Below are 72089 nucleotides of genomic sequence, written 5' to 3' on the forward strand. Positions count from 1 at the left end.
CGTCATTACAGCGAATAAGGTAAGTTCGTATGCTAATAACGTATTTAATTTGTGTTATAAATGCTTAATTATTATTGAATTGAATTGAATGATGAATGGTCATGAATACGAGCCGAAATCGACAGAGTTACGACGTCCAAAAGCCCCGTATGAACCTTAGGAATAGAATAGGATACAAATGTCATGACATTAGGATTACTGAGAGATGATAACATGTAAGACCATGTCTGGGACATTGGCTACGTGTAAGACCATGTCTGAGATATTGGCATCGTTATATGATTTCGTATAAGACCCTGTCTGGGACAGTGGCATCGATATGTGATAACATGTAAGACCATATCTGGGATATGGCATTGTATGAGCTATTATGATTTTTGAGTATCCTTAACGATTCTGAAGGGTTCAACGGGAAAATTCAAGACGAGAATGAAAGTACAATTGAATTAAGTGATACAGATACGTACAAAACCTAAATGAGAGTCAAATGAAATTAATCTGATAAGTTCTTAATGTATCATGTATATGAAATATGATATGTGTTATGAGGATTTATGGAAATGGAAATGAAATTTTATGAAATGTATAAATGAAATGCTATGTGAGTTGAATGCCAAATTGAAGCATTCATGGATGAAATGTTGGTTATATGCATATTTGAGATTTTAACCTATTGAGGTGTATGTGTGATAGGCATTTGAATATTCGAGTTGGACATATTGATTTAATTACTTAAATTATGCAATATGGTAAGTTCCTATAATTAGAATCGAGCTTTCATTTAATTGCAATTGTATGAAATGAATATGTATATATATGTGAATTGAATGGTTGAAATAAACGATATTGAATTGCTTAATTTGAAATTTATTGAGTAATACCGAGCCTCGTTTGAGCTATAGAAAATCGTAGGATACAAGTGACATGTCACTAGGGTTACCGTTTTGGTCGAGCTCCTACATTTTTTACGGACTCACCACAGTTCGTATAAGATTACCGATATATCAGCTCTTATGAGCTTACTGTTTCAGCTTGATAGAGCTTCTCGTTCTTCAGCTCGGAATTAGCTTACCGATCATTGCTCGAAAGAGCAGAAATGATAATGAATTAATGGATTACCGATTAATGCACATAATGTGTATCACCCGAGTATCCTTCAATGTTTCATTAGGTTCAACGGGCATTATACTATTGTTGATTATATGATTGAGAATGAATTGGAATATGATCTATGTGAATTGTATAGATGATATGTGAGATATGAGTTATAGTTGTTTTAATTAAATATACATATGGCACATAGTGTGTGAAATATCGTTATTTGATGATAATTCACTTGGCTAAAGAAAAGGTGATGAATATTGAATTGAATAAAGTATATATAGTTGCTTAAGCATATGAAAATGTGAATGAATTGATAAGAAGTATTCAAACTATACGTGTTTTGAATGAATAAACTCATGAAAATCTGGATTAACTATGTGCATGAATTTGAAATAGAATGGTGCAATCATATGAATTATATCATATTTTGAATAATTGTTTTAAATGCGGTTATTTAATAACATGAGTTTATTTCCATACGAGCTTACTAAGGTTTATAGCTTACTTTGTTTTCTTTCCTATGTTTATAGAGTTTCGGAGGCTTGCTTGGGTTGGAAGTCGTTGGAGATCTCATCACACTATCCAGCTATGGTTTGGTATTTATAAACTTTGTGATATTGGTTATATGACATGTATAGGCTTGAGTCTTTTTGATAAAAGTTTTGGTGATGGTTCAAGATGACCATTTAGTTATTTGGTATATGATGATTATTTAATTATGAAAGGCATGTTTTAAATAGGTTTGAATGTGAAAATGTTTTGGTTTCCATATTAATTGTAAATTGTCCGATAGGTCCGGTAATGCTCCATAACCCTGTTCCAGTGACGGATACGGGTTAGGGGTGTTATAGCATGACATTAATGCTAGCCCCTAAATCAATCAAAGCATTGTTAACATTTAAACTACCAATTAAACAAGAAATAGTAAAACTCCCTAGATCTTCCAATTTGTTGGGTAGTTTATTTTACAAAATGGCTGAGCATACTGCATTTAGCTCCACATGCGACGAATAATCTAACTTCCTTTTGTTTGTCTAAAGCTCCTTTAAAAATTTAACATAATTAGGCATCTGTGAAAGGGCTTTAATAAATGGTAAGTTAAAAGTTTAAGAAATTTACCAAATTGTTAGTTTGTGTGGTCTTTCTTTGTCGCATTAGGATATGACACACAAGGTTTATATTCTTTACTGCCGGTTTTTGTTCATTCTGGCTTACCTCAACCTTACTGTTACTTACCACAATTTCTTGTCTCTGTTCTGATTCATATTCAACTAACCCTTCTTCATCTCTAACAGTAATTGCATGAAGCTGCTCTCTTGGGTTAGTTTCGGTGTTGCTAGACAAGCTACCTTGTGGTCATTTTGAAATTAGTTTAGCAAGTTGACTGATTTGATTCTCGAGTCCTTGAATTGATGCTTGTTGATTTTTAAGTGTTGCTTCAGTGCTTTGGAAGCAGGTTTCTAACACCGAGATAAACTTCATCAGCATCTCCTCAAGGTTCAACGTTTTCTCTTGTTGGTAAGGTTGTTGAAAGCTTGGAGGAGGTTGTGCTCTCTGATTTCCTTGACCACCTCAAGAGAAATTGGGATGGTTCTTGCAACATGCATTATAAGTGTTACTGTAAGGATTATTCTGAGGTCTAGAATTAGTACCCATATAGTTGATTTGTTTGTTCTCTGTGCTAGGACCGTAGGGTAAACATTCTGGATTATTCATCCCTCCTCCATTCGTATTGCACTACATCACTGGATGTACCTGTGTAGAACCACATAAACCATCAATTTTCTTATTTAAAAGTTTTACTTGATTCGATAACATGGTGATCGCATCTAAGTTGAAAAGACCGACTGCTTTCATCGGCTTTGTTCTCATGACTTGCCACTGATAATTATTCAGTGACATTTCCTCCATAAACTAATAAGCCACTTCAGGTGTTTTATTGTTGAAAGTACCACCGGCTGCTGCATCGATCAATTGCCTAGTTCAGAGATTCAAACCGTTGTAGAAGGTTTGAACATGTAGCCATAGAGGTAACCCATGTGAGGGCACCTTCTCGATAAATCCTTATACCTCTCCCATGCATCATATAGGGTTTCTAAATCAATTTGAATGAAAGAGGAGATATCATTCCTCAACTTTACTATCTTAGCTGGTGGAAAGTACTTCAGTAGGAATTTCTCGGTTATTTGATCCCATGTAGTGATAAAACCTCGTGGTAAAGAATTCAACCATTGTTTAGCTTTGTTCTTCAACAAAGAGGGAAACAACCGTAAGTGAATGGCATCGTCAGAAATGCCATTAATCTTGAAAGTATCTCAAACTTCTTGAAAGTTAGCCAAATGAGTATTTGGATCTTCGTCTTGTAAACCATCGAACTAAACAAACTATTGTACCATCTGATTAGTGTTCGGCTTCAGTTTGAAATTATTCGCAGCAATGGTGGGTTTCACAATACTCGATTCAGCCCCAGTTAGAGTGGGCTTGGCATAATCGTACATAGTACAAAGGGCAGGATCCGGATTCGCAGCAACTATAGGAGGTAGCTAATTATTCCGATTATCACCCATCTCCTCAATAACAATAACAACATCCTCTTGCTCGTCTACTATATTCTGTCGACTTTGCCTTACTGCTCTACAATTTCTACGAGCTGTACGTTCAATCTCACTATCAAATAGTAATGGTCCCGACGGGTTTCTTCTAGTCATAAACTAAAGAAACCTACCAGAAGCAAATAAAAGAAAAATTAGAAAACAAAAATTAAACTAAAAACAAAAATAAAATGAAATAAAAATAAATGGCTAAATTAATAAAAATAAAGTGTTCCTAATATTTTAGTCCCCGACAACGGTGCCAAAAGCTTGATGGTCACTAAACTAACTATAATTACAACAAAGACAAGTGCACCTGTTGAACAATAGTATAGCTATGGTGAGTAGAGAATATCATATCCATAAGGACTAAAAGTACTAGTAATTACCATTTTTCTATTATTTAACCAAAAAATTGAAGTGATTGTTTTTAATCTAATTTAACTAATCTAATTTACCTACGAACGCAACAGAGAATGAATTGGGAAAAATAACTGAAGACAACCAATGAGAAAGGCAATACCCAGGAAAGAATCCACCTACACTTCACCTATTATTCTGAATCTGAATTAAACAATTTATTCACTTGTGTCTTGATCCGTAGAAATCCCTAAATTATGTTAATATCTCTTTCGAGAGTAAGAACAACTAACTCTAGGTTGACTAATTGAAATCTCTTTCTAATTAAAACCCCTATTGTTGCATTAACTCGATCTATGGATTCCCTTATTAGATTTGACTCTAATATGGTATATTTATGTCGTTCTATTTCTAGGATTGCATGCAACTCCACTCAATTATTATAGATCTAGTCTTAAACAGGAACTTTTGCTCCACTGAAATAAGCACATTAAACATGAATTAATATCCTGAAAATATTAAAATACGAAATAAACATACATAATTGAGAACAAGAATCAAGTATTTATCGTGTAAATCAAAAATCAAATAATAAGATTCATCATAGGTTTCATCTTCCCTAGGTATCTAGGGAATTTAGTTCATAATCTGAAAAAAAACATCTTGAAGTTAGAAAAACTACAAGACATAAAGAAATTCAAATAAAATTCAAAAGAAGTTAAAAGAAGATCTTCAATCTTGAAGGAGATCCGCTTCTGAGTTGGCTCCGATGGTATTCTTCGAGTAAGTTCTTCAATCTTCTCTGTGTGCCCCTTAGATATTCTTCTAGTTGATATTTATAGACTTTAGAATGATCAGAAAGCCTAAAATTTGGGATTTTTCGCATGTTTGGGAAATGAGGTACGATATCGACACGAGCTGGCACATGGGCGTGTGGCCAGCTTGTGTGGAAGTACCTAGGCCATGTGGATCCTGGAAGCAGCTCTATTCGTCTAATTTTTGCTCGTTTTTCGCTCCTTTCACTCCCAAATGCTCTCCTAAGTATAGAAACATTAATTTAAGGGATTATGAGCATCGAATTCACTAATTTACATAATTAATCATCCACAAAATGCATTAAGAATGGGATTAAATACGTTACTTTTATAGCTTATCACATATACACTTTCATATCAAATATGTGTGCATAAAACCAACTATTCACAAGGCGTATTCAGTCATATAATCAGCACATATATTCACATCACACACATAAACATATCACAACACATCTAAGCTTACTTATAAAAATAACAAAGTTCAAGTAAGAACACTTACTCTTAGGACTTAGATTAAATGATTTGACCAACTAAGCCCTTTTAACTCACTAATTTGCACATCAAATATAGCACATAAGACCACTCACCTTAGCAACTTGCTTACACAACAAAGCTCAAGTAAGTTTTTGCTTGCCTTTATCCTTGCTTGTGGAGGCTCCTAATTGAGTTGACACTTCACATATACATTAAACATAATACAAAGGCATTATAAACAACATCAAACACATTTAAATCCCACCAAAATCATAGATCAAAACCTACTAACTTTTATGTCGAAAACTTAGCGAGTTTTGCCGAAATAGATGTTTAACTACTCAAATCTCGTTTCTAAGCTTAAATTTCAACTTTATACCTCCTAAATATCACCTAATTACAAATCTAAACCATCAATTTTATCTAATTACATGAATCTAATTTTTTCGAAAAAATCAAGCTTATTTGAACATTAAGAAAGTGAAAACGTTCAATTTGTTTAACTTACAAAGGATTTCTTAAATCAAGGTTAAAAACCTTTTAAAAATGATTTAGAAATCACTTTAAAATCAAAGCTCAACTAAGTAAAACGGAATCCACCATTTTCAAGCTAAAAATCAACTTAAAATCACTTGATCTATTGAAATCTTGATTAAATCATTTAAATTTCGAATTGAAATAACATATTACTTAGTTTTATCATAAAAAGTCAGAATCTCACTTTGAGGAAAATGACGAGTTTAAGATCAAATTTGAACTAGGATGTGTGAAGAACAATAGAGAATTTGAAAATGAAAACTTGATTATTCTACGAAATTGGAAGAGGAATTTGTGTTTAGTAAGCTTAAGATTCAAAAAGGATGAATCAATTTCGGGAGAAAAGCTCTACTTTGGTGTTTAGGAAAATTTTGAATGAATGGAGAAAATGAGAAGGAAGGGATAGTGGGGGTTGTTAAGTAGGCAACCAATTTTTAAAAATTGGATCATTGCTCATTTAACCCCCTCTAGTTTCTTCCTTTTTTTTAAATAGGTCATTATTTTCAATTAAAAATTATTTTCTAAATTATTTTTAAATCCAATCTCATTTTTAAAATTCGTTTTAACCAAATTAATTCCCAGACACTTAATTTCAATTTCTTAACCTAAAATTTTAATTCTAATTATTTTAATATTTAATTTTAATTATCCCTAATTATTTAATTTTCTAACTTAATTATAGTTCCTAGTTCACTAATCCCCGATTTTCTGACCTAATTCTACTAACCCAGTTTTTGGGGTGTAAAACTCTCCCCTTTAAAAGGAATTTCGTCCTCGAAATTACCTGCAATCACATTGGTCATATCTCGGTCCTGTGATTCTTTAACTGCATAGACCTAAGTTGGTCCTCCAAATTTGTTTGGAACAACTACATTGTGCGCAATTGTCCTCTGCCCAGCCCATCTGACGTTACCATTTTTGCCTCAACCTCTAGCAAGTGTGGGACTCTGTGTCTAGGACATATTATTCATCTTCAAACAATCCTTCAACAAGTGATCCTTCGAACCACACCGAAAACAAACTCCAGTTATCTTCCAACACTCTCCCGAATGTTTACATCCACAATACTTGCACATCGGCCAAATAGATGGAAACCCCAAAGTAACCACTGTCGTACTCCATGGATAAGACTGACTTGACTGAACTCACATCGTGTACTCCTATCAGACTTCTGCGATTCTCGACTCCTCTTATCCAATCGCTCCGAATCAAATATATTATTTTTTGGTTTATAATAATCAAATATAAGTATTAATAATTACAATATAAATAAAATAAGCACACCAACAATAATAATTTTATCAATATATAATAATTATATAATAAATGAGTTTTAAATGATTTATTAAAAAAATTTTAATCCAACATAAATAAATATATTCACAAGCATAAATGAATTGAACATGTTTTTACTCGTGTTTGGTTCATTTAATAAACAAATATTAAATTTTGTTGATGTCTATTTATTTAATAAAAATCGAGTTGCTGATCTCTATTGATTTAGAGCTCAACATGAATCTCATTTAAGCGCGCTCTCCTCGAAACCTAGTGTTTTTTTTCTCATCATCCTCTCATTCTTTGCATTCCTATTATGAAATTTCATGGTAAGCTCCTTTTTTCTTTTTCTTTTTTTTTGAATATTTTCTTTTATTTTATAGATCTGAAAGGGGTTTGAGCTGTCAAATTTGAATTCAACCGCTTTTTCTGCTAATTCTTTATTTATTTGTTTGTTTTATTTTTTTTATGATTTATAATTGTATAGTTGGAAATTAAAATCTGAAAATTAAAATAATACTCAATGTGTGTTTTTCTTTCATATTTAAATTTATGTTTTCAAATTTTTTTTCTTGTCCTCTAATATGTATAATAAGACATAATTAGTGCATAGAAACACAATTTTATTAAGGTATTGTTTGGTTATGGCTTTTACCACTAGATATTTTTGTGATTTGAATTTAAAGTTTTTCTTTTAAAAAATTGAAATAGTATGAATTGAACAATATTCTGCGTTTGCATTTAAAATTGAATACGATTTCATGGTATACAATTTGCTTTTTGTTTCATAGGAGCCCTTTAGGAAGCAAAAGTATGTAGTAATAGAAATAACAATAGAAGGGGAGCTTTAACACATCTTGAACTTCTATTAGGCTATTAATTCTGTTAAGAACTCACCTAAATAACTTGATTCCCGCAAACCCTTTGCCCGCTTTGCTTTACCAAATATCATATATCCAAGTACCTTTTCTTTTGTTGTGGCTTACTATGTCCCCTTTTTTTCAGAAATAGAAATTCTTTTATATAGTTTTTAATCATTTAGATAAAATTACAAAATCATAAACGAGCATTAATCAACAAAACCCAAAATTCTGTTCATTAAGACAAACTTGCAAGCCTATCATAGGTTGAATGTTAAGAAGAGAACTCCACCACTATGCAAAAGCTTCAATCTTCATGTTGATGTTCATATCTGTTTTGTATAGCTTATAAATAAAATCAATTTTTATATAAATTTTTGAACCTGACCCAAACAAATCAAAACCCACCATGTTCACCCTATATTTTAGATAAAATCAATTTTATATTAATTTCATACTTATTATCAAACACGTGTTTAACACATTTATGACATGTATTACTTAGATATCAATTAATTAAAAGTTAGGCATATAAAAACATGTTAGTTCTTTTTTTTCTTTTTGATAAAATAGGGCCCTATAAATTAATTTCAAATTTTGGGTATAAAATCTTAAATCTTTTAGCTGATTCATCTGCTTTAAATTAATTTAAGTCAACTTAATTCTCGAAAATGGAAATTCAGAAAGAAAATTCTCCAAGACACCAAAATAAAACGCAAGCAAACTCAAAACGAAGAAGCAAGGAAAGAATTAAAAAAACAATACACACAAGGTGTTTGAGTAAATGCTTAAAAAATATTCAATGAATGGAATGATTATAAATGAGGGGAAACCTCTATTTATAATTGAGCTCCCCCATATCCAACGGTACAATTTAAATTACATGGACAGTCAAGATTAAAGCATATCTATAATTGAGAGTCCTAAAGGATTTTAACTCTATACATCTTTATCCTTTAGGATTTACATTAATTACCCTCGTAACTTTAGTTTTACTGGAGTGTTCTACAGGCGATTAAGACTTCAAGTAGATGGGTTTCTCTATATGTTCCATGAGCCGGACCAATTCAAGCGGGTTAAATGAGCCCATTTAAGCAGTTGACCTCCATGAGATGTTTTTGTGCACAATGGTCCTAGGCATTGATTCGAGGTTTCGTGACACTACAACATAGTGCCACAAAATAGAAAATGAAAGCCTATACAAAAATATGGTTCAAAGGTTCTCTTAGAAGAAAAAATGTAGCTACTGATATTCTCCTTTAATCTGGGAAGTCGATGAGAAAAAATGGCTCAAGGAGTAGTTATCCTACCATGGCTTGACAATGTCTCGAAAGCATCCTTAAACTTCATAAATTGCGCTAACTATGAAGCTACCAAACAAGCATAACAAATAGGGGCTATTGCACCAAAAAAAAGCAAAGATTAAAACAATAAACCTTTAAGAAATGAACTCCAAAATTATACAAATAGGCGACAATATATAAACAATATTAAAAACAATAACTGTTTAAGAAATGAACTACAAAATTATACAAACATAGCAATAGGCAACATCTAAACAAGACTTATACTTACCAACAAAGATGGCGGTGGTGCGCCTTTGATACCTGCAATAAACATAATATAAAGAATGTGACATTGAGAACATCTTAAACTATGAAAAAGTCACTTTTGATTATACACTTACACATATGATAGAGAATGAATAAGTTCTAGCAAATCACCAGTTGAAAACCTAATATGATCCAAGAGGAACATGATAATGGGTTGGCCTTGTGTTTCACTGAACAACAAAGATAGATTATATAAGAAGCATAAATTACAATCAAAGATTGAGGGCAATCAAAGTTTAATTGTGATCTTTATCACGAATAATAAAAAAAATGCATAATCATTCAGACAAAATTGTAAAATCATAAACAGTCATTAATAAACAAAAACAAAATTATGTTCATTGAGACAAACTTGCAAGCCTATTATAATTTGTTTGAATGTTAAGAAGAGAACTCCACCTGTAGGCATAAGCTTCAATCTTCATGTTCATGTATGTTTTGTACAATTTACAGATAAAATCAATTTTATATCGATTTTTAAAATTATTTTTGAATCCGGTCCAAATAAATCAAAACCCACCATCTTCCCTCCATGTTTTAGAGATATAATCAATTTTATACCAATTTCATATTTATTTTCAAACTCCTGTTTAACACAGTTTTGATATGTATTACTTAGATGACAATTAATTAAAAGTTATGCATATAGAGACTTATAAGTTTTTTTTTTGATAAAATAGGGCCCTAAGTTTATTTCATTTAAGTAAATTTATAATGTAATCTATCAATTTGATATAAGCAAGCTCCTATCAATTATCAAACAGATTTATCATCTATGTTAGAGTTGGGATATGGTTAAAAGTAAATTTTAATTTAAGTTATTATTAATGAAATTAATATTTAAATTTAAATTTTATTATAAAATTGATATAAAATATAAAAAATTAATTGCTATTGAAATTTTATTTTTGTGGCGAATGTTTAATTTCAACGTGGGCTGTTTTTGTCCCTACCCCAAATTTCCATATTTTCACTTGGGAATGTTTTTGAACCTTGGGCTTCGTCTAATGTTTTTGAATGTGTATATTTAAGTTGCGTTTATAATTTAGGCCACAGTTGGCTGTAATAGAATAAAGTTGTAATGAAATAAAGTTATAATTAGTAATTGAATTATTTGGTTAAATAGAATGGAATAGAACTGTAATAATATTATTATATTTGGTTGAATGGAATGATATTGTAATATTATAAGAAAAAAAGTTAAAATGACCAGAGTAACCTTTGCAGAATTTTTTTAGATAGATAATTATTATTGTTATTAAATTTTAATAGGATTACTAAATGTAATTTAATAAAAATAAAAATAAAAATAAATATTTTAATCATATTTTAATATAATTATTATTAAATATAATTTAATAAAAAATAATGATATATAATTTAATAATATGAATTATTAAAATATGAATTAATAAAAATTATAACATAATCTCATGGGATCATAGTTGCCAAAATTACAAATATTGATCCAAAAATAATAATTATTCTAATTTTTATATATATGAAAAATATCAAACATCTATACATCAAACAAACCCCAACAAGCAAACCCTTGTTTTAACTTCTCTATATTTTTCCCCAACCCATTAACACAAATCTAAAAATATTCCCCAAAAAATATCAAAAAAGAAAAAGGGCCCTACTGTTGCCATTGATGTATCTTTAATCTGAATCACTTTCTATACTCTCCATGGCCTTCAATCCTCTTGGTCTTTGCATCATGTGAAAACCCCACATCAAAAATATGAATAATAGGAAAAAAAATCATTGCATTGTAAGAAATGTAAAAGAAGAGAAACCAAATCATATGTTACCTTCTTAGAACTCTTCTTTTCCCTAACTTCATATCTTTCTTGGAACATATCAGTCAACCATGCCCCAGGGCTCACCAACTGCCACCACAACCCACCAATACATTTCAAATTTACATAAAAATATATATGAAGCCTATATATGTACTTCATATACAACAATGTTTACTTACAAAACTAAACTAAATTATGCTTCAACAAAACGAACCAAGTTGTTATTTTCGAGTCTTAGTTTGACAATAGTTGAAAGAAAACAGATAAAAGTTGTATGATCAGTTGTGATACTCATTAACTTATATGTACACCAAGTTAAAAAAGGCAAACTAAAAACTAAAACAATCTAACTAACATTGAGCTATGTGTAACCCTATATACATGTTTGTAATGATTTCATTAGTTGATAAATAATTCCACTTACTCATGTTCTTTGTTGATTCAGTCCTCCACTCGCAGGAGATTATTCAGGATGTGTTAGAATTGAGTGACCCGAATCCTTATTTAAATAAAATACAGTGGTAAAATAAAATAAAAGTAAAATCCATATAGAACTACACTTATTTTATTTTATTTTAGAATAAGATTTTTTAAACCTTATTAAACACCATCTATTTAATATTAATTAGAATAAGGTGTTTCAATCTTACTACACTCCTATTAGAATATGATTTTACAAGCCTATAAATAGACATAGTCTACTCCTCTTGTAATTATTCGAATTCGACTTAGTGAATTACCTTCTCCTTTGCTCGTGGTTTTTTCTCGAAAGGGTTTCCACGTAAAATCCGTGTGTTCTTTTCTTTCCTTTCTCTTTTCTTTGCAATACATTGTCATTATCGACGTTCTATTTTTCAAAAATTGGTACTCGAGCTTTCGAGTTCTTCATCTCAATCACGGTAATGACATCTTTGAAGTATGAAATTCTGCTATTGGATTGCAACACCAGATTCGCGTTGTGACAGATAAAGATGCAGACAGTTCTTACACAGATGAACTGCTCTGTTAGGGATATATAAGATGCATTCGACATTGACGGAGGAAGAGAAGAGGCGTAAAGATCGAAAGGCATTAACATAGTTACATCTATATTTGTCTAATGAAAACTTGCAAGATGTGATGAAGAAAAAGATCATTGTTGTATTATGGAAGAGGCTGGAACAAATATGTATGTCAAAAACTCTAACAGCAAGCTGTATATGAAGAAACGTCTTTATGCTCATCGTTTGGAGGAAGGTGCACCTGTGCATGAACACTTAACAGTGTTTAAAGAAATCCTCTCAAACTTGAAGGCCATGGAGGTTCAGTATGATAAGGAAGATATAGGGTTGATTCTATTTTGTTTGTTACCCCCATCTTATTAAACCTTTAGAGACACGATTTTATATTGTCGCGAGTCTTTCACAGTTGATGAGGTTTATGAATCTTTGACCTCATATGATAAGATGAAGCATTTTGTGGTTAAACCCAAATCTTAGGGAGAGGGTCTCATTGTTCATGAGAGACAAGATCGGAATGCTGATGATGATCGTGGAAGGAAACAGGAATGGAATCCTCGTGATAAATCTAAGGGTAGGTCGAAGTCTTTAAACAGAGGTAAATCTTGTAGCTTTTGCAATAAGAAAGGGCACAATAAATCTGAGTGCTATAAGCTACAGAATAAGATCAAAAGGGAGGCTGCGAATCAAAAGGGAAAATAACTAGAAAAATTCGATGAAGCTAATGTTGTAGAAGACTACAACGATGGTGAACTTTTAGTCACTTCTGTCAACAATTCTAAAGTGAGCGAGTAGTGGATCTTTGATTCTGGCTGCACCTTCCACGTGAGTCCCAATCAGGATTGATTTACAACTTACGAAATAGTTTCTGAATGTGTTTTTTTAATGGGAAATAATGCTTCATGTAAAATCTCAGATGTTGGAACGATTAAAGTTAAAATGTTTAATGGAGTTGTCAGAACACTTAGTGACGTGCGACATGTTCTAGAATTGAAGAGAAATTTAATTTCATTGAGTACTCTTGATTCAAAAGGGTACAAATACACAGTTGAAAGTGAGGTTTTGAAGATTTCTAAAGGTTCCCTCGTTGTGATGAAAGGGCAGAGAAAGAATGTCAAGTTATATATTTTGTAGGGTTCTACTTTTACTGGTGATGCAGTTGTTGCTTTCTCTTTCCTTGTCTGATGCTGAAGTTACTAGACTTTGGCATATGAGTGAGAATGGCATGGCAGAATTGAGCAAAAGAAGACTTATTGATGGGTAAGGAATTTGCAAACTGAAGTTTTGTGAGCACTGCGTTTTTGGGAAGCAAAAGAGAGTTCGATTCACAAGAGGAATACATAACACGAAGGGAACATTGGAGTATATTCATTCTGATCTGTGGGGGCCATCCAGAGTACCTTCAAGAGGTGGAGCTTTATATGCTTACTTTTATTGATAATTTTTTCAGAAAAGTTTGGGCGTTTTTCCTGAAGCAGAAAAATGATGTGTTTTCTGCTTTTAAGTCTTGGAAAACTATAATTAAAAAATAGACGGGAAAACAAATGAAACACCTCCGCACAGACAATGACTTAAAGTTATGTGGTGATGAGTTTAATAAACTATGCAAGTCAGAAGGGAGTGTGAGACACTTGACAATTCGTCATACTCTACAATAAAATGGCATTGCAGAACAAATGAACATAATGATCATGGAAAAATTTTGATGTATGTTGTCGAATGCTAACTTATTGAAGTTGTTTTAAGCCGAAACAACCTTTACTTCATTTTTTGATCAACCGATCTCCATCTATTGCCATTGAGAAAAAGACTCCACAAGAGGTATGGTCTAGTAATCCTACTAATTATTCTAATTTAAAGATCTTTGGGTGTCCTGCATATGCTCATGTTGATAATGGAAAATTGAAACTGAGATCTATTAAATGTGTTTTTCTTGGTTATAAAGTTGGTGTAAAAGGGTATAAGTTATGGTGTCTTGAAAATAGAAAAGTTGTGATTAGCAGAGATGTTGTTTTTGATGAAACTGCTATGCTACCTAACTTTTCTCTTAAAGACTCTTCCAATAAAGAATATAAAAAGCTGGCGGAGCATCAGATTGTTCTAGAATCTACAACAGAGTCGACTCCTCAAACTAGTATAGAAATTTAGAATAGAGTTGCTTCTTCACCACAATACTCTATCTCCAAAAATAGAACTAAAAGAGAGATTAAACCTCCAAAGAAGTATGCTGAGGCTAATCTAGTTACTTATGCTTTAAATGTGGCTGAAGATATGGATGCAAACCAAGAGCCATCTAATTATTCTGAGGCGGTTAGCTGTGAAGACTAAAAAAAAGTGAATGTTTGCTATGCAAGAGGAGATGGAATCACTCCATAAAACAGAACATGGGATCTTGTGAAACTTCCTAAAGGTAAAAAGGTTATTCATTGTAAATGAGTGTTTAAAAAGAAAGAAGGGACTCTATGAGTTAAAGAACCCAAATATAAAGCAACACTTGTTACAAAGGGTCACAGTCAAATTCCAGAAGTGGACTTCATAGATGTGTTCTCTCTAGTTGTGAAGCATAGTTCGATTAGAGCTTTGCTTGGTATTGTGGCCATGCATGATTTGGAGCTTGAATAGTTAGATGTAAAAACTGTATTTTTGCATAGAGAACTTAAAGAGGATATTTACATGCAACAACCAGAGGGTTTTACGGTCTCAGAAAAAAAGACTATGTTTGTCAAAAAAGTCCCTTTACGGTTTTAAATAGTCACCAAGATAGTGGTACAAGAGGTTTGATTTCTTTATGACTTCTCACGATTTCAAAAGTAGCTTTGACAATTGTGTTTACTTTAAGAAAACAATGATGGTTCTTTTGTATATCTACTCATTTATGTTGATAACATGTTGATAGCAACGAAAGATAAATGAGAGATAAGAAAGGTCAAAACCGAACTAAGTGAAGAATTTGAGATGAAAGATTTGTGACCAGCAAAGAAGATACTTAGTATGGAGATTCTCAAAGATAGAAAAGCAAATAAATTGTACCTAAGTCAAAAAGGGTACATTGAGAAAGTTCTTTACGGGTTCAATATGTAGGGTGCTAAACTTGTTAGTACTCCTTTAGCAGCCCATTTTAGACTTTCATCAGCTTTGTCTCTACAATCAAATGATGAGATTGAGTACATGTCACATGTTCCATATTCTAGTGTAGTGGGATCTCTCATGTAGGTTATGGTTTGTTCGTGTCTAGATTTATCATATGCAGTCAGTGTAGTTAGTAGATACATGGCGAATCCCGATAAATAACACTGGAAATTAATTCAATGGATTTTAAGATACTTACGATGTATTACTGATGTTTGCTTACAGTTTGGAAGAATTAGAGATGGAGTTATTGGGTATGTTAATGCTGATTTTGTTGGAGACCTTGATAGAAGAAGATCTCTCACAGGTTATATCCTTACAATCGGAGGTTGTGCAATCAATTGGAAAGTCACTTTGCAAACTATAGTCGCGTTGTCTACCACTGAAGCTTAGTACATGACGATAATTGAGGCTTGTAAAGAATCCATTTGGTTGAAGGAACTCTTTAGTGAACTCAATGAAGACCTTCAAATTAGTATAATATTTTTTGACAGTTAGAGTGCTATTTTCTTTACAAAAGATCAAATGTTTCATAAGAGAACAAAACACATTGATGTTCGGTATCATTTTGTTCATGATATTATTGCTCGTGGTGATATTGTTGTAAGCAAAATTAGTACTCATGAAAATCCTGCAGATATGTTGACTAAGTCACTTTTTATAACCAAGTTTGAGCATTGCTTAGACTTTATTGGTGTTCATTGTTGAAGTTAAACCCTTAAATGGTTTTATGAAAGAGGTGGAGAACTTGTTCGTTGAGAGTTCACGATGAAGAACTTGTTTATTGAGAATTCGTATCAAGGTAGAGATTGTTAGAATTGAGTGACCTGAATTCTTATTTAAATAAAATACAGTGGTAAAATAAAATAAAAGTAAAATCCATATAGAACTACACTTTTTTATTTTATTTTAGAATAAGGTTTTTTAAACCTTATTAAACTCCATCTATTTGATATTGATTAAAATAAGGTGTTTCAATCTTACTACACTTCTATTAGAATATGATTTTACAAGCCTATAAATAGACATAGTCTACTTCTCTTGTAATTATTCGAATTTGACTTAGTGAATTATCTTCTCCTCTACCCGTGATATTTTTCCGAAAGGGTTTTCACGTAAAATTTGTGTGTTCTTTTTTTTCTCTTTTCTTTGTGATACATTTTCATTATCGACGTTCTATTTTTCACAAGATTTCTTTTGGATCTTCACCAATTTTACCACTCTCATGAGCACCAACTGGATTGAAGTAACGCAGTAAAATGATACACTAATATGGTTTAGCCTTCTGAATATCTCTTGCAATTTCTTCAAGGAAAAGTTGGTAAATATAAGGAAAAGTTTATCTATTAAATACAATAAATGTACAATTATTGTGAATTAAGAAAATAAACATTTTGGAACAGACTAGTGTCACATGTCAAAGTTCAAAGCACGTGACCATCGCACCAAATGCATCCAATGGAAGTCTATTGTTTAGATGGGGATCATTTGGCCCGCAAGAACTGGCCCAATTCAGTAAGCTGTTGGAGAAGCCTGTCAGATTGAAGCCTGGTTGGCCCGATAATGAAGATATGATAACTTAGGCTATCTTGATAAGTATGAGAACTAATATTTAAATATTAATAGGGAATGATATCTTGTAAAGATTAGTTTTGATATGATTTGATGTAATCTTGTAAATCTTTAAAATCAAAGGATAGGCTAATCTCGTCTATCGATGTAATTTAATCTTGACCGTCGATTTTGGGAGCTCAACTATAAATAGAGAGCCTCCCCTCATTTGTACTCACTCCATTCATTATTTCATTATTATTTTTTAATAAAAGAATATAGAGAGAATTTACTCAAACACCTCTCGTGCGTTCTTTCTATTGTTATTTTGTGGCTTCTTTTGGCATAAATTGCTTCGCTATACAAATTGGTGCCTTGGAGGAGTTCTAAAAGAATCATCACTTGAGTAAATGCTGACTTAGGCGAGTTTGGACGAACGGATCGCCTAAGGCCGCACGGATCGTGAGATGAAAGGTCTAGTCCCGTGACACTAACACTTACCTTGGTCTGTCCATAAGGATTCATGACCTTCAACTCAAAATCCTCAACACATGGTATTTACTCGGGTTAGCCAGACACAGTTGTGGAGGATAAGAATACCATCTACTTAGTAAACAAAATGTGTGAATATGTATAGCACCAAAGCAAAAGAAGAATAAGGATGCAATCGCATTTTCTAGTAGTGTCCATGTTTACTAACACCTGAAAATTTTGGTGGAATTGAAACAGTACAAGCAAAAATAATTGTAATAAATTCCTTGATTGAATTCTTGGCACTCAACAATCCTCACATTTAGACATATAATAGGGATAAAACGTTTTTGAGGTGATGGTCTCCTTAAGCACCGAATCAGTTATCAATGGAGAGGAGATAGAATAAAAATTACATCATTTCTCTACATAAGTCTAAAATGAAATAATGAAATAAACCTGTAATAGGATAATCTATTGAACCGAACAATTATGATGAGCCACGGAATAAGATTGTAATGGTTATGCCTTTACATTATGGCATTAGTTTTCTTTCATAGAGCTGCTGAGATTCCTTTTTAAGACAATCATATATTAACTAGACAAGAATTAGTGATTAATAATGAAAAATCATTTAGAAAAGAATTACAGATCATAACAAACAAAGGGGAGGTTTTACCATCTTGAACTTTAATTAGGTTGTTGATTCTGTTTGTTCCACTCAGATCCACCTTTTCTTTTGCTGTCCCTGACTATGTAGATTGAAAGGCAGTTTAATGAATCGAACGGGGTGGATATATCTGGGTTTGAATTAGATTGGGTAAACGGGAGAATCACGGTCGAAGGAACTTAGGTTTTTGGATTTGTGATTGGGATAATTAGGGTTTTGATAGGGGGAGATTTTTGACAGATGATGGAAGGTAGGGGTTGAAGTTGGTGAACGAAGGGAGAGGGACTTAAAGAGGGGGAAAAATATATAGACATTAGGAGGGTGGATTGATGGTACTTGAAGGGGAAAATGCAAGGGTATGCATGGGCAGGGAGGAGGTGAGGTGAGGAAAAAGGCACAGCACATGCGCGCAGCCCCTACACGTTCAACGGTGGTTCTGAGTGGTGATGGTGGTGCTTTTGCCTCTGTTCTTCCTTTAATGTTAATTCCTTTCCAAAGGTATAACTTTCTAAAGCAATTTTTCTTAATTAGGTTAGATTAGATTAGATTTTTCTTTGTTTTCTAGGTTTTCCTTTTTGTTTGATTGTTGGTATATTTTATCAGTGATTTGGTGAGAGGGGCTTTATCTGATTGATTTTGGGAAATAAAAAGGTTTGATTTTGCTTGGTAAGTTGTGTCGGTTTTCATAGGTGGTATCTGTTTTCCCTTGGTTTAAAATTTTGATATCCAATGAAACATTCAGTATTGCAGTCGCAGCTGAAGAGCATAAAAATGAGACAGAGAAAGAATGGTTCTTCAATTAAGCATCCAAATCTGTCTGATGCTGAAGCAAAACCACAAAAGAAATCTCCATATTCTTCAAAGGATGTATTCTTGACTTGTTTGGGATTTCGAATGCTGAATGCGTTGTTGATTCAAACTTACTTCAATCCAGATGAACACTGGCAAGCACTTGAAGTGGCGCATCGTATTGCCTTCGGGTACTCCCATTTCTCTTCAGAACTATTACCCGAAGAATCATAGATATTCTTGATAACTGTTATTGAAGCATTGGAATGTGTTGAAAGTTGTAGTTTAGTGATATCTGATAGAAAGTGATGATGGGTTTTATGTCTGTTTTATTTGATGAAATGAGTAGGTATGGTCATTTGACATGGGAGTGGGAGGAGGGAATTCGAAGCTACTTGCATCCAATAATGTTTGCTCTCTTTTACAAACTTCTGGCATTATTGCGTCTTGATACACCATGTGTCATGGTAAATACAAATACAATTCTGGTTTAATCTCTGCCTGCATGTATAATATATATGTATGCGTGTCTGTCCATTTCCTTATGCATGATATCCATACGAGTCCATGTGTTATTGGGTGTTTGTGCATTCTTCTTGTTGCATAAATTTACATTAGCAATACTATGCCAAAAACTTTTCCGACTTGTCCAAAATAAACATGGATATATCTGACAACTTGTAGATTAGTATATGGTATGGAATTTATGGATGATACTAGGTGCAGCAATGGTTATGCTAAAAATGAGTTCCCCTCTTTAGTTTGGTATTCCTGTAATTTTGCAATTTCATTCCTCTTTAGCAATTGGCATGTGCGTCTAATTACTTTTTACTGAATCTGTTGTTTTTTTTTTTGAAATTTACTGAATCTGTTGTTAATTTAATTTGAACTGCTAAAATAATCCTTGTTAAAAGTGAGATAAAGATTTTGGCTCGAGTAATTTCATATAAAGATCATCAAGGTTGACTTTTATTGTAATGGGGAAGCATCTTAACAAAATCCAGCCATTGCTGTTCTTTGTAGGAAATACTGTGACTGATAAATAGTTTTTTTATATCTTCGGAGCTAATATAGATAGAGAAATTAAACTAACTACATATTTGATAGCAGGATCTATTTATAGTTTTAATGTCTTAACAGAGGACCTAAATTTGCTAGACCAACAATTGTTGAGTTCGGCCTTTTGACCTTGATTCTTCTGAGCCATAGGTGGACATGGCCCTTGAGAATGTTTAGTGCCATCTGAACTATATGAAAAATGTCAAGATTATAAAGAAAAGTAGATACTGAATTTTATGTGTATGTTTTTCTAATATTGGGTTTATAGAACTATGATTTTTGTCATTTGTTGCTCATAGATGTTACTTTTGATAATAAGTACCTAGAAAACAATGGTTATGTTTGCGTTCTTTTATTTCATTCATGAAGTTATATCTATTTGCTTTTCTCTCATCATTAAATGAAGCTTTGAGTGCACAAAATTGTGGCTTATTTATTTGTTTTTCAATGACTTATTGCTTATATCAATTTGTTATCTCATTTGTAGATTAAGGCCCCACGACTGCTGCAATCAATATTTTCTGCGGTTGGTGATTTGTACTTGTATAAACTTTCATTTGCCCTGTTTGGTGATGGTGTTGCAAAATGGGCAGTATCCTTTTGCTAAATCTTCTTAATAGACTTTTGCTACTTTTTACTATGAAGCTGTTGTTTTGGTTGTTGTCAATGGAGCTTTTTGACAATGGATTATGTACTTAACTTTTTTTCTTCAGCTATTTTCTCAATTGGCAAACTGGTTCATGTTTTTCTGTTTCAATCGCACGTTTTCAAATAGTTTGGAGACCACTCTCACTCTTGTAGGCCTTTACTACTGGCCCTCAGTGAGAAGTTCTTTGAACAAAGCTCCTTCAGGTTCGAGAAAACGGGGTTTGGCCCTAGCGGCATTAGCTTGTGCCATTAGACCAACAAGTGCTGTTACTTGGGTGTATGTTGGCCTACTTGAGTTGTACACGACTCATGACCGCCTGAGATTTATATTTGTGGAGTTGATTCCCATTGGGTAGATATTGCTTTCTCCCTCATTTTCCCTTGAAAATATTGTAGATATTTGTGCTGAAAATGCCTCATTTATTTTTCTCATATTCATCAATTTTTTTAATGATATAAATTATCATAGTTGTGTTTGAAATTCTTGGCTTGAGTATAGTATCAAATTATGACTGATGAGTGCAACGAGTGGCACAAACTTTAGAGTCACCACTCACCTTGACAATAATTGTTCACAGGAGCATATGCAACATCTTGATGAAATCTCAAATTATTTTCAATAGGTCAGGGCATTTGCACATTATATAGGAAAAAAGGAAGAAAGAAAGAAAGAAAAAGGAGATAAAATGAAACATTCAATACTGTATGTTTTGGCTCATTTTGGCAGAAAATATTGTTTCTTGGTTCTTAGATTGCCTAGAAATTTAGTAATAAACATTAGACAAATTTACTCTGCTACACAATTGTAGTCCTGAATTTCTTACTTATTCTTAGTTCGATATTTATATTCAGTCTCATTCATAGCTTACAATTATAAGGTGGATGATGTATCAATTAAAAGTTACATTTATTCATTTGCTATAAATGTCATATTTTTCGTGAAATAGAGTAATCTAAATTTAATATTTCCAAATAAAGATAAATTTGGATTTGTTTTCAGACTACACTATTCTATTCTGTGTGTGTGTGTGTGTGTGCAGTAAATGCTGGTGTTTCTTGCAGATGTGATCTTTGAGAAACAGTCAATACTTAGCCAACTTATGGCAACCATAGATAACTCATGAAAATGGATGGATGTAGAATATTCATTTAGCCTTCAAAGTGCTTGTATGAAAGCATTTTTTTTTAGACATCAGTTGGAATTCATTTTCTATTTTACTGTTTTCTTCGTGATTGTCTTACCCTTAAGTCTTAAACCTATTTTCCAAATTTAACAGGAGTGTGGTGCTTGGAATTACGTGTTTTTTGGATCGTCTAATGTATGACTCCTGGGTTTTAGTACCACTTAATTTTCTCAAGTTCAATTTTCTCTCCTCTGGCGGAGATTATTATGGAACTCACAAGTGGCACTGGTACTTCACTCAGGGATTTACAGTAATGGTATTCACTTTTCTACCCTTTTGTGTTGCTGGCATTATCAAGTCTAAATACTGGAAGCTTTCTGGGCTTATTCTATGGGTTTTAGGACTTTACAGCGTACTTGGTCACAAAGAATTCAGGCTAGTTTCTCTATGTTCTAATTCATTCAGTTGAGAATTCCTTATTTACCTTTGTTCTGCTATCATCTAATTCATCTGTTTTTTTTAAAGAAATTCTGCTTCATCTGTTAACTGCAGATTTGTCCTCCCTGTACTTCCTATAAGTTTGATATTCGCTGGATATTCACTAGCTGCACTTGAGGAACGTGGTTCTCGAAATGGTGAAAAGAAAAGATCTTCGTGCATTTGCAACAAATGGCGTTCCAGAAAGCAACTTGCCATATTCTTCTTGCTTGCATCCAATATTCCAATGGCCCTGTATATGAGTTTGATTCACCAGGTATATCGAATGCCTTGTCAATTCAAACAAAATTGTTTAATTTGTGCCTTATTTATTACGTTACTTAAGTTGTCTGATTGCTTACATCTAAACATGTTTGCGGGCCAGTTTGGGCTGGGTTTAGGTAGGGCATTAATGCTTTCTCTTTCTGCCCATCTGGCCCAAATTTTGGGCCCTATGTATTTTACCCAGTTTGAATTAAATAGCATAATATTGATTAGTATTTGGGTACTGGCCTAATGTGTTTGGGTTAGAATAAATATTTACTTGAATTCAAACTAAGCCAAGCTCAGGATTGAAAATTTTTGCTCAAGACCTGGCTTGCTTTTGTAAGGTATTTGTTTTTTACCTAAGCCTGTTGGTTTGGTCCTATTTTTGTCCAAACCCTTCTAAATTATCTGTTAGGTCTTAGGTTTGGATGGATGGTCTGGACCTTACAGATGTCTACTTACATCCTGGGTTGTTTTTGTTCTTATCACTTTTTGTTTTTATTTTTATTTTCAAACATTTACGTTATTAATTGATGTAGTTTCTCTCGTTGTTGCCCATTTCATTTATTTATTATTGTCCTAAAGTGAAACAAGAGAATAGGAAAAGATCCTTTACTATGTTGTTTTGTTGAATATTCTACGATACTTTTGGTTCTCTTGATGCTCAAATCTCAAACTTGCAAGGCAGAGAGGAACTGAGGATGCGATGAACTATCTATCTAAAGAAGCTGCAAAAGGGAAAGTGAAAAGTATCGTTTTCCTAATGCCTTGCCATGCCACACCCTACTATTCCACTCTGCATAACAACCTGCCTATGCGTTTCTTGGATTGTGCACCCAGGTTAGTCGTTTGCACTTTTTTTACTTTTTGTATTTATGCTTTTGTTGCTTTGTAGCTCTAATGCTATTCACATGTTATGCAGTAAGGGAATGCCTGCTGAATCGGACCGTTTCATGATGGATCCAGTTAGTTTTGCGGTAGATTTTGCAAAAAATTGGTCTCGCCCTAGTCACATTGTATTGTTTGATTCAGAGGAGAGGCACTTGAAAGATTTTCTAGTTTCACATTCTTTTAGAGAGGTATGCGGTAATACCAGTTTGTTTTATCTATGTATCAAGCCATTCTTGATGGTGTTACTTGTTTCTAGCAATAAAGCAATTGCTTCTTTATAACTACAGGTTAGAAGGTTCTTCCATGCTCACTTTAAGGTGGACCGTGATCTTCAAGCATCCGTTGTTGTATACGCTATGACCGACACGTAAACATTTCTAAAACCTGTTTTGCAATCTAGCCTTGATCTTTCTGAGCATTTTTTGTTTCCAGATGATGGAATGCATTGATTTTTTTTTAGAAATTTTGTTTTTAAAAAAATGAATTTGAACTTGAGAAAAAAAAAACCATAGCTGCTGGTGGTACTATGCTCTATATTTAAGATGATCCCTGGTGATAAAATGATAAATCACGTTTTTCATGTCATGTAAACATGCTTATGTTGTTAGAAGTATTGAGCATTTACATTTTGGACTGTTGAAAGAAAGGAAAAACAATTACTTTATGTTGATGTAACCTTTATTTATTTCAAAGATAATCTGATTAGGTTTGATTCATGGGACTTGATTCTGAGAGTAGAGCTAATAGAGTTGATGTGCTTGAATCCCAAGCACCATTTATGTGGGTAGCAATCCTGGTTTAACATTGCATTCAAAAAGAATTTCCTCTTGAACGAGAAAACACAACAGGGGAACTGTTCAAAACTAATAAATTTATGTAACAAAATTATGTAACTAATAAAATACTAAATTAAATGGTAAAGTACGGAGGTGGAAATGTAAAGGGGCATGGTTTAATTATTTTTTGATGAATGGTTTAAATTTGGTAAATTTTTGTAAATATGCTTGAAAAGAATTATGAGAAACTAGGTCAATTATTTTAAAATTTATCGATCTATGATGTTTTTGGAGAGAGAAGAAAATGCGTCCTCCAGGGTGTGTTTTCATTGATTTGCCAGAGAAAGCACGCTTTGTAGGGCGCATTTTCTGCCCATTCTTAAAAACGCGTTCTACGTGGCATGTTTTCTTTGCCAAATTTGTGAAAACGCGTCTTGGAAGATGTTTTTTCTTTTCTAAAATTTTTTTAAATTAAAAATTTGTATATTTATTAATAAGTGCTGAAAGTAACATATTTTAACTTTATTCTTAATGTATTTTTGGGTCATTTTTTGATGATAATTGTGAATTTTATGCTCCTAATATTTTAAACTCATATTTTGATGTTTAATAGAGCACTTGAGAGCAAAATGAGCGAAAATTGAAAAATTATAGTAAGTTATAGGAGCCACATGGGTTGATTCATTCCACACGGTCGTGTGACCCACTTGAGCTATCGCACGACCATGTGGTAGGCCATGTCGATTGCACGAATTTGCACTCTGAACAGCGAAAAAATTACGATTTTTAGGTTTTTCGGGTATTCTAAGACGTATATATGATAAAAATAAAAAGATAGGAGGGGGTGTCAGAGAATATTCAAGAAAGCACCTCGAAAAATACCATTGGAGCTGATTTTGAAGTAGATTTTTGTCAAGATTGAAAACTCCCAGTTGATTTCTTAGGAGATTATAATGAGTTTATTTATATCTTTCAGATATATTGTATCTAGAATGTTTTTATTTTCAAGCATGAACTAATTTTCTAAATACCTAGAGAGATGAACCCTATGATAGACTCTATCGTTTGATTTTTATTTTACACAATAAATACTTAGTTTCTTGTTTCAATTATATGTGCTTAATTCTTGGTTTAATATTTCTAAACTATTGATCCATATTTGATGTGCTTAAATCAGAGGAAGAATATACATGTTTAAGAGTATATATTGCATAATTGAGCGGAGTTGCATACAATTCTAGAATTAGGGCGATATAAATCTACATAGAGAAATCCATAAATCGAATTAATGAGATAATAAGGATTTTAATTAGAAAAAAAATTCAATTAATCAACCTAGAGTCATTGCTCTTACTCTCGAAAGAGATATTAGTATAATTTAGGGATTTCTATGGATCAAGTTGCTAAGTAAAGAAATTACGTAATTTAGATTGATAATGACAAATGGAATCTAGGTGAATTCTTTCCTGGGCATTGTTTTACTTCTTGGTTGTTAATATTTTATTTCTTGATTTATTCTCTGTCGTGTTCGTTAGTTAATTAATTTAGTTAATTTTAGTTATTAATTAATCACTCAATTTATTCGATTAAATAATAAAAAGAAAGTAATTACTAGTACTTTTAGTCTTCGTGGGAACGATATCTTTACTCACCGTAGCTATACTATTAATTGACAGAGGCAATTGCTTTGGTCCAATTTTTAGTTAGTTTTTGTGGACATCATTTATTCGACGTTTGAGATAGATATTGTTATAGTTTTAATGTATGTTTGAATTTACTATTTTTTTCCCTGTAAAAGAAAAACCATATACAACATTAATTTACTAAATTTTCATTTAAATCCTTTAAGAATTACAATGTTTGTAGCACGACCTAACATATTCAAAATCCTTAACTTAAAAACTTATGTAGATGCATCCCAATTGTAGTAAACAAGATATGTATATTTTAAATAAGTGTACATTGCAAATGTAAAACAAAATAAACAACTTTGAAAAATTACAAACAGACATAATCATCGATCTCCTGAATGTACGCCACAACCGGGTGCGCGTCGGGTATGTTGGGAAATGTGCCCATATTGTAGTAAATATGTAACTGTTTTTTATTTATTTAAAGGATGAGTAAATAAATAAAGTTAATTTCATATTTCACTATTATGTCTTTTGTATTTATGTCTTTTATAATTTGCATGCATAGCGAAATTGTGACAAGTAAATATTAGCTCATTGATTGTCTAAGTTCGAACTGAAGATAAGTGGCATTATAAGAACGTTTACATTGCGAGAAAGACAACTTACTTCAATAGATAATCTAAATGAGTCTGTGGTCCCGTAAAAGAATTAAAGTGTGCATTTGATTCAAAAACTAAGAAGGATTATTATGTCGTCTACAATTTCAATTGGGGAGATGACTAGTTTTGGCTATCGGAGTAGTTGACTCTACGAGTAGAGACATAAATGTATTCATTGGTGGAATGATACATTAGATTGGACCCAAGATGAATTAATTCTGAATCCGTTCTGAATTCGTTTGTGAATTAATTCAACTGTGATGTTCATGGTGTGATTTACCTAAATTCTGAGTTAGTCACTGACCATGCATATGCAATTCATGTGCTTTGATATAAATGGAGGCTATGCTTTAAAGATGATCGAGCCTATGACTGATATATTTGGTACATGACTTGTGTATGGTGTGGCTTTACTAGCAATAGTGGAATTCATAGTTCAATTAAAGAGTTAATGATATCTTCTCATTGGCATTGTGTGGATTGATAAATATGGAACGTGGCCATGGGTTGCTGGTTCCCGAACGAGCAATTTATCATAGTCATTTGTTGATGGTGGTCATATTAATCATTAAGAAGATGAAATGGTGACAATGAGATAAAATATGATTGTATTGAGTGAATGGATTTAACTTAAAAAAATCAAGGATATCATATGAGGGTAACACACACATGACGAGGTTATTGGACAAAGCAGTTGGATAAATTACTTTCATAAAGAGTATACAATAAGGAATTTTCAATCATCATTAAGTAATTGCAATCACTAGAGTCTAATTGTATATGTCCTGTTGGTCCCTCCGCTAGCTCAACAAAAGCTCAATTGAACTACATTTGAATTAGAAGAAAATTCTATAATTTTGGGAATAATTTAATTAAGTCAATTTATTTGATTTGGAATTAAATTAGGTAGTCGTGAGAATTGTTCAATTAGAGAATTTGATTAAAGAATTTTCTTAAAAAAATTATTTGATTTTTGGAAAATTTAATTTTGATCAAGTAAAATTAAATTAATCAAATTAATTAAAATTAATATGATATTTTTGAAAGTTAATTTTCAAGTCAAATAATTGACCCAATGGGTAATTGAACTTGAAAATTGGACCTGAGATCGTAAATTGGGCCTGGGAGCCCATAACCAAGACCAAGACCCAAAAACTAGTCAAACGGGGCCCGATATGAGAAACTGGGCTAAAGGTCCAACCGGTGGCTAGATTGGACCAGTTGGGTCGTCATTGACCCAGACCGAACTGACAGCAGCCAAATCGATTTGGGGTGCCGTAAGAGTGTCACACCTGCATCACCAGTCACGACGGTACCGGTGGCTGTGACAGCTTCGTTCCGATCGCCAATGGCGGTTAATCGTCAGTGGTTGAGTTGTGGAAGAGTTACACTCCTATTGGACTCTACTAGAGAATTTGATTTTAGATTAATTATTTCAAAAATAATATTATTTTAATAGTTTAATATTAAATTTAATTTAATACTTATCTTAATAGTATTTTATTAATTTAATATTAAAGTGATTATCTTAATATTAAATTAAATTTAATGTTTATCTTGTAGATAAATATTCTATTATTTTAATAAGATTTAATATTAAATTTAATCTAATAAATATTATATTAATTTAATATTAAAGTGATTAAGTTTAATCATAGAACTCTCTAAATTCTCCTTATATAAATAGAGACTTGGGTTATTATTTACAAACACTTGAATTCAAAAGAAAGTTGTAGAGAGAAAATTATCTAAAGAGATTATTTTAGAAAATTAAATTCTTTAAAGAGATTATTCTAGAAAATTTGTAGATATATTTTTCTGATTTACAACTTGACCTAAAAGTTTAGAGAAATTGTAAAATTACACTACTGATAATTTTTGTGAAAAATTTTCTGATTCGAAACGAGCCCACATTCGGCAGACGTGAGCTTGGGGATAATGGAGAAGACTACTTGGTCGAAGTGCTCATACTAGACGAATCGAAAAAGTACAATTTTGATTAAGTGCTTATTAATTTAGATATCACAACCAAGATATTTTTTTAAAAAATAAAACTTTGGTTTTTCCCTAAATTTATTTTCTGCTGCGTTTGCCAAACCTGCTTTTCCAACAGGGTACGTCTAAGGTTCCATCTCACTGCTTGGGGTAGCAGCTCCACTGGGACTTCGGCTTCGTCTTCATGAGCACATCAGGGTTGATTGCTGACCTCATCTCCTTCCTTTATGGATGACTGCAACTGTGTCCTAGCCGCCCATAGTGCATTCCCCTAGCTAAGTTGATGTTTGCGAGGACGACCCAGCTTTGAAGAACAAAGATGTTAGGGGTGTTTACAACACTGTCGGCGGGTTAATATTGTGTCGCATGGGGTGATGGCGTATGGGGCGTGTAATACGATGTGAAAGGTGGCGATCGTGCGAAATATATCCCTGAAGAAGGTGTCGGTGCAAGGAATGATTGCGCGTGCTGTGGTGCTTGTGTAAAATAAACCGATGATGATTGTATTGGTGCAAGGAATGATTGCGTGTGCTGTGATGCTGGTGTAAAATAAACTGGTAAGTATTATGATGATGGTGTAAAATAAAATGGGTTAGTGACAAGAATAAATGTACCATACTTGTAGCGCATATTCCTAACCCTTAATTTTTATAAGCCAAAAAGCTTCGCCATGAAAATTTTGAGAAGATATGGCATGGAAAATTTCAAGCCTGCCAATACTCTAATTGCTCAAGGTGAAAAGCTCGTCAGCAATGAAAATATTGAAAGAGTGGATGAGATAAGCTATAGAAGCTTGGTTGAATGCCTACTTTACTTGATTGCACCCAAGCCAGATATAATGTTTGCTATAAGTTTGTTGTCGAGGTACATGCATTGAAACAATATAATCCATTACAAAGCCACCAAAAGAGTTTTGAGATATGTAAAAGGAACATTGAGCTATGGAGTGAAGTTTATGAAGTCTGAAAAACTTAAGCTACTTGGCTACTCAAATAGTGATTGGGTGGGATCTATTAAGGACATGAAGAGTACCTAATGGTTACTACTTCACTCTAGGGTCAAGTTTTTTTTGCTGGAGCTGAAGGAAGCAACAATCAATAGCACAATCCATAGCTGAAGCAGAGTATGTTGCAGGCGCTGCAGCTGTGAACCAGGCCATTTGGCTAAGAAAGCTGTTGAATGACTTAAACATAAACCAAGAGGAAGCAACAAATATCAAGTGTGACAATCAGTCTGTTGTTGCAATTGCAAAGAATCCATTATTCCATGGGAAAATGAAACACTTCAAGATTAAGTATCACTTTGTGAGAGAAGTGGAGCAAACAAAGGAGGTAACACTAGTTCATTGTAGTTCACAAGATCAATTAGTAGATATTCTGACAAAGCTTCTTGGAAAGATGAAGTTTGAGAAGTTGAGATACGATATTGGATTTCATAGCATGGAGGCTAAGGAGGAGTGTTGTGAGATGACCAACCATGCATTGGCGAACAACATAAATGGTGAAAGTCCAATTTGCCAGTACATATGGCGGACGACATATGGTAGACAGTTGAAGCTGTAAGCCACGTGGTGAACAAACATGGCGAACAACATAAATGGTAGATTGTCAATATGCAAACTAACATATGGAGAGTTCTTATACAGCAAGCTTGGCAGATTGTCTAAGCACATTGGCTAACTGTCTAAGTGACTGCCTGGTGATAAAGCGAATTGAGAAATGAAGTGTTAGACGTCTTCTTAGAGCAAAAAACCAATGTTTTGGCTTAATATTTTGTTTAGTTCTTATGTTAAGATACTTAGTTAGAAACAAACTAAGTTGGTAATGATTTGTGTGTTTAGGTGTTGATTATATAATCAATTTGTCTACAAGTTAAGTTTTCCTATTTTCAAGATGTTAGTTGGATTAGTTGAGTTGTTTGGAAAACAAAAGATATATATTGTAACCTTTTGAAATGAAATTTGAAGAGTGTTGAAAATCAGTTCATCTTGTTGGTTCAATGTTTTCGTTTTGCTTTCTTTCTTAGTCTCAAAACACCAATAATCTAGAGTATTTTTGTTAAATAATTTGTTACATGTTAATCATATTATGAAAAGTCTAGTTTCAATTTCTAAATTTTCCAGGGATAATGGAGTTTTTTTAAAATTTCATGCCCATTATTACTTGATCGGGTGAACGTAAAAGTATAGTGTTGCTTTGAGGGATGGAGATAGATGACCTTTACAAATATGGTTCCGGTATAGATTATTAACTTCCAATAGATAGTCAAATTCTTGTAGTCATAGAACCTTCGTTATAGAACCTTCGTTATTTATTGAGTGGGACCCAACTCAATTAGGAGAATTACTTTAATGCCCCTTTGTATTTTAAATAAATTATATTATTTGAGGGTGCTTTAGTCTTTTTATTTTAAAAAACAATAAGATTATGCATATGATGGGATTTGAACCCATGCCAATAGGGTTAGCAAAACCTTAAATTTGTCATTCAACCAAAACTTCATTTTAATATTTTAATATTTTAATTTGATTATGCACACTTTATTAACTCCATCAATTGTCACTACACCAAAACAAACTTTTAGCGACGTTTTTAGCGGCGTTTGGATAAAAAACGCCGCTAAAGATCGATCATTAGCGGCGCCTTATGGAAAACGCCGCTGAAAATAAGAATTAGCGGCGTTTTCCAGAAAGCGCCACAAAAAACCTAAGCCCAACGACGCTGTTTACCGAGCTTTCGAAGATTTAGCGGCGTTTTTGAGAAAGCGCCGCAAAAAAACCTAAGCCCAACGACGCAGTTTTCTAAGCTTTCGGGGATTTAACAGCGTTTTTAAGAAAGCGCCGCTAATGCTCAGGGATTTAGCGGCGTTTTTGAGAAAACGCCGCAAAAAACCTAAGCCCAACGACGCCGTTTTCTGAGCTTTCGGAGATTTAGCGGCGATTTTTAGAATGCGGATGAAAATTTTCTTTGTCTGACAAGAGATGCTAAGTCGGATTTTGTTCCAGATCTTTAACAGCAGGTAGTATATAATTTTTCCTTTTGATGAATACAATATTTCATTACAGGCCAAACTAATGTTTGGCAAGTTTAATAGATAATAGGCTACATCTTACTCAAAATGTATAGTTGCTTGCCTGAAGTTCATGCATGAGAATTTTGTTGGCCTCTTTTGTGATGTTTTACTCTTTAATATATTATAAACATTCACATGCAGCTTGTAGGGTTAAAGGTCGAGTTGTGCAGGTTGCTGGAAGAGAAAAGATCAACTGTTCTCAGGTTAATAATTTATATTATGTCTATTACTTTTGGTTATTCAATTGTCAATTCTCTATACACCGTAGAGGAAATGTAATTTATTTTCTTGGTTACAAGTTGCTTTTTACCTCTGCTATGTCATAATGTTTTATAAATTGGATATAAGTGACTATTTAATCTTTGCATTTTAAGGAGGAACTTCCCTGTTATTTATTTTAGAATTGTTTTTTTAATGTTCATGTTAATGAGCATATAGACTAAGTTTGTAATCTATAATGGGTTTAAGTCATGGTTTTCATTTGGAGCTTTGTGATTAAAACACTATTATTACTTGAATGGAAATGTATTTGCATTTGTGTATCCTGCAATGCTTTTTAATTGAACTTTGGGGTTGGAATTGTTATTAGGAAGTAATTGATGTTTTTATGTTGATGTTAATGAATACAATAGACTAAGTTGAATTTTTTATGGGTTCAAGTCATGGTTTTCATTTGGACTTTGTGATTACAACACAACAATTTACTTGAATGGAAATGCACTTGTGTTTTCATATCCTGCAAAGCTTCTTTAGTCAATTTTGGAGTTGAAATTGTTATTAGGATGTAATTGATGATTTTTTATGATGTTAATGAACATAATAGACCAAGTTTGGGACATTTTATTTGGTTTAAGTCTTTGATATTCATTGAGAATTTGTGCATTGTGATTAGATAACTACTTGAATGAAATGCACTTGTTTGTACCCTGCAATGCGTTTTAATACAAGCCTGGGATTGGAATTGATATTAGGATTTAAGAATGGAGATGTTTCCCCAATTAATCTTGCTTTAGGATGATGCTATAAGATAGAAAAAAGTAAATGCAATCATCAAGTTGTTACACTTAGCACTTGTTGTGGTTCTATGATACTCGGACTTGTTTATATGTATTGGATACGGGTATGTTCATGTATTTCTGGCGATATAGTTCTTGCAACAGCTTACGGACATGAGCTTCCTCGCTATGGACTTGAAGTTGGCCTTACAAATTATGCAGCAGGTGGGATTTACTTTTCTAGATGTTAAGATGATCTTTTTCTTCTATTTGAGGATATTATCTTATTTAATGACATTTTGAACACAGCTTATTGTGTTGGACTCCTTTTGGCTTGCCGAACACTAAAGCAGCTGGAGATGGATGTTGAAAACGAGGGTAATGTTGGGGTATGCATTTGCCCTGGTTTCTGAGGTGTAGAGATGGACTCCTATTTTTTCATTCTTTTTGTAATATATAAACACCCCTGTTTCACATAAACAATTGGAGTTTATAGAAGCAATAAACCCATGTAGTAAACAGTGAATGTAGTAAACCTATTTTAGTCTAATTTCAAAGGGTTTTTTAATTTCCATTTTAGTCTATAAATTTTCAAGTTTATTATTGCACATGTTGAACTTGTGCATTTTTTTTTTGCAATCAATTAGTTGCACTATTTGAACTTGTAATTTTGCTATTTAAATATTAACATGATTTTTTAATATTTGGACTAAAAATTATTAATTTATTATTCAATACTAATTAATTTTTTCTATTAATAATGTTTGATTTTTAATATTTAATATTTTTAAATGTTTTTAAATGCTAGTGGCATTTGTGATAAAAGCGCCGCTAAAGGTAATGGTTTTTAGCGACGTTTGTGATAAAAGTGCCGCTAAAGGTAATGGTCTTTAGCGGTGTTTGTGAGTAAAAGCGCCGCTAAAGGTCATGTTCTTTCGTGGCGTTTGTGATAAAAGCGTCGCTAAAATTCATGATCTTTAGCGGCGTTTGTGGGTAAAGCGTCGCTAAAGGTCATGATCTATAGCGGCGTTTGTGATAAAGCGCCGCTAAAGGTCATGATCTTTAGCGGCGTTTGTGGGTGAGGCGCCACTAAAGGTCATGTTCTATAGCGGCGTTTTTTCTCATAAACGCCGCAAAAGTGAGCGACGTTGTCAATAGCGGCATTTTTTGCGGCGCTAGTATTTAGCGGCGCTAAAAAACACCGCTAAAGGCCTAAAAAACGCCGCTAAAAGCCTATTTTGGTGTAGTGTGTATACCTATATTAATAATGTTGTTGATTGAGATGGTCTCACAAATTAACTCGACACCAGCTTAGGATTAATAAAAACACCACGATAAATAATTGTATTCATTTAGTAATCTTAATCTAATGTATTCATGTGTTTGAATTTCGTTTTACTTAGAATTTAATCTAATATTTTTATTTTAATATCGTACATATTTAATGTGTTATTATTAATTAGTTTCAAATCATACATTTTGTTATTTATTTATGCTACTTTAAAATACAAATTTGTATTCTAAATACATTATTTTCACACATATACGCATGTGGTAAAATTTTTAGTACTAATAATAGTCCTTTAATGTTTTACACTACTATTAATGATAATTTGTATGAGCTATGGCATAGATGACTGGGTCATGCAATCGTTGATTCTTTGTTTTAAATGTTGCGAACTTGTAATGTGAAGCTTCCCAATACCATGAGTAATATAGCATTTGTTGATAATCAAATGGGTAAGAGTCATCAACTTTCCTTTTCACCCTCACATACAACTTACTATCAACCTTATGAATTAGTATACACTGATTTATAGGGACTTACACATGTTGCTTATACTCGACATCATTGGATATATTTACTAAAGTCAAAATTAGAAGCTGTTGTTGCTTTTAACAATTTTTACAAGCTAGTACAAACACAATTTAGTGGTTGCATAAAGGAGGTGCAAAATACGGGAATGGGGAGAGAATTGAAGTTTTTATTCAGTGTTACCATCATTTGACTTACCCTCACACTTGTTAGTCCAAATCTTCGGTGAGGAAAATCTCGAACACACGAACGAAACTTGAACAAGAAAAGAAGAAATAGGACAAGGCTCCAAGGCATGTATCAAGCCACTATCTTTAAGGTTATATTCGCCCCCATCTATCTTCGGTGTGCAAATGAGTTCTAAGTAAATTAACCTCGAGGATACAATGAAGCCAATGACTATTTGCGTTTTTCTCTGACGAGAATAGTCCACTACGCATTGAGCAATGTATAACAAGAAACTCAATTTCTACAAAGAATTTCTGCAGTGATACTTTATAGAATAATCTAATAATATTAGAGAATAAATGAAGGAAAAAAGAAATAATATTAGAATTTGTTGGTGTGCTTTCCAAATGAAATCTCATTCCTATTCATAGGAATTTTCATGTCTTTTCATATAGACATCTTTTAATAGGTGTCTTTCTGAATAACAACGTCTTTAAAAATAAACACATAATTATTAATTTAATATTATAACTATTTAAATAATAATATTTAAATAGTTATAATACCTTTTCAAAAAATTAAATAACATAACTTTTGATTAATTGCACCCATTCATTTATAGTTATTGGAACACTATAAATATTTGAAAATGTTCCGACAACACTTCTCTTAGTAAATTGGTGTAGTCAAGAGCAAACATAGACACATTGTTGGACTTGGGCTAACACTTCTTGTTAAAGCATTTAGGTAATTTAAATGTTGGTCCAATGCCTTCGTTAGTGCGTCAACATAATTAACAAGCTTCTTATGTAATACTCTAAATTCGACCTAAGAGTCCAATCAAATCCAAAAAGTTATATTGGTCACCGGAATGACTTGGTTGTTCAACTGTTCATTTATTACACAACAAAACATAATTTGCCGAACATGCAATCATATTTCAATCATACATAAATGCAAACATATGCAAATTTAAAACAACTTTAAATCGATGTTCAAGACCCCTAGTATGTAAACTACAACACAGTTACCGATACATGGGTTGTAGGTACCGATACTTGACTCAAATTTGGAAATAGTAAACTTCAATGTTTTGGAAGATTGAATACACCAAAGGCTTGTATTAATACTTGAGTACGAGTTAACTAATAAAATTAATTTAAAAAAGAACCCACACATAGTTACACACAATAAGACTTAAACTTTTTTTTTGAACAATCTCATTATAAGTTCTGATCACTTTTTTTGACACAATGCCTAGAACTATCCATAACCCGCTCCCTAACACATAAATAGGAGGATAATGCGCTTTAGCACACTCGAACTCACGTCCTTCTACATTGGTAATAATGCCCATGCCAATTAAACTAAGACTCAATCGACTAATAAGACTTAAACTTAAACCCTCTATATTACAAAGTCTCAACATTACTCATATATGTAACCAAGGTCTCATTGTCCTAAACTTCCGGCCGGATTTGTGGACTCCATTATAACTACTTTAGCTCCAATAATTCAATCTAATCCAAAGCAACGTACCATATTTTATAAGAAACATAAAAAAGAAAAAAGAAAGAGAGTAGTAGCTAGCTACTAGTAGTTTCTATTTTTATATATAGCTCAATAATTGAATTGAGAGGGAAACATTATGTCACTCCCATATTTTTCAACGTAAAAGTTCCACGTTAAACGTCGGATACAGTAAAATCGAGACGAGCTATCAAATTACCATTTGATATCAATACTACAACGTAATGAACCCAAAGATGATTCTTTTCATAATAAGACAAAAAATTGTCCTCCAACTTAATGAAATGGCCTTAATTTCCCAAATTTTCTCTGTCCCTCGACTTTAGTTAGATCCGACATAGAAGGTGAACAAAGCACATGCACTTTAATTTCCTAAAATCATCACTGTTATATTTTTACTGCTCTACTTTTTCATTTCCCCGAACTTCTAGATCTTGAGAAAATACAAAATCAAGCTAATTTTTACAAAGCTTGAACTCGAAATTTTATGCTAAATACCATTATCCAGGTCAAGGTGGTCCTCATCTTTTCTTATTTCAATTTCCACATGCATGGCGATTTTTGGACATCTGTTTTAACAGAAATCTTGATGAGCAGTACTTTGACAAAAATCTCATCAACTCGTTATTTTATTTATTTTGTTTTATTCTTTCTTTTTTGTCGGAAAGAGGGGATGAATAGAAGAAGAAGGCATAGTTTTTGCTTGGTGGGACTTTAGAATTGAGGACAATATCACATGCCATGTCGCTTATTTGGTTTGAAAGCTTTGGATTGTAGTGCCATACTTGAATTTGTTGGGTGCAAAAATACAATGTTTCTTCACTCACCACACCTACACTTGGAATATTATTTAATGCTAAAGTTTAGCACCTCCCAAACCCCAAACCTATTATTGCTTAACCCACACTCTTGAAAATGATAGCATTTATTTATTTTTTATTTTGCTTTTGTATGCAACAACAAAGATCCAAACAATCAAACAAGCATTTCCTTTCAACATATTTAGGCTGGGAATTTTACCTAATTTATGTATCTATATCTACATTTTATTCATAAAGGGAGTGAGTGAGTTCTGGTGTAACTCCCAACTCCCTATCAAAACTAAGTTTACTATAAATATAAAAAAGCTCATCCCTTCTTTTCCTCGTCAAAACATTATTTGGCAGTTTAAACAATTTGTACTTTTTTAAAAATAAAAGTTTTAAATTTTTTTACTTAAATTTTTATATTGGCCAAGACTATCGCTGGACAGCTTCTACCATATTTAGGACTAGTGGTTGACCTCATAATTTAATTGTGTGGACAGGAGTTCAATTCCCACTCATAGGATTGGATCACATTTCATGACTAGCCGTTTATCTCTTTGGAAAGCATTCACAGGTGAGAGGATTAGTCACGGCTGCTTACGGTGTATATCCTATTTGTTGAATATGACTCATATTTCAATCAAATTTGAGAAATAATCTTTCAGTTAAACTCTGTTTATTTGTTTCAATCAAACTCTGATTAGTTTAGATTATTTTATTATTATTTGACCTATGAATTTAGCCTATAAATAGACTCTTTTACAACCTTAGAAAATACACCCATTAGATATTAGAACTCATAACACATTTAGAGAATTTTGTGTTTAAATTTTGAGGGTTCTTTGTTTTCGAATTTTCGAGGTTTAATTTTTATCTCCATCTTTTGTACTCTTCATTCTTTTGCTATTATAGTAAAATTATCTTTGCCCGTGATTTTTTATCCTTTTTTGAGGGGGTTTTCCACGTTAAATTTGTGTGTTTAATTTCTCAATTTTTTCGGCTATTTTTACTTGTTCACTGCTTAATCGGGTTGATTCTCAAAAAGTGGTATTAGAGTTAGTTCAACTTTCATAGATTAGCCCGTTCAGAGATGGTAGCAACAAGGTTTGAAATTGAGAAGTTCGATGGTGAGACAAATTTCAACCTGTGGCAACGAATGATGGCAATTCTAGTTCAAACTGACTTGAAAAAGGTTGTTACTGGGAAAAAGCCTGAGAATCTAAATCAAATAGAATGACAAGAGCTTGATGAAAAGGCCTTGTCTGCAATCCAGTTGTGCCTCACGAATACGGTATTGCAGAAGGTATTGATGGAGAAGACCTCATCCGCCTTGTGGAAAGGGTTAGAAACTATTTATGCGACTAAGTTTCTAGCTAACCGTTTAGTGTTGAAACAACATCTATTTACGTTTCGCATGAACGAAGGTGAGCTTCTTAGAGATCACATCAGTCAATTCATTACTCTTTTAAATGATTTAAAGAACGTTAAGGTTCATATTGACGATGAAGATCAGACTATGCTATTATTGTGCTCCTTACCCCCTTCATACAAGTCATTCAAGGAGACCCTGATTTATGGCAAAGACAAACTCTCGTTCGAGGATGTGAAGGGTCATTTGTTGAGTAGAGACAAACTTGACAATGAGTTTGGTTTGGATAGCAAGGCAGATAAGCAAGCTTCTGTTTTGGTAGCACCAAAGAAACGAGACAAAAGGTGTCGCTATTGTAAAAAGTTAGGTCACGCCAAAGCAGATTGTTATGAACTACGAAATAAAAGAGCTACTGAGAGTAACGAGGAAGATGTAGCTGGTGTTAATTTGGCCGATGAAAGCGGTGATGATTTCTTGTTAGTGTCAACGAGCGATAACTCCAAGCTCACGTCCGAGTGGATCTTAGATTCGGGATGTTCTTTCCACATGTGTCCCAATAGAGAATGGTTCTCCACATACAGTTTGGTTGAATGTGGAGTTGTGCGCATGGGAAACGATTCATCTAATAAGGAAATTGGTATTGGTACTGTTAAAATTAGGATATACGATGGGACGATTAGGACACTCTCAGATGTCAGGTATGTACCTGATTTACGAAAGAATCTCATCTCCTTGAGTATTTTAGACTTGAAAGGATGCAGAATCAACATCAAGTCGAGTGACATTAAAGTATCTCATGGAGCTCTTATTTTGTTAAAAGGTAAAAGAACCGGAAGTCTTTATATTTTGGTAGGTTCTACAGTGACCGGTGAAATCGGACGTCCCTCGTCCGTTATGGAGTCGAATTCAACTCGTTTGGAGTGGAGGCAACTTGGTCATAGGAGGGAAAAAGATATGACCATTTCGTTGGAGAGAGGTTCTCTTTTAGATGCAGATTTTGAAAAGTTAGGGCACTGTATTCGTGAAAATCAAACTCGAGTTAGTTTTAATTTGGCAGTGTATAAGTCGAAGGCTAGAAGTCTTCTAGTTTCTAGGCACATATTCGACTCAATTAATTCCTTGCATAGTTCAAGATAGGCCCGTGGCGGGCTTTGGCAAAGATGTCATTGTGGAAATACGAGTCAAGGTTGAGATTTGTTGAATATGACTCTTATTTTAGTCAAATTTGAGAAATAATCTTTCAGTTAAACTTTGTTTATTTGTTTTAATCAAACTCTGATTAGTCTAGATTATTTTATTATTTGACTTATAAATTTATCCTATAAATAGACTCTTTACAACCTTAGAAAATACACCCATTAGAGATTAGAACTCATAACACATTTAGAGAATTTTGTGTTTACGTTTTGAGGGTTCTTTGTTTTCGGGTTTTCGGGGTTTAGTTTTTATCTCCATCTTTTGTACTCTTCGTTTTTTTGCCATTATAGTAAAATTATCTTTACCCGTGATTTTTTATCCTCTTTGGAGGGGTTCTTACACGTTAAATTTGTGTGTTTAATTTCTCAATTTCTTCAACTATTTTTACTTGTTCGCTGCTTAATCGAGTCGATTTCCAACATTAATTATGAAAAAAATAATAAATTTAAAAAATCTTCAAAGTGGTGTCAATAATTTCAAAAGCATATGATATAAAAATAATATATCAATGAGGTATTTAAGATTTTTACATTTTAATTATAGTTATTTATAGAAGTTACTCGATCAAAAATATTTTTCTATAATTCAATTTATTCTTAAATATAATTAATCTTTAAAAGAAATTCACCCAAAAAAGGCTGTGATAAAATTTAGTAGAAGTTAAGGACCTTACGAAGCCAACAGTCCATAACCCATAAATGGAATGAGGGACAATTAGTTTAAGAGTTGTTTACCTATAGTTTCATAAATTTGCTACTTTTTTTACTTACAATTTGTATATTTTATTATTAATATAATTCTAAGAATTAATTTAATATTTTTATAAAATTTAAACAACTTGAAACTAAAAATCTAAACGCTAATACATGCATGTCTAAAAAAAAAAAACTAAATATGAAGGTGAAGATTTATTGGTGACTTGATAAGGGATTCATGAACTATCACCTTACCTTTTTCCATAAGTTAACCAGAGGCGGGGACAAGAATCTTTTGTTTGGAGGCCAAAACAAGAAATTTTATGCTAAAAAGATCTAAACTGAATTAATCTTCAAGAGGGATTGGAAATGCAATTTATCCATAAAATCCAAGGGGACTAAAGCCTTTGGATATTGGCCCCTAAGTTAAGTGAAGCATAGCCATATATCACTTTTAACAACATGGCAACCATATGGATATGTGGAGGAGTTCATATGATCTTTAGCTACATCGGACGAATTTTTTACTGCAAAACAGGCATGAAGAGTTATCCATATAAATGGATTTGAAGCTTTTGTTTTGTTCAGTGATTTGTCCATTTCGGCTCAGTTTCTAGGCCCCTCTTCATGGTCTCCCAATTATATATTCACATGACATATATTGTTACAATATACTATGTTCTACTATCTTCCCTTTTATATATTCATGTCATGTCATGTGCAGCTTCAGCAATTGGAAGGTATTGTTTTTGTCTTGAATCATGTTCATACATAAGAAATATGGGTACTCCCATCTTTCCTTTTTATCTTTGAATATCTTGTGTTTATTTATTTGAACACCAACATATATACCAGATTCATGAACAAACTAGAGTTGCCAATTCCCATACCCTCTCTTGGGTGAGGTGCGACTTAATATATGACAAAACCCAATAAAACTAACTCTAGATATGGTTCAATGAACCAAAAAATATCATTCCCACTGCTCCTAGCTATATGCTTTTTGGATAATCTCCAACTTATTATTTACACCAATATTGTCTGTATTGGACTGTACCTAAGCTAAAAACTGCTACTGCTGCTTCAATCACTGGAATAATAACTGGAATAGTCAAAACCACTCTGATCTGGTAAAAGGGAAAACTTGAAATCCAAAAAAAAAGGGGGTTTAAAAATAGGAAAAAAATTATTATTTTAACAGAAAATTTTGGATTTTTTATGGTATTTTAGTTCATTTTTATCTTTAATATTATAAATGTTGCTGTGGTGCATGTGCGTGGGTGGTGTGGGGAGTGGGGGGCATATGAGAGACATGAAAATATAGGTCAGATCTTCAAAATTAAAAGCAAAAATGGGGACAAAAATTCCTCAGTCTAACATGCACCTACCATCACTCCATATCTGATTTCCTCGACCACCTCTCACGTGGGATCATCTCTTTCCTTTTAACCCAAATTATTGCATTATATAAAAAATATTTTCAAACATTAACTGGTTCAATTAAAGGTTATTAAAATTATAAATTGTTTAATTTTTTTGGTTTCGCATTGGGTTTAGATATATATTAACAGTAGGTTTATTAAGAATAACTTGGAAAGGTATTGGAGCTTAATTTTTAGATACTTGAGTTAGTGAATCTCTAGAAGAAGGACCTTGTGTTTTTTTTTGATTGGCTGAGATGTTTCTATCTGTCATGAACTCATGATCATCACTTTTCAGGACCTTGTGCTTATTGGCTGGAGCATCTTTATTCGACAAGGCTATGTCAAGGGTCATGTAATTGTTGTCTTACTTGGAAAATGACGGTATGAAATAGTGATATTATATTATTTATAATTTTTTTAATAGTTTAATGTCACATTAATAATTTTATTTTGAATTTTAACATTTTTATTTTGAAAAAAAATTAAGTCTAAATGAAAATATTAAAATTCAGGATAAAATTACTGACGTGACATTAAATTATTGAAAATGGATAATATCACCATTTCATACAAATCTTTTCCACTTTACTCGTACATTTGTCAAGTCCCGTTACTTACCTTAAAGCACCAAATGTAATGATGCAATTGGGTGCACTTGAACTTGGGCCATCTAGATTGATTATTCTTTGGGTTTTATAGTGATTGTTTGAGATAATTTCGTGAAAAAAAGCTTATGTAACAAACTAAGAATTAAATGAAATTTTAGCTGAAATGATAAAAACATTGATAATTATGATATTTTGGACTTGAATCTCATTAAGTGTATTTTTTTTATATTTCAATAATAAGATTATTAAAAAATATTATCAAAATCAATCAAAAGTTTCAAAATAAAATAAAGTATATAATACTAAAATTAAACCTTTTAGGTTACAAAAAGTATGATAGAAGTTGACACAATTATATATGAGCCATCTCATCTTCTTGTTCTTGGGGGATTGTCTTTGAACCTCTCTTCAATAAACTTGTCATTTCTATTGTTGTTTAAACCCATTTGCCTCTGTTTTTCTAACTATTCTTAAAGAAATTTGTGTTGGAAGATAATTGCTCTAAGTGATTTCATTGTATCTTCTATTTCTGTTCATTGTTGAGATCCTGATTGGGGATTCTAAGAGCTCTCATCAAGTGACCTTGGAGGTAATAATTATAAATTTATGGTGAGACTTTTGAAATTATAAGACAATTTATTAAAATAAGGTAAAAGATTTTTTTTAATTTCACTTTCAATTATTAAGTATTATCATTTATATTTTTAATATTTTGTCATCACTCTATCCTCAAAAGTAAAATTAAAAAAAGGATGGGAGATAAAACTTGGAGCCGAGGCAGCTTGGCAACCACATCACACATCCTTAAACGCGTCTTAATTAGCAATCTTTTCTTTTCGTGTTTCCCACTCACCAATGTCTACCATCATTTATGGTAACATTGCTTTAATTTCATTAAATTATTTTAATATTTTCTTTGAGTCCACTTTTTCTTTCAATAATAATTTTTGGACTTATTTTAAGAAAGTAAATTTTATTTTATGATTTTTAATATTATTTAATAAAATTCATAAATATTCTTTTAAAAAGTTAATTTTCGAGATAAAAAAACCAATTAACAATTTTGGTATTTATTAAGATAAATTTTACATAGAATTTTCAATTATTTTAAATATATATTTTTTTCATTATAAAAAAATAAAAATAAAATTCGGTTTAAATAATCTCATTTTTTTTATATTTTAAAAATCGTCGGAAGATTAGCATTCCGATGGATTTAGAATTCTTTTGTAAACCCTGCCACTCGTCCACCGATCATGGAAAGAAAATTGTGAGCAAGTCAAATGAAAGCAAGAAAATGCAGCAAAGGTAGCAGTTACAGAACACCTGGCCCTAACTCTTAAAGAAAGGGCATCTCTAACGACCCAATCATTTGCAGTTTGAACTTTGAACATGATCATATTATTATTTCAATTTCAAGACTAATCACCTTTTTTAATTTTTAATTACAAAGGTCTTTTTGTCCACTTCTTGGCTTCGGCTTCTTGTCTCAGAATATGGACACTTTCTTTTTTCTGCAGCTACCTCTTTCTTGCTGTTGCATTATTTTATAAAGAATATTGGGGCTTTGATTTGCCTATGCAATTTCCAAGCAAGTCTGGGGCATCACACAACCTTACTTCACTAATACTCTAATCAATTATGCACCATACTTAAATTAAATAATCATTATGGATTCATCAATCTCATTTAGTGAGTCTTGGACATATTCTCTATAAGACCGATAGCATGCCTGGATTTATGAAAGACTTTGGTAAATCCTTTTATACTTGATTTCTTTTTTTGTTTTAATTAAGTATTTATATTTTTTTTCACTAAAATTCTATTTGATTTGGATATCAAATTAAATATTAAAACTAAATTCAAATAGTGAATTGAAACTAAAAAAGAAATTCAATACCAACTTAAACATTGAAATCATACTTATTATATTTTTTGTTTGGCAAATCTTTATTGTTTGAGAAAAAGATTGAATGACAATGATTCCATATCTCTTTTGCCGTCCTTTTCTTCATTGATGCCATATATAAAAATGCTACACATTTCTAAAATTAATAAGAAAAATGAACTTCAATTCTTATTATATAACAAAAATGAACAACAATGATACACAAATATGATTTCCGACAGGGCTTTTGGTTTAGCCGGCGTGAACTTGGTTAAATCTCTCTACAATCATTTCTTGTTTCTTAATCTACACCGCCTAATCACATGCATTATTATATAAATAAATATCCTTACATAATGTACAAGTTGCGAACCATGCAAACGACCACATGGGAACTGTCATATGATCAACAAGCGTAAAACTCGACAAGCTCCGCCAAAGACTCGGGCTGATGAGGGTCAGCATTTTCTAGCATCCAAAGCAAGTGTTCGAATAACACCACCTCACACGACACGTTGATGACGGCGTCGGAGTCATTTTCGCCGCTCGACCACTCTGCGAGTTCACGGAACAAAGGGTTTTCGACGATGTCGGAGCTGATAAGGTACCGTCTCCGGGATTTTCCCACGTAGACGGGCTGAAGATTGACGTCCGACGACACGTCTTCGTAGGTGTCGGAAGCGGCGACTACGGAGCTGGACGCCGGACGGCTTTGCTTGTGGTTGAATGAATTTAGCTTCTTCAGAACTGATTTGAGCTTCATTAGCTTGTTGCCGCCTTTTGCCATGGGGCGTATAAGGATTTTTTGAGGGGGGTTGCAAAAAAGAGGGTGCTATGGAAAGGGCAACAAGGTTCGTTGTTTATAAAGGAAGTTGGGAGTTTCGGAAAGGCAAAATCGTAAATTTGGTTATATGAATTGGGCTCGTATGTCAAAGGGGTTGGCCATGAATAGCAAATCTATTATAAAATTCGAATATGTTTGTCATCTACATTAAATTCTATTAATATTATCTGATTTATTTAACAATACTATTATTTGATTTTAATTATGCTATTTACTGAATATTGAATTAAGTAACTAAGAAGTAAAGTGAATAAGATATTCAAATTCGTGGACTCGGATAATAAATATTCAAATATGAATTTATTCTTTCTTAAATTAAAGTAGGCTCATAAATAAATATTCAAGAATTAAGAATTTATTACAAATAGTAATTAAAATATTCAAATCTTAATAATATCCTAATTATCAATATTTAATTATAAAAAAATAAATTAAATCTTAAATTTGATTTTGAATAAATTAATCACTTTAAAAAAAATGAAGCAATTTAATCTTTGTTAATATTAAAAGTAAGCATCTAAGGACAATTTATCAATCACTTTATATAATTTTAATTGGTATAATATCAAATTTAGGCTCAAGATATACCTATCCTGTTTATTTATTATATGTTTTTGAAGCTAAAATTATTTTTATATATTCTTTTTTTATTTTTTTAGATTTTTAAGAACTTTATACGTTTTTTGCGATAAATTTTTAGAATCCAAACATAATATATAAACATTATGAGCTTAATTTGTTATAATATCAATAAATATTATGTACAATTGATGAAAAATATTAATTTTCATAATTAATTAACCTTAGTTGCTTACTTTCAAAATTGACCAATATTAAATTACTTTGTTTTTTTGAAAGGGATCAATTTGTTCAATATCAAAATTGAGAAGAACTAGAGAGGTGCTTTTACCTATTAAATAATGGGCTTGCTCCTTTTTCGACATCTACCATGGGTACATTAATTTAGTATTCTTAATGTGATATATTTATGTGTTCTTTTTTTTTTGTGAATAAAAATATATTACTATACTAAATTACTTTGAAAAAGACTAAGGGATACAAATACTTCTTTCCCTATCTACTTCAAGAGATATATTTATGTGTTTAAATTTCATTTTACTCACAATTCAATCTAATCTTTTATTTGAACATTGTACATGTTTTTATGTGTTATTATTAATTAGTTTCAAATAAATTGTATGTTAATAGAATGTTTTTTTGGTTGAAATTTTTAGATTAAAAAAACTGTATACGTTTTTGGGATGGTTTTTTTTTAAATTTATTATTATATTAATAATGATGTATAATGGATAAAAAAAATATTAATTTTCATTGTTAATTAGTTGAAATGTTTACCTAACATGGAAATTGAGAATAAGTGTTGGAATAGGTGTTTTTAACCTGTTATAAAATGACAACGGGCCGTGGGTGCTAACAAAAACCCCTTGTTTTAATAACTTAAAATATGATGGTAATCGATTCTAAACATATTAGGAATTTGTCAAATGTTTTCTTAGTTGAATGCACCTTAGAATAATAATCCATGTATCATATCTTCACGTTGTATTTAAAACTCTCAAAACAAATTATAAATGGTTGGTTAGATGTGGAGTAGCCTTACCTATTTACACAACAAAACAAACTAGTTATGTTTTAGAACCAAAAAAGTTAAATGGTTTCAACTACTAAAATGACCACTATGGTTAGAGATGGCAACCAAATCAGTGGGATGCTGCTCTCATCCTTCACACTCAATTTTGACCATGGATATCTTATTTCACACTGGAATCTATTTATGTTAAAATGTTGATAAGACAATACATTAATTTGTGTTTTAGTGGTAACATATTTAAAAATTAAAATTTTGAACTGCACCTGTCTGTCATGATTTTTTACTGTTTCTTGGGAAGCAAACAATACATGTCTTGTCATTTGCAGCAACCAATATCTAATGAATTCCACTTCCAATCCCTTTCTTTTTTTCTTAATAAACTTCAGATTATTAATTATATACGTATTAAATTTTAAAAAGCAAGGAGAAAACCGTCAATATCATAAACAATTTTTACTTCAATTTTGATCAAGTGTCATGAGATGAAAAAGAGAAAAAATGGTCCTACTAGAAACGAGGTTTTTACTTTTTTCCAGCTTTTATGATTCACCACCCTGTTAGATTTCAAACGTACCTCTTACAAGGCACGTTTAGGGCACTTTGTTGTTTAATGCTATTGTTGGTATTTGTTTGGATTATATGTACCAGTGCAATCAAATTTATTTTCTTTTTATTATATATAAAATAAAGAGAGATAGAGAGAATAAATAACAAAGAAAATATGAAAGTATTTGAAAATATATTTTATTGATCAAAAGAGGTGATTACAATGCTTCATCAGAGTCTCTATTTATAGGTATAAGAAGTATAAAAGAAGTAAAAATTTAATTCTAATAATTATTAAAATTTAAAGTATATTAAAACTTTATTTTGATCATGATGGACGTCCACTTAATAAGATATTTATAACACTCCCCCTTAGATGTCCATTGGTAGATAATGTGCCTCGTTAAAACCTTATTAGGAAAAACCCTGTAGGATAAAAACCTAATGAAGGAAAAAGAGTACACAATCTATAATGCGCATAATATGCTGCCTCATTAAAAATCTTACTAGGAAAACCCAATAGGACAAAATCTCGATTAAGGGAAAAAGAGTGTAACACGTATTTACTCCCCTAATGAAAACATCACATATTTTCTCATGTTCTACGTATTCAATCTTGAATACTAGTTTTTCAAATGAATATTTGAATGTATTTGATAAGCATTTGTATTAACATTCTTTTAAAACTCATGAGTGAGAGAAAATTTTGGGAAAATATAGTTTGATCTCTTCAAGAGTTTCAACAATAATCATAGCAAACTTTAAACATGATCCTTCTACAAAAATACAAATAGGTATTTTGGATTATTTTATAATCCTCTTTCAACTATTATTGACTAAGTCAAATTTACCACATATGTTCAATTATTTCAATTCATATAAATGAATAATTCCTGAGAATTTCAATATGCTTCTAGCGTTCTAAATCCTTCAAGGATTTTAATATAAACTTTACTATATAGTGATTTATAAAGGTTGTAACAACAACTATTAGATGCAAGTTAATCTTTTATGAATTGTCAATTTAATAATATATCTAAAGGTTATTACACCTACCACAAAAGAATATTATATCTTTTCATAATCAATACCATTACTTAGCGAAAAACTTCATATTTTTATTCCGCTTTTGCAAAACTACTTCATTTGCACCCTCACTGACTTTATACCTTTAGATATTTGGACTAATGGTCCAAAAACAAAACGAATTTAATTTTACTTGAGTTGCATCTTTTTTATTTTGATCAATTTATTCCATATCTATATTTCTCAATAAATGTATTCAAGATCCTCCTTTTATTTTATTATTTCAATAATAATATTGCATGCAAAATCATTGTCGACCACTTTTATTATTCGGTTTTACATTTTCTCGAATTCACATAACTTATCAAGATCTCTTATTTTCATTATTTTAAAATTCAGTTTTAGGTACCTGAATCTCTTTTAGAGTTCTACTTATTAGTTATGTCTTGAGTTTCTTCTGGAACCCCCGCCTCCACTATATGACCATCTTGAATGTTTCCTCCTTTACTTTTACAAGGATTTTTATCTTTGGAACCGAACAGTCTTCCACGCTTCAAGCATGGATTACTTTCTTTTACACTAACAGTTTGCCCTATTAGGACATCAATTCGTATTGGAGCATTTTCAGCTGGTATGTGAGATTTAATGAATCTGGCAGTTGATTTGTAAAATGAATCATCTGTTGAACTTCTGGTTCACATTGCTTTGTACGAGGATCTTAGACATTGATAATTCATTTCAAATACTTTATTAATCCAGCTTTTTATTCTCTCCCCTAATGTTGGGAAAACTGACAACTCATGTAAATATAGATTCCTAATCTCTTATGATGACCCATATAAATATAGATTCCCAATCTCTTATGATGACCCATCTTTGTGCATTGTGGTGGAGCAGTTGGAACATATACCGCACATCCAAAAATTGTAAGATGGGAAATATTTGGTTCTTAACCAAAACTCAATTGTAATGGGGAGTATTTATAATTTATTAGCTTGATGCGTACAATATGTAAATCAATACAATCTCATGCTGAAATAGAAAGCTTTGTTCTCATAAGTAATGATTTAGCTATTAGTTGGAGGCATTTGATAAACAATTCAGCTAAATCATTTTGTGTGTGAACATGAGCTACAGGATGTTCAACTTTTATCCCAATTGACATACAATAATCATTGAAAACTTGGGATGTAAACTCACTAACATTAGCAAGATGAATTGTTTTAATTGCATAATCTGAAATTAATCATTTAAACAAGCAATCTCACAAACGACAAGTTACAAGTTGATAACGCATGTGATTATTTTGTAAATGCATCTACCAAAATCATAAAATATCAAAACCATCCACATGGTGGATGAATAGACCCATATTCATTTCAGAAATGTAAGACATTAAATCTCAACTTTAGCTAGTGAGTTTCTAAGAATCAATTTTCATTGAGAACAAGCAATAAATGAGAATTTTTTAAATTAATGAATCTTCTGGTTCTTTAATGAATGTCCATATGAATTCTTAATTAATTTTCGCATCATATATGATCCAAGATGGTCTAACTGGTCACGCCAAGTAGTAAATGCATTTGTATTAGTAAACTTCTGGTTTACTTTAACATGTGTTTCAATTGTACTAAATTGTAACAAATTGATAATTTTATTATCATTCCTTTTAATTTGTATCCACATATAAGTATTATTGTGGCATTTACTACTGGAAATATCTAAATCAATGTGAAGTCTATAATGTCACTAAGTCAATAAATATAATTTCTAAATAATTATATGCAGTATTTGCTTTAGAGAATATGCCAAAATCTTAAAATGCCCAAAAATCTGTTAATATCAAACTTTGATAGTGGATCATATTTTCCAGGTGTACAATAGGTACATAACCAATGACTTTTCATACATAAGTTTTCTCTCTTGCAAGTTCTCTTCAATAATTTTTTACCACGTAATTTTAACTGAGAACTTATTCTGAATACTGTAGAGTTATATTCATAGTTTTTAAAAAACTTGCAACTTTAGGTGCATCCAACCATAATAAGCTTTAGATAGAATTATCATATTCTATTACTCATAAGTAAATCTTTCACAGTCAAATATTTTACTTTCAATCATTTAATGAGGATGATGACAAAAGAAGATCACAAATATTATAAAATAAATATAAATTAATAACTCAATCCTTTTTTATTTATATGAAATATAATATTTTCCTCATTCACAATCTCAATATGAGATCCATTACAAATACCTTTTAAAAGTAATGCATTAACCATCATAAATTTTGTGTTTTTTAAATAGTGATATATTAGCTCTTCTAGAGCTTTCAACTAATTTTGTACTATCAAATATTGGAATAATATTTGTTGGTTTCAGTACCAAATAAGATAAATATTTTCTATCTGTAATAATAGAATTCATTACTACATTTTCATATCATTCCTCAAAGAATATCAACAGAAACAAAATATTTAGGCATACGCCACATATGTGGCCGATAATCTTTCATATCACATTGATAATATAACACCCCAAACCCAGCCTAGACGTTATGGCCGTATCTGGCAATGTCACACGATAGTGTTTTTGAAACCTCGTTGTTACGTTGAAAACATTCCATGTTATTATCTTTAGTAAACTTTTATTAAAACTTAGGAAGACGTCTTTATTCATTTAAAACATGTGTTATGAAACATCCCTCGTTGCGGAAGCTTTAATAAAATAGTCTAAGTGATCATGCGTTTAGAAAATACTTTAACTTTTTGAAAATTGAATTTCCTACGACCAGCAAGTATAAATTCATAAAGTAAAATAAATAAATAAAAACCCAAAATTTAAAACCAAAGTCCAGAGAGTCCATAAATTACAACCCAAATAATCAAATCATAAATCGTAAATTTAAAACCATGAAGTCCAAATATTACTGTGTTCACCACTGAGTCCTCCGTCGCACCGATCCGTCTAAGTCTAGGGATTACCTGTGCACATTAAACAAAAAGGATGGGTTTACGTAAACTAAGTGTGTAATCCCATAGAAACAAACAAACAATCAGTATTCACAGTGCACAGTTGAACAGTCTTGGGCCTAAGCCTTTTTCAGTACCAGTGACAGTTTGGGCCTTAGCCTATCTCAGTACAATGTCAAAAACGTAATAGGGCCTTAGCCCATCATAGTATTAGTAGCAGTAACAGTTATGCAGTAGCAAAATCCTACCCATCCAGCCTCTACACACCATCTCCGTCCAACCCTGCACTCCATGTGGGGATATAATCAACCCACCCATCCCTACACTCCAAGTAGTACCGAATGCGGCACAAAATAGTAGTTTGCAGCTGAGCTGCCAGTAAATAAAGCTTAAAGTCTTTCAGTACACTTCCCTCGAATAACAACCCCCAACCCAATGCAATGCAACATACAATGGATGATATGCTATTATGCAATTTCAGTATATATATTTGGTTCAGATATTAACATGCTCATTACAGATATCATTCAGTCAATTTCACACATTCAAGGGTTTAAGTAGGGCTTACCGACCTTACATTAGGTTCACAGTCGACTTGGGTGACCCGTGCAACCTTAAAAATATTCTAGTAAAAATGGGCCCACATGCTCGTGTGTGCCCGTATGGCCCACTTGGCCCAAATTGGCCTTGGTTGTGTGATCCATTTTTAATGTAACCCATGCTAGCTAAATATTCATATATGTTTTCACTATTTACTTATATGTTCATTCAAATTTGTCTACTTGAGTCATTTTCACTAAATTATTTATATCTTGAGCTACAGAATTCCAAATTAAGATTCGCTTGATGTTTTCGAAACTAGACTCAAATACCTTTCTACCATAAAAGTTTCAGATTTTATATTTTATCAAATAAGTATAGTAAAATCTTCAAAATTATCTCTATTCTGCTGTTTGACATCTTCAACCTCTCCTTAGAAAAAATTATTTATCTCTTAGTATGAAATTCAGATGATATTTCTATTTTTTTCTCTCTTAAAAATAGACTTGTTAATGATTTAAACATATAAATTTAATCCCATAATTATTTTTTTACAATTTTTGATGATTTTTCCAAAGTCAGAACAGGGGAACCTGAACCTATTCTAACCTTATCTCACAAAATTCATTATATCTCATAACTTACAATGTTTCTTCCATGAAAAACTAGACTCAATAAACTTTAATTTCGTATTTTATTCAACCTCTAACTTAATTTCCACTATTTTTGATGATTTTTCAAAGTTAGACTACTGCTGCTATCCAAAACTATTTTAGTGCAGAATGTTGATTTCCAAGTTTATAACACTCTTATTTCCTTTCTCTACAATTTTCGCATCATTTTCTCTTATTTCTCTACAGCAAGCAATTTCATATTTTCACCGAATCTCATTTTCTACATTTTGGGTACACACCTGTATCGTTTTCGCCGCTTATGCAATCCCGAGATCACCAAAAACCTTCTAGCTTCGCACAATTCCACCACTACTCAACACGAGGGAGATAGCAATTGAAATGATCCGCTACTGTAAAAATAACCATTCCTCATTAACGAAGAGTTCAAAAAAGTTAAGAACAAATTCAAAGCCAAAACCACTTGCCCAAATAACACAAGAAAACACATACCCTATACGCTTACCAAATGATCACCACTTCGAGTCAAATCGACGAATGTTAATTCCAGCCTCACGATCAACTCCTAAATAGTTAACAAAACACCAATTAATCCATTATCCATAGTAAAATTCGAGTTTAATAAAATGGAAACTTACCGTACAACACAATTTCACGCTTGCACAAAGGGGAAAAGATGAAGAAAGACAACGGAAACAGAAGGGGAATTCAAAGGAAATTCAGCAGCAAGGATTTATTATTTAGAAAAAGAGGAAAACCAAAAATTGAGAGTGGGGGAGAAGAGAGAAAACATCAGAAAGGTGGAAAAGAGTCCGAAATTTGGAAAAAAAACTAAACAAAAAGATAATGCCTAAAAATCTGGCAACTCATCTCCTTAATTCTCTCCCTAACCTCCCACAACAACTCCACTACTCGAAATTTCAATTTTACTAGGATTCCACCACGCCACATGGCCAAGCAACAAAAAATAATTCCCTTGCTCGCACAGGGACTTGAACTCCAGGCCTCCCACCCACCAACACACACCTTAGCCACCAAACCAACAAGCCCATTCTGATATATTTTTACCAACTTTTAACTATAAGCCTACTAACCAGAGATAAGGCTTTATTCATAAAAAATACCAAAATTTTCCCAAGTCAAAGCTTGAACTTAGGACCTCATACACACACCCAAAACACTTAACCACTGAAGCAGACAAATATTTGTGTCATATTTTCACAATAACGAAATTAGAAATTTTTGGGCGTTACAGATAACATAAGTTATCTTTTAACCTTTGAAAAGTTATCTTGAGAACTTTCATTGTTATCTTATTTTATTACCATGTTCCCACTTTTAGTGGTCCATAAGTATATATTTTATTTTCTTTATATTTACATTCACTTCGAAGAATGCAATAGATTTACTACGACGAACTTATAGTCCCAATAGATTCTTTATTTCATAATCACCATCGCAAACATGCGTGGATTTTAAATTGGAATCTATCTATTCATGTTGTCATGATTAGTCTTCAATTATAATAAATACGATATAATAAATAAAATATAGTAAAATATACCTGAACATCTTTAACATCATCGTCATCACATTGACAAATCTATTCTTTACCCATGCTTGTACAATTATAAATCAAAGATCGGGAATAAAAACCACAATCCATTCTGAGATTGAATCTTTCAACATCATAAAGATGAAGTTGTAAGGGAGAAAGTTTAAGGTGAAAAGGAATTTGATTTGTGGGATAACTTTGAAAGATTTTGAAAAAATAGAGAATCATCGTGCTGATAACGTGTTATAAAATAAAGAGAGATGGAGAGAATAAAGAACAAAGAAAATATGAAAGCAATAGAGAATGTACTTTTGATCAAAAGAGGTGATTACAATGCTTCATCAGTGTCTCTATTTATAAGTATAAGAAGTATAAAAGAAGTAGAAATCTAATTCTAATAATTATTAGAATTTAAAGTACTTTAAAACTTTATCTTGATCATGATGGACATCCACTTAATAAGATATTCATAACACTTTTGTTTTTTTTGTCCTTTAATTGGGGATTTTTCTCTAGTGAAATTTCACCAACGTAATTTATTTTATTTCCATCATTTATAACATATTCAAGAAGTTATCTTTTTTTTTTCACTTCATCCACTTGGTAAAAGTTCACTTTATTCGCTTAATTATCATAAAAACTAGGGTAAACTATTTTATTGGTCATCGAATTTTTAGGGCACTTTTATTTCAGTCACTCAAGTATTAAATCTTTAACGTCAATTAACTATACATTTCACATTATGTTTGCACTTTCATTTTGGTCACCCGACTTTTACGTCACTTTCATTTTGGTCACTCAAAAAATATCTTTTTAAAGCATTAATTGGGGTAAAAGCAAATTTGTGTATTATTTTAGTTTCTACCACTTTTTCACTTTAATCATTTTTTTACCCGAATCAATACTTTTAACAAATATTTTTTAGGTGACCAAAATGAAAGCAACATAAAATTTGGGTGACTAAAATGAAAGTATAAACATGATGTGGCGTGTACAATTAACCGTCGTTAAAGATTTAACACTTGAAAGACTAAAATAAAAGTGTCCTAAAGTTGGGTGACCAAATTCTAAGGATTTCTCAAAATGAAAACGCCTTAAAAGTTGGGTGACCAACTAGGTAATTTACCTTAAAAGCTAAGAGAATTATAATAAGAATAAAACAAAAGTGTTGAGAAAAATGAAAAGATAATTCAATTTTCACTTGGGATACAAAAAGCTTAGACATGCACACTATTTTTTAGGGTCTCAATCACCATAGGTTACAAAAACATAAATAAGAGAATTAATGTACCATATAGATTTTTTAGGGGTTACAAGAGAATAAACCCTTGGAGGTTTTGGAAGTTATATAGACATCTATTTATCAATGAATTTACAATACTCCCTCTTGGATATCCATCAACGAAAATGTGCCTCGTTAAAACCTTATTATGAAAAACCCAATAAGATAAATGCCTAATGTTAGAAAAAGAGTACACAATATCCTACTGCAAGTTGTCTTGTAAAACCTTTATTAAAGGAAAAGAGTGTAGTGTGTTTTAGACTCCCCTAATAGATACATCATAATACATCTTTAAGCTTACACATGCCAATCTTGTATACTAGTCATTCAAACATTATGGTTGGTAATGCCCTGGTAAAAAGATCTAGCAATTTATAATTGGAACGAATTTGTTGAACTTCTGTATCATCTTTCTTCTCAATATCACGATTGAAGAATAATTTTGGTGAAATATGTTTCATTTTTTCACCTTTGATGTAATCACTATTCAATTGAGCCATATATGTTTCATTATCTTTGTAACACCCCAATGTCTGACCGATCGACCGGAAAACCGAGGTGTTACTAGAAGAACTGATTGACATGAAATAAAAAAAAACAAATTCACTTCTTAAGCCATATTAAGAATGGTAGGTAGCGAGCAGAGACTAATGACAAACACATATGACATAAAGAATGTTGAGATAGTAGTTCTCAAAGGATACTGCGAACTTTAGAATTATTAACTCCAACCGAATGCATATATAAATCGGTTAAAACAAAATACCATTTGCAAAGCGAACTTGATAATTGGTGAAGTACAACATTCAATCAACTTATACAAAACTTATCCCGAATAAAAACAAGATACAACGAAGTATAACAAAACCAAGTTACTAGCTGGCCAAGATTGAGAGTTGCCTCGATATGTACATGTTACAAAAATATTCAATAAAAGAATGGCTCATAAAATACAACTCACATGTTAGCATAGCTTAGACATACATTAAAATAAAACTCGCACATGCTTTACAATATAGATAGAGTTTCCATATAACTATATTGTAACATTAATACGCACAAATGTTTCACAAAATCACTCCCCGCATACGTTTCTATGCTAGTTCGCATATAGTACTTTACATAATCAGTACGCATATACTTTGTATAGACATTTCACACATATAACTTTACGTGATTAGTACGCACACACTTTGTATAGACAGTTCACATATAGAACTTTACATAATCAGTATGCACATACTTTGCATAGACAATTCATACATAAAACTTTACATAATCAGTACGCATACACTTTCCATAGACAGTTCACACAAAGAACTTTACATAATCAATACGCATATACTTTGAATAGATAGTTCATACATAGAACTTTACATAATGAGTATGCACATACTTTGCATACACACTTCATACATAGAACTTTACATAATTAGTACGTATATACTTTGTATAAATAGTTCATGCATAGAACTTTACATAATCAGTACGCACATACTTTGCATAGCCAGTTCATGGACCCTTCCTTATGCTAGCTTTTGATCCTTTCATCTTTTCGAAGAGCCTATATTTCATTTATACCAACCTACCTCCTTAAATCCTCGTTAATTTGAACACATTTGTGCTCCCCCGCACGGCCGGGGTCTTTCACCAATCTCGGTTTGCATTTACATGCCTTATATGAGGCAAAACATATATAATTTCATATTATTATTCTCCATTCGATTCTCACATCACAATCACACTTCAACAGTCACCTCCATTTCTATCATTTCATCTACTCCAGATATTGAGCTTGTACACCAAGGAATGAGTAACCATTTGAATCTTTCACACACATATTCAATAAAATTATTACATTTTGCTAACACAAGAATGCTAATTCGAGAGTCAACTCACGTAGGTTGGTAACATTTCTATTAGTCAATACTAACAAATTGTTAGAAAATAAGTTTTACATAGATTTAAGGCACACAAGAAGTAACAAAAGACATAACCAAACCTTACCTGGTCAGGTAACATCTTTAAGTTATATCATCATTATTTAAGCACAACAATAAAAGAAACTTATCAAAAATATTTCAAGAAGCTTTTATCTACTCATCAGGCTTCTTCCCTTTCTATTAAAAGTTTCACCTACTTCTGTACTATTGTTGAATCCAAAACATAAGTTAAATAAGCATCCCAGGTTTTCAAGATCAATCTCCAAGCTGAAACTCTAGAATGAAAACCAATAATCGCATTATGCCTAGCTAAACAATCCAAGCCCAGAATAGCATTAAACTCGTAAAAATTCAATTGCGTTAAGTCAGATGGGAAGATGTGTCTACCAAAATTTCAAGGGAAATCTTGAATTACTCTATTTATAATTGTACTTTGACCAAGGGGATTGGTAACCAAAACACTTGTTTTGGTGAGAATGACATTCAAACTCTTCTTATCTACCAACTTAATGCAAGTGTACGAATGGGTTGAACCCGAGTCAATTAATGCATGAGTGCAAATGTCAACAAAGTAAAGCTACCCGCAATATCATCCAGAGCTTCAATATCTTTCTTAGCTCGCATCACATAAACCCTAGCTGAGGCTTTTGATCTCAGCATAACTGTGGTTCTTCCCAAAGCACCTTAAGTAGGACTCGACTTCGCAGCCATACCAGACCTCAATCCATGATGAGCTTCACGAATTACTTTTATAGAAAGCTCAGTGTTTTCATTACCTCTCTTCAGACAATATTGCACATGGTGATCTTGTTAACTGCATCCATAACAAGCACCCAAAGTTTTCCAGCAAATCGCCACGTGGTTCTTTTCGTAATAGTTATAGGTAAGGACCTTCATCTTTATTGGCCCATCAGTGCTATCTATAAACGTGTCTTGTTGTCCACCACGATCCGACCAGGGACCATCTGACTAAAAACCTCTTGATGGCGCAAAAAAGAAGCCTTCGTTGTCTTTAGACCTTTTAGCACCCACAGTAAATAGAAAACCAGTAGCTCCACGTTTACTTCTTCCACAATCCTTGATCTTATTCTTCTCTTGGATAATCAATTTCATCCTTAGAGCTTTAGCCATCAAAGCAGGTAAGTCTCGCATTTCAAGTGCTGCCAACATCATTCGAATTTCTTCGTTTAAACCCCACTCAAATATGGCACAAATGTCTTCCTCTGTCAGCATCAAATCTCGAGTGTATTTGCTTAATCTGAAAAATTCACGCTCATAGTCAAATACAATCATCCTTCCTTAGTTGAAATTTAAAAATTCTCTCTTCATTTGCTCAAAAAAAAGTCTATTAATGTACTTTTCATGAAACTTCGGTAGAAAGAATTCCCAATCCACTTGTTTACATGGAGTGATGCTTGCCATGGTACCTGATACTACTAGAAAGAACATAAGTTTTCTCCCTACTTATTGTTTAATTTGTCCCCATTTAATTATCTTTAGAGTATATTTTAGCATTTTCATTTAGTAAATTACCGTTTCTAACTCAGTGGATTTTAGCCTATTTATCCTTAATTTTGTCATGCTTTGATACTTATGTCGCTGCATGAGTATTTTCAAATTGCACCCAGAATTATCACCACACTTGACAGCTATCTAGATAAGAACAAAAATGTGTGAGCTATCCAGTCTAGTACAACCAACTTATACGTACAGAGGCAGCATGATTCTGATGAAAGGACACCTATGCTATTTGGATAAATATTAATATTCACATGAAAAGGAAAAGAAGAGAAGCTTTTTGTGGGGTATTATATACTTCAACCTATCTTTTAAAGCTTTTCGACTATGGCGGCTTAAGTCTCTTACGGGTGTACCAACATGAAAGGGACGCAGATCAGCTCCTGACGAGGAACCCTAAGTGCGACACAAGAGGGAATGGAGAGATTCAAGTCGAGATTGTCTAAGAATCGTAGTCCCCACTTGCTTATTTTATATTTCTTTTCTAAACGATGGTGATTACTTTCTATTTCATGCTTGTACGGAAGTACACATGATTTCTGGGTTAAATGTAATTTTATTCAATCTTGCTTCTACTATTTAATCTTTGGGTTTGAATGTTTTTAGCATGGAAGTGTTATTGCAGTCACTAACATTGGAAAGTGCAGCGACAGTTCAAATTAACAAGCATGACAACGGAAGTTGCTTGAGAATTAAAGGAGTTTAATCCACTTGTTCTTATTATTGTTCCATAGTCACCATCGAAAGGTGTGGTTAATGTGTATGTTTAAGTCTTGGATTAAATATAGAAGTTAAACTTGGTAAGATATTCATTGCAGTTTAATGCATCGACAATCACCTATCCTTTTATAACTTTTGAGCACTTAGTATTTTGTTGAATATTCACGTTGGGATCCCGATTTATCATTATCATATTTTATCTTATTATTTTCAAATTATTGCTTCGACAACTACTCTCACAATTTATCTCGTTTCTATCTATTTATTGTACTGACATTGATAGACAAAAGACAATCATCTTCATGGGATCAATATCTGACAGACTCATATCTGTCTACTATACTTACATCAACAGTCTACGTTTGCACATTATTGCTGTAACATTAAACAGTCGATCAAGTTTTGGCCCCGTTGCTGGGATGGCGTTTGTTTGATATTTATTTTTGTTTTTGCACTTTTTTATTATATAATATTTAGTTGTCACTAACTTGTTTTTTTGTTACTATTTTCACATTTTATTTTAGGTGTTTGATGACCTGAAGCAATTAGGAGTTTATTGCCGATTTTGATCTAAAAATTGAAAGAACCGTTCGGAGGAGACTTCAAGAACAAATGAATATGGCTTTACCAAGAAACAATGAAGCCATACCCCAGGTGCGACACCAAAATGCTAATGACCCACCGTTGCCGCAAGACGCTTAAATACAAAACAGGACTATACTAGACTTTGTAGTACCTGTCTTGGATGACTTACAACTGGGAGTTGTTAGGCCAACAATATAAGCTGGGAATTTTGAACTCAAGCTAGTAATGTTTCAAATGTTGAATTTTAATGGCCAATATGTTAGACTGCCACATAAAAATGCACAAGAACATCTTAAATCATTTTTATTTATTTGTGCTTCCTTTAGTCAACAAGGCATTCCTAATGATGCTTTAAAGATGCAATTATTTCCTTATTCCTTGCAGGGAAGAGCTTGTACTTGGTTTATTGGGCTACCTGACATATTAATTACTTCTTGGAATACACTAGCAGTACAGTTTGTTTTGCTCTTTAACCCGCCAGCAATGAATGCTTGTCTCCGTAATGATATTACAGCTTATCATCAGCTGATGATAAGAATCTTCACACTACATGGGAACGTTATAAATCTTTGCTTCGACGTTGCCCCATGCACGACATGCGACAAGAAACACAAATTGAAATTTTCTATAATAGGCTAAATTCACACACAAGGAATCTTGTTGAGGCATTAACCAATAATCCTTTGTTGGATTGTACTTATAATGTTATAGTTGGAATTCTTAAAAGAATTGCTCAGAATGATTATCAATATCCTATCTCTAGAGCTGCACAAGCAAAAACTACTGTGGGAGTTATTGAATTGGACGCAATATCTGTACTTAGTGCTCAAGTTTCTTCTCTTGCAAATATGATAAAAAAATATGCAAGGGACTAGCGACGTTGCACCTATACAAGTCGCTCAACAAGTTGATGTTCCTACCTTTTGTTGTAAGATTTGCAGTGACAACTATAGATATGAAGATTGTCTACAACATGCAGAGAATGCCTTTTATGTCAGTGACATCTGTAACAATTCTTATGGCAACTCTTATAAGAATTCTGCACGTAATCAATAATCTTGGGAAACTCAGACTGCTGGACAAAATATTGCGACATTCTGATATGGGAATATATCTACTTAAGACAATTATAATCCAAGACAAGAGAATTACAATCAACAACAGTAAAACTACAATCAGCACACTCAGATGTATCCACAAGAAAGCTAGATGCATCCACACCAGAATCAAATGCAACCACAACAATAGTATATCCACAAGAAAGCTAATTGTCAAGCTGACTACAGACTCTTCTGTAGCACCTCAAGATACTGGTGAAGTGATTCCTAGTGAGAAAGTTGAATCTGAAGAGCTTATCGATGTACCAGATAAAGAAGTTCCACAAATTATCACTCATACACATAATTTTTGACCCTCGAAACTGTCGACGCAATCAAAGGTGTCGGCGCAATTAGATGTATCTCCACCTTTACCTTTTCTACAAAGATTCAGGGAGAATGAACAGGATAAGCAATACCAAAAGTTCCTGAACACACTAAAGCAACTTCAGGTCAATATTCCTTTAGTAGATGCTCTTGTGCAAATTCTAAATTATGGGAAATTTATGAAGGAGCTCATGTCCAAAAAGAAGAAGCTTAGTGATATTAAAACTATTATACTCACAGAATGTTGTAGTGCTGTTTTGACAAATAAGTTTCCCCAAAAAATGAAAGATATTGGAAGCTTTACTATCCCATGTTCAATTTGCAACCATTATTTGGGCAAGGCTTTATGTGACTTGGGAGCTAACATCAACTTAATGCCACTATCTACTTTCAGAAAGTTTGGAATTAGTCACATGAAACCTACTGCAGTGACATTGCAACTAGTAGATCGATCATTGGCTCAACCTGAAGGGAAAATCAAAGACATCTTAGTTCGTGTGGATAAATTCATTTTTTCAGCTGGTTTAATCATACTTGACTGCGAGGCAGACAATGAGGTTCCCATAATCTTGGGACAACCATTTTTAACCACCAGACGAACTCTTATTGATGTTTACAAAGGTGAACTGACCATGCGACTTAATGATGAGCACATTACCTTTAGTGTTTTTGAATTTATTCAATGCAAGGATAAATAAGAATGCCAGACTGTAGATGTGCTAGATGATCTAATTGAGGAAGAATTCAATAACTAAAGCACAATACTTTCTGAAGAGTTTGTAGTGACATTTGATGATGAATTCTTAAATGATTATGACAGCATGGTTGAACTTAATAATATTGAACTCAGGCATGGATGTCAGATTGAATCCTTAGACTTAGCCAACAGAACAACTCCAATTTTCAAGCCATCTATTGATGAAGCTCCTACTCTGGAATTAAAACCATTACCTACCCATCTTAAATATGTCTTTCTTGGTGCTAACAATACTCTCCCGGTTATTGTCTCCACAACACTGGATGTAACTCAAGAAGAGAAACTGGTTCATATTCTTAAGCAATATAAACGAGCTATTGCTTGGAGTATTACCGATATTCGAGGCATTAGTCCATCTTTTTGCATTCACAAGATTAAGTTAGAAGATGAAGGCAAGCAATCGATTGAGCAAAAAAGAAGATTAAACTAGAAGATGAAGAAAGTTGTTAAGAAAGAAATTATAAAATGGCTTGATGCTGGAATTATTTACCCTATTTCTGATAGCAATTGGGTAAGTCCAGTGCAATGCATTCCTAAAAAGAGTGGCATCACTATGGTTAGCAATGACAAAAACGAATTAATTCATATACGTATTTCTACGAGATGGTGAGTCTGTATGGATTATCGTAACTTTAATGCTGCCACAAGAAATGACCACTTCCTACTTCCTTTCATTGACCAAATGTTGGACAGGCTTGCTAAAAGAGCCTATTACTGCTTCTTAGACGGCTATTCTAGGTACAATCAAATTACTATTACACCGAAGGATCAAGAGAAAACAACTTTCACCTATCGCTTTGGTACTTTTGCTTTTCGCCGTATGCCTTTCGATCTTTGCAATGCACCAGCCACATTTTAAAGGTGCATGATGCTAATATCTCGGATATGATTAAAGATTCTTTAGAGGTTTTTATGGATGATTTCTCAGTCTATGGGAATGATTTTGATCATTGCACTGACAATTTGGATAAAGTATTGAAGCAATGTGAAGACACACATCTTGTTCTAAATTGGGAAAAATGTCATTTCATAGCAACTGAAGACATTATGTTAGGCTATCGCATCTCTAGTTAAGACATTGAAGTAGGTAAAGCTAAAGTGGAAATTATTAAGAAATTACCTTCATCGATAAATGTAAAAGGTATTTGCAATTTTCTTGGGCATGCGGGGATTTACCAAAGATTTAATAGAAATTTCTTGAAAATTGTAAAACCCTTATACTCATTGCTGGAACAGAATCGAAAATTCGTTTTTGACGATGCATGTCTGGATGCATTTATTCAATTAAAGAATCAGCTAGTAAATGCACCCATTATCATTGAACCAGATTGGTCTCAACCTTTTGAAGTTATGTGCAATGCAAGCGATTTTGCTGTGGGTGTTGCTCTAGGACAACACAAGGGAAAAATATATCACGCCATCTATATGCTAGCAAAACTCTTACAAAGGCTCAAATCAATTATGACACTACAGATCAAGAATTGTTGGCTATAATCTTTGCTTTTGACAAGTTCCAATCTTATCTTGTTGGCGCAAAGGTTACCGTATTTTTTGATCACTCGGCGTTGAGATATCTTTTTGCGAAGAAGGATGCAAAACCAAGATTGATACGCTTGATCTTACTATTGCAAGAATTCAATATCGAGATAAAAAGCCGCAAAGGTTCAGAGAATCAAGTTGCAGACCATCTGTCTCGATTGGAAGTTGGTAGCGAAGATGGAAACATACTTTAAATTGTCGACGTATTCCCAGATGAGAAGTTATTTGTTGTAGATGCAACCCCTTGGCATGCGGATTTGATTATTTATCTAATGTGTGGAAAGCTCCCATTGGGTGTCACAAGCTATAAAAAATATTTCTTTGTGAAGTAGTGAAGTATTAATAGAACGAGCTGTATTTATTCAAGGTATACAATGACAACATCATTCGGCGTTGTATTCCGGAAGAGGAGATGCTTTCAATCTTGAAGCATTGTCATGATGCTCTTTATGGAGGTCATTTTGGTGGTATGCGAACTACTGCTAAGGTTCTCTAATCAGGATTCTACTGGCCTTCATTATTCAAAGACGCTCACAATTTTGTAAATCAATGTGATAAGTGTCAGCGCATTGGTTCTATATCCCAACGCAATAAAATGTTGCAGTAGCCAATTATGGAGGTTGAATTGTTCAATATTTAGGGTATGAATTTTATGGGATCATTTCCAAGTTCATTTGGAAATCTTTATATATTAGTACTTGTTGACTACGTCTCAAAGTGGGTTGAAGCTGTTGCAGTCCCAAAAGATAATGCAAAGACAATGATTAAATTTTTTCACAAGCATATACTCTCTTGTTTTGGAACACCAATTGCATTAATTAGTGATTAGGGTACACACTTTCATTGCAAACAAGTGGCAGCCGCACTGAAGAGATATGGAGTTAATCATAGAATGGCTACTACTTATCATCCACAAACTAATGGACAAGCTGAAGTATCGAATCGAAAAATTAAAAACATTCTTGAGAAGGTTGTGAACACTTCGAGGAAAGATTGGTCTTCTAGACTAGATGACGCTTTATGGGCATTGTGAACAACATACAAAACTCCATTAGGGATGTCGTCGTATTAATTGGTTTTTGGGAAAGCATGTCACTTGCCAGTTGAACTAGAGCATAAAGCAATGTGGGCAATTAAGCAAGTGAACATAAACTATGAAGCTGCTGGAAAGAAAAGGCTGTTGATATCACTGAACTAGAGGAGATTAGGCAAAATGCCTATGAAAACACTGTAGTTTACAAGGAAAAGACCAAACGATGGCATGACAGAATTATTTTGCAACAATAATTTATTGCGGGTCAACAAGTTGTATAATTCAATTCTAGATTGAAATTGCACATGGGTAAATTGCGCTCAAGTTTGTCTGGACCTTTCGAAGTTGTCGAAGTATTTCCACATGGTGTAGTGACAATTAAAGATTTACATGATGGAGACCAGTTCAAAGTGAATGGACAGCGGTTGAAACACTATTTTGGGAATATTAATCAAAAGCAGGCTGAGACCATTAAATTGGTCGAAAAATTTTAATTTTTATTGAATTTATCATTATGTGATTTTATTTTATTTTATTTTTTGTTTTTGTTCAAGTTTGTTTTCCTTCTTCTTCTTCTTTTTGCAGAATAATTATGTACTATTGTTGACGCACTTGGGTTTTATTGTCAACGCAGTTCGTACTATTGTAATGTCACTTATGACTCATCAAGAATGAGGGCATATCACCTGAAGAGCGATCTGAAGATCGTGCAAAGCCTAAACAAAAGAAGAGAAAGTGCTCCAAAGACAAAAAGCGCCAGAAGGGGGAGAAAAAAGAAGAGGAAGAAGAAACATTGTGTAGCCACATCTGTGGTCGAGGAAAACTAAGTTAGTTTATTTTTAGTTTTTTTAACTATAGTGTTTGTGCATTGCACGTAGCTGTAATTTTTATTTTGTTAGTGCACATTGTCATTGCATTTCTATTGTTATTGCATTTTAATTTTAGTGCATTGAGGACAATGCAAACTTTAAGTTTGGGGGAATGCATATGGGATTTGGAAATACACCCACATTTAAAAAATTAAAAATTTTTTGAGTTTAATGAAGCATACAAGGTTTATTTGTGGTTAATGCAAATGTGTTTGAAAATTTTTGTCATGTTCGATGCTTAATTATTGAATCATGTGAATTATCAATGAATGAGTTGGATAAATTTGACTAAATGTTGTATCTTCAATTCTTTGATGAATGATTTAGGTTGCATTAGTAATGGATGACTAGTAGCATTCCTTAAATCTTAAATGAATTTGCCTTTTATAGTTGCTTATATATATAGTTATGAATAAGAGACACTCCAAAGTGGGTGTATTGTGAAATGTGAAAGAGGGAACACTCCAATGCAAGCGTTAGAAAAATGAATCTGGTCAAAGGTTATCGTTGCATGAGTGTGTATCAGCGCATTATGTACTCCTTGGGGGTTTGTTGCACTCCATCGTTACTTCTCAGGAACAATGGTACAATAATGCAACGATATCCCTTATTCACAAAAAAAAAGACGTATTGTACAATAAACGCTGTATTGGTAGATAAAATTTAGGATTTAAAGCATGATGCTGGTTTTGATAAAGTTGCAATCTTATTCAATCATACTTATGTATTGTTGATGCAATATTCTGTCATCTGAATGTAACTCGTTCATTGGGATTTTAGGTGATTCAAGTTGTTAGAATGATCATTTGCCTTAGTGAATTCTTGTGTAGCCTTGCTAGTTTCTGTTTTACTTGAAGACAAGTAAAAACTCAAGTTTGGGGGTGTGTGATAGTACTGGAAAGAACATATATTTTTCCCTACTTATTGGTTAATTTGTTCACATTTAGTTATCTTTAGCACATATTTTAGTATTTTCAGTTTAGTAAATTGCATTTTATAACTCAGTAGATCTTAGTCAATTTATCCTTAATTTTATCATGTTTTAGTGTTGATGTCGTTGCATGAAAATTTCCAGATTGCGCACAGAATTGTCACCGCACCTAACAGCTATCTAGATAAGAACAAAAATGTGTGAGTTGTCCAGCCTAGTACAACCAACTTGTACGTACAGAGGCAGTATGATTCTGATGAAAAGACAGTTGTGCTATTTGGATAAATATTAATAATCACGTGAAAAGAAAAAAGATGAGAAGCTTTTAGGGGGTATTATCTTATTCAACCTATCTTTTGAAGCTTTTCAGCTATGGCAGCTTAAGTCTCCTACGGGTGAACTAACGTGAAAAGGATGCAGATCAACTATTAACGAGGAGCCCTGAGTGGGACACAAGAGGGAATGGAGAGATTCAAGTGTAGATTGTCTAGGAATAGTATTCTCCACTTGTTTCTTTTATATTTCTTTTCTAAATGATGGTGATTACTTTCTATTTTATGTTTGTCCAAAAGTACGCATGATTTTTAGGTTAAATGTTATTTTATTCAATCTTGCTTCTACTGTTTAATCTTTGGGCTTGAATATTTTTAGTGTGAAAGTGTTATTGCGGTCACTGGCACTAGAAAGTGCAACGACAATTTATGTAACACCCCCAACCCGTATCCCTCGCCGGGACCAGGTTACGGAGCATTACCGGAGTTTACAGATCAAACAGAAAGAAATTTCAAACATTTCATATCATCAAAACAAGTCATCAAAGCATCTTTTTAATCTAAATTATAAACATACCAAATCCAAATCAATTTGCCTAGTTCATGAGCACTTAAACATAAAATTAAATTCACATGCACCTATCTAGATTTGTTCAATTTATCATGCCATAATATGGCTTCAAAAGCAAACACATATTTATAGGTATAAAACTAACCAAAATTAAACTTATAACCTCGTTTACAATCAAACCACAAAATAACTATTATTTAGACACCCTAGGTACATGTTGACAGAAAGGATAAACATCCCCACATTTGAGTTCAGGATCGTTGTTGGATGCTGAATCGGCGATCAAAAGTTAAGTACCTAACCTGCGTATGGGAAACAAAACCAGACGCTGAGTATAAACTCAGTGGTATTTTTATAATCCTAATATTTAAAGATAAGAAATTACAAATATACAATTGAAATATAAACACATATTAATATTTAATTATTACAACAACCATATCATATTTCATTTGTTTTACAAATATCTCAATTCTCATACTTGCTATATAAATAGTTTTTCACAATTTATTTCACATTTCATTACACAATTGCAATATCCATTCCATAGTTATTTCATGACTATATAACTCATATATTCCATATATTTGTAACATATTTCACATTCTATTTTCAATTCACTATTTCACTTACATTTCTCATACCATACCATTTCAATATCAATTATAAAACTTTATTATTCATTTACCCCTATTAACACGACTCGGACTCAGACAGATACACGGATCCAACCAAAACACACCAGTTTGGCACCCAGTGCCTCATCGGATAATTCGAAGTAATAATTTGACACCCAGTGTCTCATCAGTTAAACCGAAGTAAATTGGCACCCAGTGCCTCATCGAATTAATCCGAAGTAGTAAATTGACACCCAGTGTCTCATCAACTCGAAGTCGAAGAAACCCTTGAACTCTTCCAATCCTATGGCATGTCATCTATATCCGACTCAACTCGATATAGTTAATAGGGTTTTCAATTCACTTTTCAAATACAACCAATATTCATTTCAATTCAAATAATCAATATATTCAATATATATACCAATTCAATCAATATAAATTCAATAAATTCATTACATTCTAAATCAATTCATTTCAATTGCAAAACACAAAAATTCTCACCTCAACACTTACCATATACATTAAATTGAATTATAACAATTAACAACTAAATTCGGATTATAGAAATACAAACCAAAAATTCCGAGCTATTCATCGTCAACTTTATCTTTCCCCTTTTTAGTCGAGGATTCTGGTACGGCGTTTGCTACGGAATTAAAACAATTAAAATTCATCAATACAATACAATTCAATTTCATATTGCATATTTCAATTTTTACTCAACATTTTTCTAAATTCCAATTTAGTCCCTAAACCAAGACTAATTTTATTTCTTCACAATCAATTCTATATTTTCATTCAATTTCCACTTTAAACTAGATTTAACTCTCTAATTTCACTTAAATCCCTAAATTTCAAATTTTTCACAATTTAGTCCCTATTACTCAAAATTTACAATTTATTCTACAATTCAATCTTTTTTCACTTCTAACTTAAAAGTCTATCAATTTAATCCCTAATACTAAAATTATTCAACATTAACAATATTTAAAAACTCAATAATTTCTAAAATTTTGACATGGGTCGGGTAGTATTTAATACCGGGATTCCGAAAACATAAAAATTAAAAGAAAAAGAGACTAAATTGACTAACCAATTGAACTTAGAACTTTGAAACCCTAGTTTTCTCCTTTCTTTCTTTTTCTCCTGCTTCGTTTTTGCTACTATGTTTCTTTCTCTATTTCTTTTTCTTTTATTTCTATGTTTTATTATTATATAATATAATCTGTATAATATATATACTTAAACATTAAGATATAATATTATAATATTATAATATATATTTTAACTTTAAAGTTTTTAATAATAAACACTTAGCCACCTCATTTATGAGCAATGGCATAATTGTTTCTTTAGTCTTTTTACTTTTTCTTTAATCTATAATTCAACTTTCACCCTATATGCAATTTAGTCATTATACCTAATTACTTTTCATTCAAGCAAATTCACGTAATCGAAACCTAGTTAACTACACAACTAGCTTCGTGAGTCTGATTGACGGGAACGGAGTCCCTGGAATGCACTTTTTTTAATTTGATCCTTTTTAATTAATTAACCACCGAAACGTTAGAATTTCTTAACGAAACTTTAATACCAGCTTAATGATACTCCGTAAATATTTATAAAAATATTTACAGTTCAGTTTATAAAAACAAGGTCCCGATACCTTATTTTCTAAAACCACTTGAACTTAATAAATCACTTATATAACATAAATTATCAAATAAAAAACCTTTTTAAAAATCACATTTGACTCGTAAATATTTAATAATAATATTTACGAACTTACTCGTTGGATTTGGTGGCCCCAAAACCACTATTTCCTGCACCACTAAAAAATGGGCTGTTACAATTCAAGCTAACAAGCATGACAATGGAAGTTGCTTAAGGATTAAAGGAATTTAATCCACTTGTTCTTAATAGTTTTCCACTGCCATCATCGTAAGGTGTGGTTAATGTGCATGTCTAAGTCTTAGATTAAATATAGAAGTTAAGCTTGGTAATATATTCATTGCAATTTAATGCATTGACAATCACCTATCCTTTTATACCTTGTGAGCACTTAGTATTCTGTTGAATATTCACGTTGGGGATGCCAGTTTATCATTATCATATTTTACTTTATTGTTTTCAAATTATTGCTTCAACAACTACTCTCACAATTTATCTCGTTTCTATCTATTTATTGCACTAACATTGATAGAAAAAAGACAATCATCTTCATGGACTCAATATCTGATAGACTCATATCTATCTACTATACTTGCATCGATAGTGTACGCTTGCACATTATTGTTGTGACGTTAAACAGTCGATCAGTACCACCATTGATAAGTCTCGTCCTCAAGAAAAGATATTGCACAACAGAGATTATCAGGCTAAGTACACTGTAGTTCCTCGGTAACCCATCACATTCGTAAGAGAAAAATTTTAGCCACTACTAGTTCATCGTCTTTTCCTCCTCTAAATTTCTTGGCACTTCACTTTCAAGTTTCTTTCACTAGGTCACCCCAAGGTAAAATTTAAACCTGAACAGGAAAAGTGGGAGCCATTGGTTGAATAGTCTCACTTTGTGGATGTGGATGTGGTAGTGGTGAAATAGCCATAAAATAATCAAATCACTGCCCCATCATCTCAAGTATGGCATCTTCGACTCTATGAGTTCCCTAACTCGTTGAGGAACTAAGACCACTAGATTGTGGAGGAGGAGCAGTACTTTCTATCTTCTCATCAACAACATCACGTGAATTGATTGTCTAATTTAGTAACACAAACTGAATTTAGTAACAAAACAAGGGACTAAACCAAAAACATGTAACATGCATATCGTGGCTTATTTCATTGTCTAATTTTTCGAGAATCGACTAGACTGAAGCTCTAATACCACTAATTGTAACACTCTAATGTTTGACCTATCGATTGGCAAATTGAGCTGTTACCAAAAAATTGATTGACATGCAAATAAAAAAATTCACTACTTAAGTCGTATTAAGAATGATAGATAATGAACGGAGACTAACCACAAACACATACGACATAAAGAATGTTGAGATAACAATTCTCGAAGGATACTTCAAACTTTAGAATTATTAATTCCAATCGAAATACAAAAATTAGTTAGCTTATACAAAACTTATCTCAAAAAAATAGATACAACTAAGTATAACAAAACCAAGTTACTAGCTGACCAAGACTGAAAGTTGCCCCAATATGTACATGTTACAAAAATATTCAATAAAAGAATTATTCACAAAAGGTCATATTCTAGCTAAGTCCTTTCGAAAAGTCTGCAACAACCTAGAAAACCTGAAATAGGAAAAGAGGAAAATTAGGTAAGGTCAAAATGAACTTAGTGAGTTTCGAAAATCTATAACCTTTGAGTCAAAGGTTACATAAAACCCTATTTAAAAAGGAACATCAGAAACATATAAGAACACAACCAATCATATATGCATGCTTATAGAATAAACATCCATTTCAAGTACACACATGCAGCATGTCAAAAGTTAACAAAATAATACCCAACCGACGCAGTGTGATTTACGTCGTAGCTCACATGTTCCTACGGTACATGCATTGCCACATTTTGCATAATATTACAGCTCGTGCATTGATACAACTCGTGTGTTGGCACAACTTGCATGATGATACAATAATTGTATTCCACAGGTTACATATTCTACAGCTCATATATTCACGCCGAGCATTGGACAGAAATGTTCCTAAAGATATTTGGTCAAGTAATCCTCCTAATTACTCTAACCTTAGAGCATTTGGTTGTCTTGCTTATGCTCAAGTTAGTTAGGGAAAGCTTGAAATAAAGGCGGTGAAATGTACTTTTCTAGGTTTTACTGTTGGGATAAAAGGCTACAAATTATGGTCCCTAGAAACAAGTGAGATCATCGTTAGCAAATATGTTTCATTTGATGAAACATCAATGATTCTATCAAAAAGTGGGTTACCAGGTCAAAACAACACCAAAAAGCCAAGTGTTTCAAGCAAGGTGCAGCCAAAAACAAAAATAGACGGTGACATCACGACGTTGCAAAGTCATGATGAGCAGGGGTGACGTCTCGATGAAAATAATCGCCACGTCTCGACATCATGTAAATATCACAAAACCAACGTCTCTTCGATGCAACATAAGGTTTTCGA

At 32.5% G+C, this 72089-nt stretch overlaps 2 protein-coding genes, 1 long non-coding RNA gene and 1 other non-coding gene across 7 annotated transcripts; 3 read left to right on the top strand and 1 right to left on the bottom strand.

Moving 5' to 3' along the window:
• Window positions 1-3136: 3136 nt before the first annotated feature.
• LOC121218784 (small nucleolar RNA R71) lies at window positions 3137-3242 on the top strand. Its single transcript, XR_005915261.1, has one exon. It is a non-coding gene; the product is annotated as a small nucleolar RNA R71 (small nucleolar RNA).
• A 14657-nt stretch (window positions 3243-17899) lies between these two features.
• LOC107901028 (mannosyltransferase APTG1) lies at window positions 17900-24227 on the top strand. 4 transcript variants are annotated; one of them, XM_016826848.2, is made up of 11 exons: window positions 17900-18754; window positions 18860-18922; window positions 19007-19236; window positions 19395-19512; window positions 20592-20696; window positions 20818-21104; window positions 22030-22311; window positions 22429-22630; window positions 23309-23460; window positions 23543-23699; window positions 23799-24227. In XM_016826848.2, the coding sequence occupies exons 3-11, from the start codon at window positions 19028-19030 to the stop codon at window positions 23880-23882; spliced, it is 1596 nt and encodes a 531-aa protein (XP_016682337.2). In that variant the 5' UTR covers window positions 17900-18754; window positions 18860-18922; window positions 19007-19027; the 3' UTR covers window positions 23883-24227. The 4 variants fall into 4 exon arrangements, with proteins under 4 accessions (XP_016682337.2, XP_016682339.2, XP_016682340.2 ...); XM_016826847.2 differs by having other exon boundaries at window positions 17942-18754; window positions 18999-19236; XM_016826850.2 differs by lacking the exon at window positions 18860-18922 and having other exon boundaries at window positions 18999-19236.
• A 7584-nt stretch (window positions 24228-31811) lies between these two features.
• LOC121218519 (uncharacterized) lies at window positions 31812-33214 on the top strand. The gene is made up of 2 exons (XR_005914835.1): window positions 31812-32867; window positions 32952-33214. It is a non-coding gene; the product is annotated as an uncharacterized lncRNA (long non-coding RNA).
• An 11096-nt stretch (window positions 33215-44310) lies between these two features.
• Window positions 44311-44973, bottom strand: LOC107900287 (auxin-responsive protein SAUR76). Its single transcript, XM_016825948.2, has one exon. It carries the CDS (start codon window positions 44928-44930, stop codon window positions 44550-44552), a length of 381 nt encoding a protein of 126 aa, XP_016681437.1. The 5' UTR covers window positions 44931-44973; the 3' UTR covers window positions 44311-44549.
• Window positions 44974-72089: the final 27116 nt, after the last annotated feature.

This window comes from Gossypium hirsutum, chromosome D06 (genome assembly GCF_007990345.1).
Source record: "Gossypium hirsutum isolate 1008001.06 chromosome D06, Gossypium_hirsutum_v2.1, whole genome shotgun sequence".
NCBI lineage: Eukaryota > Viridiplantae > Streptophyta > Magnoliopsida > Malvales > Malvaceae > Gossypium > Gossypium hirsutum.

Bases quoted from the DNA above. Each gene is read 5' to 3' on its own strand.
- LOC107900287 (XM_016825948.2), bottom strand. From the start codon at position 44,930: ATGGCAAAAGGCGGCAACAAGCTAATGAAGCTCAAATCAGTTCTGAAG.
- LOC107901028 (XM_016826848.2), top strand. From the start codon at position 19,028: ATGAGACAGAGAAAGAATGGTTCTTCAATTAAGCATCCAAATCTGTCT. The intron at 22,312-22,428 runs GCTAGTTTCTCT...TGTTAACTGCAG, and splicing joins CTTGGTCACAAAGAATTCAG to ATTTGTCCTCCCTGTACTTC. The intron at 22,631-23,308 runs GTATATCGAATG...CTTGCAAGGCAG, and splicing joins ATATGAGTTTGATTCACCAG to AGAGGAACTGAGGATGCGAT.